General features: G+C 40.9%; 1 protein-coding gene and 1 non-coding gene across 2 annotated transcripts; both read left to right on the forward strand.

Moving 5' to 3' along the window:
- The first annotated feature begins 9,815 nt into the window (after positions 1-9,815).
- On the forward strand, positions 9,816-46,515 carry LOC108900992 (SRY-box transcription factor 1a). Its single transcript, XR_007813656.1, has 3 exons — positions 9,816-9,998; positions 38,705-38,753; positions 45,445-46,515. It is a non-coding gene; the product is annotated as an SRY-box transcription factor 1a (transcript).
- Positions 31,114-35,617, forward strand: sox1a (SRY-box transcription factor 1a). The gene has a single exon (XM_051072145.1). It carries the CDS (start codon positions 33,811-33,813, stop codon positions 34,843-34,845), a length of 1,035 nt encoding a protein of 344 aa, XP_050928102.1. The 5' UTR covers positions 31,114-33,810; the 3' UTR covers positions 34,846-35,617.
- Positions 46,516-58,689: the final 12,174 nt, after the last annotated feature.

A 58,689-nucleotide genomic window follows, 5' to 3' on the forward strand; every position in this document is an offset into this window, starting at 1 on the left:
ATTCTTATCTCCATAACTCTGACATTTTAAAAGAGACATTTTTGTTTCTTTTACGACAGCCTAGCTTTTTTTCCCCCCCAGTTCCTTCGCGTTCGCTTAAAATTTTAAGCAATTTGGTGATAGTACAGTACACGCGTAAATAGCCTCTGCTTTCCGAAAATGCACCTGCCTTTCACTTGTATCGTGTTGAGAAGGAGAAAGAAAAACTGATGGCGTTAGTGCCTGTGTGGAGATCCTGTTTTGCAGACAAGCAGAAATGTTGCGCCGTGCCAATCAGAGCAATAATACGGCGCAGAGTTTGGAGGTGAGGAACAAACGAAGGAGGAACAGTAGCAGTGAAATCAAAAGGAGCAGATGAATAGGTGCATTAAGGTCCGGCCGCAGCGCGAGAGGTCCGGAGCAGGGGGACAATTCAACGCCTGTATGACTCAATGAATTGCAACACTTCCACTTGGGGTAAATTGGTCACTTTGAGTGGCTCTTTCCACAGTTTCTCTTACTGAAGAAACAAACTGAAGGAACGCAGATTTTTAATCAAAATAAATCACACCGAAAAATAAACTGTATGCTTGAATATCATAATACAAAAAAAATCTAGACACCAAAGCTACTATACGAGTATTAAAGGAATTTAATGGTGACTTGAATTGATCAGGTCTAATACAGTCCTCACCATTATCCTTTTACAGTTTCACCATTTAAAAAAAATAACCAGTGAAAACATTCATTTTTGCTTCAGCCCCAAACCTCTTCCCCAGTGTACTAATATTTAATTACTGAAAATCGACCCTGCTGCTGATTGTTGCACAGCATGACATGATTTTTTATTTTATTTTATTTTATTTTTGGGCCACGTGTTTATGTTTTCAAGAGCATTTTTACTGTAAATAGCCCAGTCTGTGGAGAGTGGAATAACAATGACTCTGTGTAGTGTGATTAGGCATGGTCACCCCTATGGTCATAATTTGGAATAAAACTGTTTTTTTTTACATCACAAATTGTTTAATGCCTCAGTTCCTGCAGCGCCAATCACTTATATGGTAGTTTTGACTTCCATACATTAATTTTTTCGGGGCCAAGCTTAAATTTTATTTTTCACTGAAATGTTTCTACAGCAGTGCTTCCAGTAGCTGCTGACAACATAGGCTGCTGCAAACCTCTGCTTCAATCCATCATGCTCATCTCTGCCACCTGTAGGCTGTGACCTTTAGGCAACAGGGGAGAGTATGCTTCACAAAAATGCCTGAAATATGTGTGTCCATCAAATCCCAGCTCAACTGCTAGAGCCTTGCAGTCTGTGGTGGCTTGAAGGAGGTAGCTAAAATACGACTCAGGTCTATTAAATAATTAAAAAAGAAAATAACACAGGCTGTGAGGTTGGGGAAATGGGGAGACAGGACGGGCTGACAGCAGAGGTCGGATCAGCAGATCATGGCTCAGACTGACAGCTGGAGCAGTGATGACTTACCAGTAATTAAGATGGGACGATAACAAAAGCAACATAAGTGCATGTCTGTGATGCGGCGACTTTGACGTGTCTAAATGTGTGCCTGCAAATATCAATTTATTTGTGTCTTGCGCGCTACCTGGCAAGTGTTGATAATATGTGATTTTTGGTGGTTTTAGAAAGAGAGGAAGAAAGAGAGAGTAGTGGTGGCGGTGGGGGAGAGAAGGAGGGTGTTTTCTAATCAGAGTCACTGTCGTTTTGTTGTCACCTGCTCCCAGACAGACAAAGTGGCATTTCCTGACTGTTCCCATCCCCGTCTGAGTTATCTGACACCCAAAAATACGGCTACAGGGAAGCAGAGAGGCGAGGCACCACAGCCTTATCCCGGTAAGGAGATGGCTTCTTATCAGATCAGGCTAGGAAGTTTATTTTATGGAGTAAATCTGGATAGACGGGGATAAAGAAATGACACATCCCTTGCGGACACAAAGGGAGAAGGAGATTAGTCCTCCAGCAGCATATATAGCTTTAGTTCAACCTGACAGGCAGCGGATTGAAAGGTCATGAAATAATAATCCCCCTATTCTTCTGCTCTAATCCTACGAGGGTGTGTTTCACTATGGGAACGTATAGGCTGAGGCTATGTGCTGCAGGGAGGATGTTCATTTTGTGTTGTCACTGTATTTAGATAGGCATCCAACACTGATTTAAATTAATTAGACTAATTATGATTGAAGAGGGGTTTTTTATGATGAATGTCAGTGCCAGCATGCCTGTCTCTGATGTTAAGGGTTTTAGGCTTTTTTTCTATTTTTGTAATTTATGTTTGTACATATGCTAGAGGTTATTTTCTGAGTGCATGGCGTTTTTTTTTTTGTTTTTTTTAAAGAGAGGTTGGAGGTTAAAGGGACATTACAAAAATCCTCCTATCAGCTCCTTTCCCACACACACACACACACACACACACACACACACACACACACACACACACACATTAGGCATGAGGTGTGATGCAAACACACTTCAACCCATTGTGGGTGTGAGTGTGAGTTTGTATGTGTGTGTACTTGCATGCACACAAGAAAAAGGGAGAGATTATGCCATTTAGAGAAGAGTGATGCAGCCCTTGGATGTGTGTGTGTGTGTGTGTGTGTGTGTGTGTGTGTGTGTGTGTGTTTGTAGGCATGTGTTACATGTTTTTGGAGGGGTGGGGGGCGCGGGGGTGCTAGAGAGGTGAAGGGAGGGGGTAGAGTCTGCCCAATAGCCTGATAATCAAGCATCGAAAATGAGAGAGAGAAATTCAATGCAAACTAATGTGTTCCACACAATTACTCGATTAATAATTCTTATTCCATTACAGTGCCATGGAGACTTGGAGAACGAAAGAGACAGTGGGAGAGAGAGATTTTCAGAGACGGGGAAGGAGACAAGAGAGGGAGGCGGGAGGGGAGAGAGAGAGAGAGAACGAGAGAGAGAGAGAGAGCACATCAGGCTAAGAGATCTGCAGTGGCTGTATATTTCCCAATGCCTAGTTAAGGCTGCAAGGCAGGGGTCAGGAAACTTAATTATAGCGTAAGTGGATAGAAACTGCAGAATGATAAAGAGAAACACGCAGACCGATTGGAATGGCAAGGACAGGTTTAATACTATCTTCTCCTGTCTGCTTCCCTCCCACAATACAAGCCAGACCTGCAATCACACAAGGAAACAGCCCGTACACCCCGCCTGACAATAACACTAATGCATATCAAAATTACATACTCCACAACTGCAAGGCATTTTGCATGGCCACTATTACTTTCCAATTTTGTGAGTTCAAGAAAATACATATCCCGTATAATGGTGATATCAGAAGAACTTATTTCCATGCTGTGTGTGTCAGAGTTTCAGATAAGCATTCACCTGTAGTCGAACAAGAGTTATTAAACCATATCTACCCTGATGGACCAGCTGAATAAATAATCAGTTTTTAAATTTTTTATCCACCATTAATTCTTCATTCTCTCCTCTTTATTTATTTTCCTTAATATCTGAAAGTACCTGATTTTTTTTTTTTTTTTTTTTTTAGGAAGCCACATATGTGTCTTGTAATTCCACGTCTTGATTTGGATTTCAAATCAGTGGGGCTCAATGGGCAGCCCAATACACACCATCCACTGTGTGAGCTCTGCAATCTATTTGCACTGTATAAGATTTGCATATCTGCTGCTCATGAAGCAAGGCTTTAATTTCCTCCTGCTGGAGATAAACATCACCTTGTTGAAGCAGATGGGCGGAGGCAGGATGGGGTCAATGAAGAAGAAGGAGGACAATGGCATTGGTTCAGACACTGAATGGCCAGAAGTAATAAAATTGCACAATTTCCATATGTTGCTTTTTTTGGATAAATTAGAATCAAATGTGATATAAGGAGATGATGCAAATTCTGCGAGGGGAAGACAGATTTGGATGGTGAGGTGGGAAGTATATTCAGTTTGTTAAATGTCTGTACAGTACTGATGGTACATTCCTCATCAGTAAATTGTCACTACTTTTGGTAGGTTTTTGACCAAGACTCCTAACCTGAATTTGGTGTTAAGTGACTATATTTCAAGCTAGTTCCATTTATACCATCACTGTCATATATTGGCTTGGTCAATGTCTGTTGAAGGTAATTAATACTCTTCGTAGAGCTGGATTGTGTTTCTTGCTACTGTTGGCATATTGTACTGATCACACTAGACGAGAGGTGCCATATTCTATGATTTAGTGTCAACTAAGCACCTTTCTTATGACAATATTAGGCACAATGAAAATGATTAATTAGCTTCAGATAGATTTAATTTAATCAGTGTCTCAGCTGGAATTCAGTTTGCATGTAAGGAGGTAAATTGGACGTAAGGTTAGACAAAGTGAACTTTTCTTAATTTTCACTTATAGGATGTGCACTGTGGGAGCTCACACATTGTTGAAAACCATTTGTATTAGAGGGGGGAGATAGGGATAGCAAGAATAGTTCCTGAATAATGCAAAGCTCATGCGGGAGTTATGTAAACCTCTTGTTATTTGGATGTAGGAACCTTGTAATTAAAGTACTTCTACAGGGGATGGTTCCGCTCTCTGCCTCGAGGAGCGCCGGGCGAGGCTAGAGGTTACAGAGGGTTAGAGGGGGTGGATGAGGTGGAGAGGAGAACACTCACACAGTCTTTTATTAACTTGCATTATCTCATATTTATATATTTCTCAAAGACACCTATGCAAATCAGAATCCCAAGTCATGGATCCTGCTAAGTGACACAGACAAGAGTAATTAATTAAAAGCAGATGCACATATACACACACAGGAGCGCACATATTATACATGTGCAAACCCTCATGTAACAAGTTCATCTAATTTTCAAAGATGCCACACAGTTGGATAAGGCGCAAAGAGAGAGGAAAAGGCAAGAAATCTGCATCACAGTGTTAATTTAATCAGGCTTCAGTAATACCTCTTCTTCTCCTCCCTCCCCAGGCAGCTTGCAGGTTTCTCTACTAGCTTGAGGAGAAGATGAAGGGAGCTTTCAGCCTCTTAGAAGATGAGGGTTAAAGAACGGAGAGATTAAGGAAGTGAGAGAGCGACTGAAAAGAGGGCTGGGGATTATGTCATCTACAATTGATGTGCTCTCTTAATGTACCTTTAAACATGTGCCACTGGGGCCTGCTTTTATAATGTCTATTCACTCATAGGAGGGTGGGTTAAAGTATTAACCCAGAAATACTTTGCAACATATGTGTGGCTCATGTAGAGTAGTTATCAGGGTTTATGTCACTTTGATATGTATACAGCATGTGGAGAGATCATCTTTGTCAAAGGAAGTCCATTTCTGCTCAGCTTCCCATACACTGCCATGCATTGTACTGATCTCCATATCAAAAAAGAGATTCTTTATCGAATGATCATAGGGACAAAATGTGTCTTTATTCCACATCTTCAGCTCCAATGAAAATGTTCCCGCAATCTGGTCCAACTTGGACTATGAGCAAAGGATTTATTAAATTGACTGATTCTCCTCTAACCGCTGAATGAATTGTCTCTCAAATTGCTGCTTGTTTCAACAAAATGACAGCGGAGGGAGTCTGAGGAAGATCTGCAGATCTTATCCATGAGAATGTTATGGGGTTAAGTGTACTTGGAGGTGTATGTGTGTGTGTCTATGTGTGCATACACACTTCTCTCAGTGTCTGAGTGTCTGTAGTGTGTGCAACCATTCGATTAAATCCACAGCTATCACTAACAGGATTAGCTGAGTGGACAGCAGAAGTCTATCATTGCTTATTGATTTCCTCTGATTCCCATCAGCCCATCAGGGCAGGACATTTTCTGAGTGGCCCCAGTGGGAATCACTACTGTGGGCCAGGGTTAACGTATTGTGGCTAATGTTACTGAGACGCATCAAAGCAGGCACCCATTTTTCTGTGTCAGGAAAAGTCAAATAAGTCAAAGCTATCAGGGGCAACAGATGCTCCCGTCTCTCCTTCCAGTGTGAAAAATACAGTCTGATTCCATCTCAAGTGAAACGCTCAGGGATCAATCTAATCAATGAATCACTAGGACAGTAGTGTTGAGCAACAGCGAGCGAGTCTCTCCTGACACTGCAGAGGTCAGGGTGTTCCCTTCTCTCCTGTGGTCAATTGTTTTGTCAGATTAAACTATGAACTCATTGGCATTTTGTCTCACCCTTTCTCAAATATCTTGGGTCTCTGTCACATGTCACAGTTTGTGTTAACAAGTGTTCAGGTGTCTTCGATACCTGACAGAAGGGCTTAATAGGAGTCCAGGAATGTAGGTTTTGATTTGATGGTTTGTAATTCAACACATGAAAATATCATAAATGATCAGGCCATATTGTGTTTTAGTTATATTCGCCCACAGTAACTGTTTTTATTCTCCCATTTACCCTGTGATGCGAGCAACGGTAGGAAGGTCCACCGCCTATTATATGTGATTGACATATTTGCATTATTTCATTCATTGTGATAGGGTGTAATGGTTAGCAGAAGCTTTACAGTGGAAATGGCTTCACTAGATGTGTGTCACTGAAAAATGTCTTTTTTAAGCCTTTTTTTTTTTTTTTTTTTTTGCTGATAGTGAAGAGGCAGACAGGAAACGTGGGGGAGAGAATGGGGGAATGATGGGGGAAGGGTCCAGCCAGTTGTGAGTCAAACTGGGGACCTGCTGCTCATGGCCATCAGGTCATCCTTAAATATCCTTTCTGTCTTGGCTGATCTTGGTGTGACCACCATTCCAACAAAGTACAATGCAGTACGGCTGTGCCATATAGCATTCATGATAATATTGGTACCATGCTATGCTAGCTGACTGCTAACTCACTGTTTCAAATTATATCACCATCAAATTTTTATAACATATCTACAATCTTAAACCGGATGAGGGATTTTTGTCATTGGACATCTGGATCTTAAGTAGTCAGACAAAGTGTTTTTACAGATTTTTAATTATTTGGCCTATTGTTTTGGAGATGAGGAGAGACAATTAGATTGACACTGAGAGAATCCTGATACAAAAACAAACTGAGCTAACGTTAGCAGCAGCTCAGCCTACAGCCTGCAGCCCCATACTGATGTCCTGTGTTTGCTGAAGAGCACCGGTTATAGCTAAAGGTGGCAACACAATCAGTTTGTCTCACCACCTGAAGCAAAACCACAGACATGAGTATGATGAAACTCAGAAGTGCATGAGGACCAGAGTTTATCCACTGTTTTCAAGTTTTTAAAAATTTTGACTTGAATATTTTCACCATATAGATATTATTTTAAGGCTATATCGCTCACCCCTACATTGAAGTCTGATTGTTGTCCTTGTCTGCCCCCCATCGGTCGCCCTATAAATGGTCTCCGTAATGATGTGTACAGCAAATATATATATATATATATATATATATACACAATAATTGCATTCCTCTTTAGTTCTATCTAAAATAGATGAATAAGTTACCCCTGTGATGTTTACCTGGCACAAGCAAATTTAAAAGGTTAAAAGTAAGCGGTGGCAAGGATTTGACTGATGGATTTGCTTGTCCAAAAGATTTTATATAAAACATTAAAGCTCATTTGTTAGTTGCAAAAAAATTCTTAGTCTCATAACAATAAGAGATGAAGCAGTGACGGAATACAGAGTTCACCCTCGACGGTTCACGTGTCAAAGGCTAAAAGTGGTCCACGGAAATTTGTGAAATTAATAATAGCGTTTGTGAAAGGTTGAAAAAGACATGTACAAGAGGAGGTGTAAAAGTGTACCCCTGGATGCAGCTGTGACAGGGTGAGAAGAATTAGTCCAATTAAAAGTGGTAATTGCTTTGCTAATTCCTCCTATTAATTTCTCAGAGTGTGCGAAAGAGTGGGAGCATAATAGGTGAAATGTTTTAACCCTTCACTGCCTTAATTCCTTCCCTTACCTCTTCCTTACCGATGTCTGTATGCTCTCCTTTCTCTTTTAATGGCTCATCTCAGCTCTCCACCCCATTTGCACTCACCTCTGATTTCTCTTGAGCTTAAAAAATGTCTTTGTCCTTTGGTTTTCTCCACAACCCAGGGATTCCCAAGTGATTTATTTTGTGCTGGCAGTTTGTGAGAAAATGATGATTGCAAAATGAATGGTAGCTTATTTAATGATAACATTGTCAGTACTATGTGTCAAAGGAAATAAGATCTATAAATCTATAAATAAGAATTCTGCAGATACTGTGCATAATTTTCCAGTTGAAATTGAATCAGTTTCAACAAAGATGCAGAAAAGGTGTAGAAGTTTCAGGCCTTTCGATGGGACATTTGATGGCCAGTGTTGCTACAGGTACATGCTCTCAACTAATATGGCGTACTACTGACTGTTGTGGCCCTGTAGCCTATGAATGATAAATATAATCTCTTATCAACAAACTCGCATAGTATTGGTCATGTATCATTAGTGTTGTCAAATGTCCATCCCTTTACAACATTAAACATTTCTATGGACCCATTCTGAATTGTAGTAACCTAGGAAAGTAGAAGCTAGAAAGCTAGGCTAACTAGCTACCGTTGTGTTTGATCCACATTATGGTCAGAGCTGGCCCTGACTGTCACAGTGCATCATAACTGAGAATTTTGTGCTCATTTTTGAACTTCAAATCATCCATTAATCTTATTTAAACTTAATTTTGAAATGTAACATAGAGGCATGAGTCAATGAACTGTATGTTTGTATAGTGTTGTGAAAAATACATTTATTTTATGGTTTTACATATCAGGACTTAAAAATTAATCTGTCAGTCCTTGGCAGGTCTTAAAATTAGGTAAATACAACCTTGGGTGAAAAACATCACATGACATATTACTCCATGTCATTATTTATCTAACAAAAACCCTAATGCAGAAGCAGTGTGTGAAAAAATTAGGCACACCCTTACTGCTTCTATAGGAATTAAGGAGATAAGTAGCAGCCAGGTGCTGCTGATCAAATGCCCTTGATTAATTGATCATCAACAAATGTGACCACCTCTATAAAAGCAGATGTTCTGGCAGTTTGCTGGTCTGGAGCATTCAGCTGTGTGTTAACACAATGCCAAGGAGGAAAGACATCAGCAATGATCTTAGAGAAGCAATTGTTCCTGCCCATCAGTCTGGGAAGGGTTATAAGGCCATTTCCAAACAATATGATGCCCATCATTCTACAGTGAGAGAGATTATTCACAGGTGGAAAATATTCAAGACAGTTGCCAATCTTCCCAGGAGTAGACGTCCCAGAAAATTCACCCCAAGGCCAGACTGTGCAATGCTCAAAGAAATTGCAAAAAACCCAAGAGCTGCATCTCAGACTCTACAGGACTCAGTTAGAATGTTAAATGTTAAAGTTCATGATAGTACAATTAGAAAAACACAGAACAAGTATGGCTTGTTGGGAAGGGTTGTCAGGAGAAATCCTCTCCTCTATAAAAAGAACATGGCAGCACGGCTTATGTTTGCAAAGTTGTCTCTGAACATTTGAACAGACGAGACCAAAGTGGAGATGTTTGACCATAATGCAGGGTGCCGCATTGGTGATGACCAAACTCAGCATATCAGCACAAACACCTCATACCAACTGTCAAGCACAGTGGTGGAGGGGCGATGATTTGAGCTTGTTTTGCAGCCACAGGACCTGGGCACCTTGCAGTCATTGAGTGGACCATGAACTCCTCTGTATACCAAAGTATTCTAGAGTCAAATGTGAGGCCATCTGTCCGACAGCTAAAGCTTGGCTGAAACTGGGTCATGCAACAGGACAAAGATCACAAGCACACCAGCAAATCTACATCAGAATGGCTGAAAAAGAAAAAAATCAAGGTGTTGCAATAGCCCAGTCAAAGTCCAGACCTCAATCAGAATGAAATGCTACGGTTGGACCTTAAGAGAGCTGTGTATAGATGAATGCCCGCAAATCTCAATGAACTGAAGTAATGCTGTAAAGAAGAGTGGGCCGAAATTCCTCCACAATGATGTGAGAGACAGATGAAGTCATACAGAAAAGGATTACTTCAAGTTATTGCTGCTAAAGGTGGGTCTACAAGCTATTGAATCATGTGGTGTACTTAGTTTTTGCACACACTGCTTCTGCATTTTGACCTAGTTTTTGTTATATAAACAATGACACAGTGTAATGTGTCATGTGCTGTTGTTCATCTGAGGTTGTATTTACCTAATTTTAAGACCTGCTAAGGACCAGATGATTTTTTTTTATGTCTGATATGTAAAACCATAGAATTCAAAGGTGTACTTTCTTTTTCACAGGAGTGTATGTGAAACTGTTGTTACTGTATTGTTGTTATTTTGGTGAATGAATGACATCAAGGACATCATGGAGCAAATGACTTGGCTCCCAGAGTACTATAATTACTTACAGCTCAACTACCATTTAAGAGTAGTTGCCCCATGCGTATTTTAGACGCTGTGATAGAGATGCTTGAGTTCTTATGCTACAGTACTGGCAGGGTAAAATGAGCAGGCCCCGGTGCAACTGCATTACCTGCATATAAGGTAGTTATGCCCCGGGCATTGCACAAAGATGGTGTCCTAGTTAGTGTTAGCTGCCTCTCTTTCATGGGTCTCATGGGTGAATCGTGACACGTATGGAGTGCTCAAATCTCAAATGGGGCTTAAGGGGCCAGTATATTATCTTCAAACCGCTTGTTGAATAGCCAGTTAGCTTCAGAAACCCTCTCACCCTACACCTTTCCGATAATAGATTAGGGATGTCTGTGTCCGACCATTTCTTTAACTTTCTAAAAACTGATGATTTGACCTTCACACCCACTTCACACTGTGATTGGTCAGCTGTGCTGAGGTGAGGAAGGAGCCAAGGATTGATATTCTAGCTCTGTTATTACATTTGTTGCACAACTATTTGCAGCACCTCTCATGTGAATAACTGAGTGCAACCCATGAGTGCCGTCATGGAGCCTGTCTGAAAATATACATCGTTATCCCCATATTTAGACAATATTTTGCTTCCTATCTCTCTATGACATTCAGCTTTTCAGTCTACCTTTGAATGTGCCCATTTGGATGAACATTTGATATCTGGCATGGTCAGATGGCATTTCTTACTAAGTAGTTCTGAGCATAAACGGGCGCCAACTAACGGTCTACAGAGGGGGCGTTTCAGAGGTGTTTTTCAGTCGTCCATCTTATGTGTGTCTGAGTGAACAAATGCACTTCTATTTTAATCAATCCAGCTGTCTATACAGGTTGGGTAATAGCTCACGTTTCATTTGTACTATCCACGTAAATATGACCTGAAGTTTATTTTTTGTGCTTCAAGTCTATTTTCCTATGGAATATGCACATGACTACAGTGATTGTAGTTATGCTCTGAGTGTGCGGGTGACCTACAGTCAATTCTGTGCCTGAAACATCTTGTGTAGATGCTGAGATAACACAGACTGTATAGACAATGTGTAAATTACAGTTAACAATGTGTGACATCCTGTGTGTTCATAGGAATGAAATTATTTGTACCAATCAAACATAGAGAACAACTGGAGAACACTAATGCAGAGGGCATTATCACAAAATAAAAATAAACAAAACTTGAATTTCTTGTTTTGGTAATTACAGTTTTTACCGAATATACTAATTTCTTAGCAAAAATACCTTTTAATTTCAGTTTGACTTAAACATTACTAAAATAATTTGGAGTAAAACATTCAATTCACTAGTGAATTTAATGCTGCAACTTGAAATCATTGTCATATATTTTGAATGATGGGAGAACACTAAAGCATTTTTTTCTTGTCAATCATATCATTCTGTTGTGACTGGACATTCCTGTTGCAGGGTCAGAGAGGAGGATTTCCCTCACAATACTGTTTTATTTGACTTGATTATAGTCCATACATGTGTCAAAAAATATCCTGGTAACAAATGAATCTTCTCCTCTGCTCCAGCCGACAAGATGGTTAGCCACGTAATTTGTTCCCGTCTAGCTCAAAGTGTGTAGAGTAGGCAGTCCATTGAATTCCCATCCGTCATGGTTAGTTACACGCTTGTCAGCTGCTCTCCCACTGCCCAGCAGTCTAGCCATAACCCCTGACCTGGAAGCATTATATCTAAATCACATTACATGGCCCTGTGTTCTTTATTTCCCTTTTGAAGTCACCAGAGTGAGACATCTGTCCAGCCCTGTTTGAGTTTACTTCCCACTCAGCCGCCACATCTTAATTAGCTGATCTGATTTTCTGTGTTTGTGTGTGTGTCTGTGTGTGTGTATGTGTGCATGCCTTTTGTGTGTGTCTGGTTGTATGTGTGTTTGTGTGTGTGTGCTTGACAGTGTACATCTATGTTTGTGTCGACAGATAGGGGTTTGTTTGTGGGCTGAGGTGATTGACAGGCTGATGGGAAGATGATATGCTGAGAACGACAACCAAAAGGGCCTGGAATTCATTCATTGTGACGATAATTAATCTGAAAGAAAATCCTTGTGTTTGTTCATTAGCTATTGAGGCTGGGTGACGCAGCCTTCCTGGCGCTGTCAGCCACAGATGTCCTCACTGAAGGATTCTGCAGCACCTGAGTCCTTCCTGGATAATAATGTTGAAATTAGCAGCAGTAAGAGGGTGCATAGCCCTGAGACAAGCATCTTTATTTTAAAAAAAACATGTATTTGTTTTTAAATCACTGCACCTTCAGCTCCACTTGGACACAATGTGCAGTTTTCTCCATGTAACCTGTAGTCTCTGAAACTGTGCACTTGCATGTGTGGTATGGGCTCTCTACATCAGACCAAATATTTTTCTGTGTAACCCCCTATTCTTACCCTTTGCAGTTTCCACCCATAATTTAATGCAATTGAATGCTTGTCTAGTGTTTGTGCCTATACTAAAGGGAAATTGGTTTCAGTTCTCCTGTGTCCTTGTTAGTACCGTTATGTGATCATGGCATAGTGTATGTACTGTAGTGTCTCTTTTCAAGACTAAGGTAGGAAAAGTCAATATAAATTTTTAGGAGTATGAAAGATGGAGAAGTGAGGGATGGAGGTGGAAGAAAAGACTTGTCTCTCCATAGTAAGGCCATAGCCTTGAACCCTAGAACGTAGCTAGATACATTGTGCTGTGAAATAGTCTCATTTATACTCTGCTGGAAAATTAATTAGCCTGGCGCTACTCGACCCCTACCATCTCCCCACATACAGACTGTGGACTTGCAGTGCTCATGGTGTGCTATTACTGCTTTAAAATGATTCTACATAGCAACGCTGGAGACATTTGTGTGATCTGGGCCATTAGCCTCAAAAACTACACAGCTATGTTGCCATTTAGATTTTGTTCAGAAAGTCAAAATCTGACACTTAATAAAAGCTCACTGATAAGTCAGATTTAAACTAAGCTGAGTTCTGTCAGTGCCTTTTTGAAATAGTAAACATAATGAGATGCATCATTAGTAACTAAGATATTGTGCATGACAGATGGACAGGGAAATACTGAGCCACTTTTTCCATTTCATCTCTGTGCACAGCATCTATGACAGCTGATCCTTACACAGAATATGCACACATACCAAGGTAAAAAATCAGCTTCAAGTGGTATCTCATGTTCAGTGGTCTTCATACAGTATCATCCATTTTTATAAACACAGCAGTGTGGACACTGTTAAGATCCCATTTTATCTTGTGCTGGTATTCACGGCCCCTGAGAGCCCACGGAAGTGTTCAGGCTAGAAAGTGAAAAATATCACCCTTTTAGTCCAGGCAAGAAGATAGGATCGGGTTCTTGTAAAGGGCAGGTGAAAGTTAAGTGAATCCAAGGGTAAATTTTTAGAATAAGAATGTGCTATTGAGGGAGTGACGTTAAAGTTGTAACTGTGGTTGAAATTTTTACTTTGCTATGTTTAGCTGGTTCTCAGCTGGCATGTACGATTTGGTTAGGGAAACACTTGCACTTGCACACAGAATATATGCAATAGAAACTTTATAAGTAGTGCAACACTTTGAGCTTTGAGTGTGCCTCAGTGAAAATGTTATGCTGCCTGCATTAAAGCACTCACCAGTAACAGCATGTATCTTATGTCAGTGTGTGCTTTTCATGTTCACATTGAAATCAAATACTTATTTACATTGCAAAATCCATATAACTATGAACATTACTTTTCAGTGTAATATTGACACAATTGACACATTTTTTTTTCATAAAATGAATTGACCTGCAGGCTTCTGATTCTGTTTGATATTTTACAGTGGCACTGGTTGCATCACTGAAAGCACTACTTACTGTTCACGTTGGTTGAGCATGGCATGGTAAAAAATAACTTTACAAAAACAAAAAGAATTGGATTGTGAGCAGGCTAAAAAAAATTCAATGCAAGTGGTTTTAAGAATACTGAAAATTGCAGGTAGCCTTCAGTATGAACAGCTATATTAACAGTGAAGAGCAAACATTACACACTGGATTCTTTTTTGGTGTGACTTTTCAGTGTCAGTCTTTGGTCACTATAAAGATTGTTATGGATCCTGGCAATGAGTGTAGTATATTTGTCGCTTTTATCACAGATTGAAGATAGCATACGGTTCTTATGCTGCTCCAAATGAGTGAAAGGAGCTTTGTCACCAAAAAACCATTTGGTAATGTCTGAAATTACATTAAGAAACATAATAGCCCTGCACATTAATGTCCCTTACAGCATAGCATCTTTTAACAATCCCCCTCCACTTTACTTGGATTGGGCACAAGAAGTACGTATAATTTTAAGAATTTTTAACTGGATAATGGAACTTTTTGTGGGAAAAAATCTATCAGACACAAATTATTATTCACTGAGGATATACCACATTCAATATTCTTCAAAAAGTGTTACTTAGTCTACACAATATCATATTTCAGGCCTTTTCAGCCCTTGTTTATCAACATACTGCACAGTTACTGTGGTTGGTCTCCATGGATTCATGCTGTTAACACCAAATTCTGACCCTACCATGTGCGAGCCTTAGCAGAACTCAAGATTTATCAGACCAGGCTACATTTCCAGTCTTCATCTGTCCAGTTCTGGTGACATGATTGACTGAGTGAATAAGTAAGCAGTTTGCAGGTGTTCCTAATGAGTGCTCAGTGAGTGTATATCATATTTCTCACTCACTTAATACTGCGTGAGAAATATGATTGCTGACCTGCTGCTAGGGAAATTGCGATTTTACAGCTACAAGGTTCCTGCAGTGCATGTAAATACATAAAATTTCCTGCTGTAACATAATTTCACGCAGTAACCTGGTTGTTAGTGCACATGTGCAGATAAACACTGATATACTATGGTTATGGGCAATTGGTGCCTAATTCAGTTGTGAAATACAGTACAGTGAATTGGATTTCAGACACGGATTAGGTGTATTGAATAAACACTGGGCCACCAGTAAATCAATAAAATGTAGCACAGTTCCAAGGAGGCTTGTTAAAATGACATCAACAGCGTATCCCTCTGCAGTTAGGTTGGCTATAATGTAAAAAGTCCTGACAAACAAACAAAGACAAATCAATTAAGATCAGGGGACACAGTTTTATGAAGAATATATGCATGGTGCAAAGAAAAAAAACAACAATTCAACTTTCCATCTTTTTTCTGTTTCACAATACGCATTCCTTTTCCCAGGCAAATGCACATCTCTATGTTATGTTTGTTTCTAATACAGGAGAACACGTACAGCTGTAACTTCAGTTGTCTTAGCCCTTAAATCTCTTAACGTTGCTGCATGATCACTTCACATCAAAGCAATTTGTCCATCTAGTGAAACAAATCTGCACAGTATTTCTAAAAGAACAACAAGTGAGTATTTCTTCCAAATCTGTTTTTTAATCCCACAAGTGCAACACTGAGCCCTCTTAAATTCTACATATTAAAGTCTTAAACATACCAATATAAAGTGTTAAAGCCAGAATTTACGAACGTATATTTATCAAGTGTCATACAAGCAAACAAATTACTGTATACTGTGTGTGTGTGTGTGTGTGTGTGTGTGTATATATATATATGTGTGTGTGTGTGTGTGTGTGTGTGTGTAAATATAAGTCTGTGGACAATCTTATTATATTTGTGTGAGCAAAGAAGAACTTTTCTCCCCAATCATATCTAGCAACCCCGACTGTAGCCAAAGATGGTCGGATGGTTGATTTATTCAAATCAACTGGCCTTTTCTGCATTCTCTATTTTACACTCATACACACATGCATCCCTAAACCAAATTATAAATCATTTATTTATTTGCTTGAGTTTATTAGTTTATTTTCGTAACTGTAGTTGTTTAATTGATATTGACAATGTCTATGTCTTCCTGAGTATGTATTATAATATGTGTACATAAGTGGAATCCATCTCTTATTCTCTATCAACAACAACGACGACAAAAAGTGCCCGTATACACTCTAGTAGCATGAGTATACACACTGCTTTTAGCTCCTTCTATTGTGGTGTTCTCAGTCCAAGGCCATGTGCCATTCAGGCTGGGCTCTCAGAGCTCACATCCAAACCTCTGCTGCCTTCAATTAGCATTTAACTCATGAATGTCAGTCAGTGTCTCCTTGTTCACCAAAGTAGCTAGGAATTCATTTTTTTCCCCTGCCCCCCTCTAACAGTAGACAGAGGACTGGGTTAGAGACGACCTCAAAATGATGCAGAATACTTACAATCATCTGATCCGTGCCCAAGCGTCTCCCTGCATCTGTCACCTCTCTTGCTCTGTCTTTCTGTTTTGTTCGCTGGGCTGTTGAAACAAATATAACTATTTGAATTTGATAATTAATCTGTGGTTACACAATGTAAGCAAGGCTGTTCATTTTCTATTATTTTAAACACGAACAAGCATGTAAATTAGTAACAGTTACAGCATACATACCTGCTGATTGATTTGGTGAAAAACCTGCAATTACGTAATAGACACAATATCAAGTATTCACACACATTCACACACATTTATGTCAACGTTCACCGTCTGAAATATTTTTTAATCACTTTCTGTGTCATATCTTTGGGTTTGGACTAGAGGAGGGACAGAACAAGACATTCTACGATATCAGTCTGAAAAATATAATTTCCTGAGGGGACATCATTTTACAAACATCATGTATAGGTGCAAAACTATTTAAAAAGCAGTATCATTGAAAAAACTAATGCCAGCACACTCACCTACTCCAAGCCAGAAAATGTATTCAACAACACAATATTTCAGTCCAAGTCAGATACACACCAGTAGACTGACAGACCCTGGGTGATAAACATCTCAAAGCTATTCACAATTCAAGAGGCGACTTCTCAAAGAGTAGAAAGAATAAAGACAATGCATCAAAAATATCAGCAATACACCAAAAAAAAATAAAGAAATAAAAATACAGTTATCAGCTTGAAAAAGGGGAACCTTAGAGAATGTACACAAAAAAGATCTTACAAACAACAAGGACTTATACAGTAAACAAATCTAAATTTGAATTTTAAAATTTCTGAGTGATACCCAGCTTCCACATTATTCTGTATCTAGGACTGCAACTAACAAAGATTTTTTTCTCTGTCATCATCAATTTTTGTGATATTTTGAGATGTATTTCTAATTATATTTGTGTGTGTGTGTGTGTGTGTGTGTGTGTGTGTGTATTTACACAGACAAGGTGATAAATTGATGGGAAAACCACATAAGATGGGGAGTATTCCCTCATTTAGTGTTTTTATGATGGTGGTGGAGAGCACTGTCTAACACATTAGTCCAAAATCTCCCATAGATATTCAACTGGTGACTGTGAAGGCCGTAACATATGATTCACAGCATTTTCATGCTCATCAAACCATTCAGTGACCTCCTGTGCCCCCGTGGATGGGAGCATTGTAATGCTAGAGGAGACCACTCCCATCTGGATAGAAACGTTTCACTGTAGGATAAAGGTGATCACTCAAAACAATTTTGTATTGATTTGCAGTGACCGTTCCCCCCTACGAGGACAAGTGAACCCAAACTGTTCCAGCAAAATGCCCCCCAGCAAAATAGATCCACTGGATCCCCTTGGTGTAGGGGTAAAGCATTCAGGTCTTTACTGTTCTTTTGATGAACGCCACACATACATTCACCTACTTGTGGAGAATATGGTGAAGGATGACTTATCTAAATGTATCACTTTTTTCCACATCTCTGTGGACCATTTTCTGTGGTTTTCAAATGTACATTAATCCTTGTAATGAGGTGTTTATGCACTGTAACCATACTATAACATATATCTCTATGTAACTGTCGATGGACTGTCCACAGCCTAATCAAGTTGTGTCACTGACACTCTCAGTCACCAGAGTCTAATGGTCACTTTCTCATTTAATCAACAAATATTTATTTGATGCCTCTGAGTCAATTTGTACACAACAACTGACAATAAAAGCATCACGAGCAGCCTAAACCTCTCAAAACATATGCATACACATGCACATATAGTACATGACATGGGTACACATACACACATTGGTCCATCAAGCTGCTCTCCGTCTGTATATCCAAGGGTCTCCTGCGACCTTCCTCCTAACAAGGCCAGGGGACATTCATACTGATTTATTCAAAGGGACGGTTCTCATTCAATTTTCTCCATATTCATAAGCGTGTTTCGCACCCCCGCTCTCGTTTTCCTTTTCAGCTTTAAATTAAAGGTACAGGAACGAGCCAGGCCTTTCATCTAGGGCTGGGGGTGGAGGGGTGTGGGAGGAAAGCAAAGGCGTGTGTGTGTGTGTGTGTGTGTGTGTGTGTATGCGTGTCTGTTGGGTGGGGAGAGGTGGAGGTGCGTCAGGCAAGGGAGAGGAGGGACTGGTAATGGTGAGACTCTCTCCACTCTGTATTTATTAGCCCCCGCTCCCTCCCCTTTGCCCCACCCCCCACCCCCCCCACCAACACCTGGCGAAAAATGATTCATTAATTCAAAAAGCAGCATTTTTGAAAGCCGTATTTCAAAGGCATCGACAGGAAAGAGAGAGGAGCTGAGTGGGGCAGGGTGAGCCGGGAGAGCTGTGCGAGCAGGAGGAGGAGGTGGAGGAGGTGGAGAGGGCAGGGGAAGGCAGAGCCAAGGTGTTTGAAGGGGCAGAGTACACTTCAAGTTTCTGTCACGGCAAAGATCAAGCTGGTGGAGGGAGGCAGGAAGGAGGGGGAGGTAGATAAGATACACGCATGGTTTACTGCAAAATTTGGTGACTTGTACTGGATCACTGTGCAGGTGACTTTCACTTAGTTCACTTAATAACATTACAGACAACAAAATGATAAGATTCTCTGCATGTGGTGATATAAATTACAGTTTTTGGGTTAAATGCACTCATGTTGTAGATTTGTAGTACAGCAATATGGTATGGTGTTAAAGCTTATTATTATTATTATTATTATGCCCATTTGGCAAACCAGAAGATTCTTCAGAGTTACTGTGACTATGATGCATTCACTACCACACATGCATTTATACACACAAGCAGAAAACACCAACAGCGGGATCATATGTCGGCCACTCCCAGTCCAGCTGAATCTTTCATACGGCTGCAGATGATGTGGTTAATTATAGATGGCAGGACAAGCCGGGATCCTTAGCCTCAATTAGACAGGGCCACAGGGTTACTGACCTGCACAACGACTGTCAGTGCCTATTACACACTACACATGGCCAGTGACAGCAAGAGGGGCTGAGGGTGGAGGGCAGGGCTGGGTTACAAGGGCTACTGTTGTATTCTTTTCTTTCCCAGCAAAAAGCGACACAGACACACACACACAAGCAAGCACAAACACACACACAATCAGAAACCCACAAATGGAAAGCACAGTTGTCTCAAGAAGGCTGATTTTGTAATCAGCTGAATTAATCACATTATTAGCTTATTACTCGTGCCTGATTGTGTGTGTGTGCGTGTGCGTGTCACTTTTTTCTTTTTCTTTACGGTTTTAATCTTAGTTTAAACATAGCGACGTTGTTGAATTATTGGTTTCAAACTCTTTTAACCTGGATCCTATTTTCGTCATTTCTGCTATTGTTTTTTGATTATGATAACATTATACTTGATGTGTTCATTTCAGAGGGAACGACAGCGTCAGTCATTTAGTAAGTTTCTCCAAAACAACATATGTCTAAGTTCAAGTCACAGAGTCCTCTAGAACCATGAGCAGGCAGACCATTATACAGATTTTAAACAATAGCTCAGGTTAACTGAAATTATTTGGGGGGAAAAAACAGTTGATAATAACTATCCATCACCAAAACTACAATCCATGCACCCTGAAAAACATGGAAAATCTTTGACCAGTTTTCCAGTCCTTGAAAACCCATAGAAAGTGAAAGCTATGGTACAATGTCCTGAGAAACAGTGTGGTCCTGGAAAATAATTTTGACATTCTCTTTTCTTTACCTTCTGCTGAGATAAGGGCCCAGACGAAGTTAGAATGGCTAAGGTAAGAATATATGATCTGCTCTAGGTCATGTTTTTTGTCGTCACACTCCGAATGTGTGCATTCAAAAGCCCACAACGTTGTGAGCTCTTGAATGCACCCAAAATCACATCAGGTTTGTTAAGACAGCATGTACTGACTGACTTTTTTTTTTTTTTTTTTTTTTTTTTAAATAAAATCAGTATTGAAATGTTGCCCAACAACCAAGAAATCGAAGTGAAATGATCTTTCAAATGGTGGGCTGCTAACTTAACTTTGAAACATGTTTAAAATTGAACACTTACGCCCTTGCAGGATTATCACTTTCATCACGTTAGACAACAATGCACTGGTAATGTTTACTTGGCTAGCTAAAAATTTAAAGACTGTTTAACACAGTTTTAAATCTGTGACACACTTTGTGACCAGGTTGTCTGGATAATCACAGTGACATCATAATTTTGTTGTTTTTTATTAATAAAATAAAGGTTTCACAAATATGAGAGTGGGTTTTAAACAGAGTTAAGGCTTTAACTATGTCTAACATCCTTTCATAACAAGTGTCACAATCAGTCATAATATTGTATTGCTGTTCAATTAAGTTTGTCCTTAACTGCCAATTCAGAAACTGCAAATTAGAATCTAACTTGTCTGTGCTATTTGCATTTATAGAGATCATGCCACTGTAGTAGTTGCAGTAATTGAAGCGTCAATGTGATTCAAAAGAAAAAGGGATTCAGGTTTTAATAGTCAACAGGTGTTTTCCTCTACTGGCCATAGATAAACACATATTTTTAAAGGAGACTTCCACAGACAAGAACTTCTTGGGGTGTGATCTTCATCTGACATACCAGGCTTCTGTTATTGAAAATATCCTGGAAATTAGTTTTTTAAGACTGAAAATCCAGATATAAGACCCAACTTGCATTTTCTATTGAACAAGCAAGTAAATACATCAGCATCATCCACACATCAACACAGAGCATTGATATTTGCTGTGTTTTTTCTCACGGAGGTAGCTATTGGTGTAGTATGTCCCATTCCCAGGGTGTCTCTTGGAATACTGTCTCTGGGAACAAAACCAGGCAAATAGCCCTGAAATGTATCATATAATGATCCAGCCCTAATGACTATGGCTTCAGGAATAGGACAGTCCTTGAGCTAATCACCGCTGTCTACCTTAAACTCTGTATCTTGTAATTACTGTTTCCTCTTGGGCCCCTGTCTCTTCTCTATTCCACCACCACTTTATCTCTCTATCTACTATCTACTGTACAGGCAGAACATTTCTATTCAAAAATATATTTCCCTGAAACTGAAGTTGTGTGTGGACCACTTTTCAGCTGATGCCAATTATTTTACTAGAGGACGAGAGGATGCACCTTGAGCAAGCTAAGTTTGTATTTGTTGATCAAGACTTCAGTTTAAGCCACTGTCTCTCACATCAAACCTGCCTCATCCTGCCCCTCTGCCCCCCGTCCACCTCCTCTTCTCTCCCTGCTGCCATACCTATACTCACCTGTGCCTGTCTGTGCAGGTGAGGGAGAGCCAAGCTACCTTTGGGACCTGCTGATTAGTGTATTAAAAATAAATGGGCTCAGTTTAGGTGGGGGAGGTGGAGGGAGGTTGGTGGCTTGGTGGTATATATTTCTGTTAATTTTTCTCCCCACCCCCCCACCTCTCCTATGTAGTGACTGATCTGGCAGAATATGATAGCATGGGCTGTCACGGCAATAATTAGGCCTATTTTCCGTGAGGTCATCTTACAGGGACGCTGGGCGGCTGTGGTTCACACACAGGGTGCTCTGTGCTGCTCCTGCCCCAGAGCCCCCAGGATATGATCGTCCACACAGGGCAACAAAGAATCACTCCGCAGCAAATGAGCGAAACATAAAACACCTACAATCTGATATGGACCATGGTTCCCAACGCTTTATACGATGGGAGAGTTTACCTTGCTGGGCTTTCACAGCTGAAAATCAAACAGCCTTTTATTAAATTGTGTCCCAGTCTAAAATACTGAACAAGATCTGAAGGAGGATTAAGTTGTCAAGGGAATTACCTGTGATGGCTTTCAAAGGGAGAGTCTGATTCTGTTTGTTTGTGCACCAAAATTTCATAATTGAATGTGAAAACTTTATGTCTGAGTCAAAATAAAACCTTAACGTGTGAAGTAGACATGAGAGTTTTTGGTAATGGTTCCGCTACCCGAAAGCCAACAGTGCCAAGTCAGAGCGCAACATATTTCAGCTCCATTCAAAACACTCCCTGGTTGGGTCAACAGCTGCAGGCTAGAATTAGAAATCAATTATTCAGCTTCGACAAGCTCATTAAGTCTCTGAATAGGATTTTCTGTTCTGAGTCTGCCTGCTCATTTCTCCTAGCTTGCAGTTTCTAATTAGTATTTCTTTTCTCTTTAAAGTTTGATGGGAGTTTGGGTAAAAATGTGGGCATTGACTTAACACTCACAGGCCCGCTGGCTTCTCTGAACAGTATCATTATCTGTAGAAGAGGCTGTATCGGTACATTGGAAGACCACTAAGGTTGTTTGCTTTCAGTTTGGGCACTGTCTAATGATTGGAGTCATCAGGCTAAATTAGGCATTAATAATCAAAGGAGTGTAATCTGGGTAAATTAAGCATTAATAATCAAAGGATGACTGGAAATTATCACACACAGTAAATGAAGCATCACTAATCAGCAGGAAGAAAGAGGGCACGAGGCCGACAAAGTATTTTGAGACAGAAAATGGAAGGATGTGTATGGGAACATGCATTTATAATGAGCTCCCGCTGAAGGACTACTCTGTGCTAAAATGATTGATGTTGTCATAGAAACATCTATCCACCCCATTGACGGCATCCTTTGAGTAAAGCCAGACATAAGCTTGCATTTTATAATGTCGCCTACTGTTGCCTACATCACCTACAGTGCAAGAAGGCTTATTAGCAAACCCATTCCCCATCCATCCCTCGCTCTCTCACTGTCTCGCTCTCCTCTCTGCCTCTCCCATCTCTCCCTCGCTCCCTCTCTCTTCTCTCTCCCTCTCTTCCTCTCCTCCCTTCCTCTCCTCTCCACATTGTGTGTGTCTATCTGATCCCGTGGCCTTTTGTTGCGCTATGAAAGGCCTGATGCCACACTCATTATTTTCTCCTTTATCTCTCTCCCCACTGCTCTGATTAGAACAGTCGCCCCTGACAGACGCCCTCAGCCAGCTCCTATCCATTACAGTGTGTGTGTGTGTGTGTATGTGTATGTGTGTGAGAGAGAGAGAGAGAGAGGGAGAGAGGCGTGTAAAGCTACCTCCCTATATAAATCATAAGTGTTTTTAGCACGATAAATGTCTGTGTTTTAGAGGAATATGAAACATAGATATTGCTTAAAGGGTAAAATATGGGTGGGTGCATTTTGACAGTTTTGAGGTTTCTGTGAGATTAAATTACACTTACTCTCACACATGCACACATTACACACACTGTTGCACTCACTCTTGCACACATGCTCACATTCACACACCACAGGAAAAGTGACTTGGTCGAGCCAAGTTTTCTGTTTGGGCTTTTGTGTTTTTGGTGCTACAAAACTGCAGGGGGTGAAGTCTAAATGCTGCAGAACTATTCCTCGGGAAAGAACTTCCCGGACGTCCTTTGCTCGGCATTATGTGTGTATGCATTTGCCTGTGAGCGTATATATGTGAATCGATCAGCCTATACATTCACATTCACATCGCCTCCCTCCCTCCCTCTTGTAGAGTACATCACCTAGCAAATGGAAGCTAAAAATGGTTGTCTCTTATATCACTGCTGATTTGAGGAGTTTACCTGAATATATAAGCTCCATCAAATGAGAAAATTCAGTGTCAACCTTACAGCATCAGGGTGACATTGTAATATATGGTGTCACATATACAAAGTGTGCAGAAAACCAGCAGGAGGCATTTAATACATCAGTCACTAATCACCAATAAGCTGTTTACTGTTAAAAATTTAATTTATGCATAAATCAGTTGCACTGAATTATGTATATTTACAGATACATGTAAAACAGAACAAAAAGCCTTTTTACACGTATATTACTTTCTCATATGTGTTCTCCCTCCCCAAGTAGTCTGGATATGTCATTTGCTTTTAAATTGCATTATCATGCAAAATGAAGCAGAAATTTGATGAAACTCAGATGGATTCACCTGAGTTAATGGAATATGGGTTTAAGAGGGAACTAATTATCCTAGTTTAGCAGGGAGTGAATGTATTTTCTTTGGAAGGCCTGATTTTGAATGTAAACATTAATGGCCTCCTTGATTAGCATAAGAATAGTGTGTTATTGTCCTGCTCACTCTGCGCCCCATTGGATATGCATCTGTGCTGCTCCAGACACGCACACACACACACACACACTACAAGCTTTAATACATTTATTACCTGCCTTATCTACTAACAATGCCATTTTTGTTTTTATTGTTTTGCTAATCCATAAAATTCATTTTTTCCAATCAAATTACAGTTTTAAGGCCCAATGACATTACTGGACACTTCTTCTCATTTTTTTGGAGAGACCAAGACAAAAACAATCGAACAAACAAAATCAAGCTCCAGCCGTTGAGGTGAAGGACAATATTTGATATAAGCACAGCTCAAGCGGGAGAGTCATTGTGATGTATTCACGCTCTCCCTGGGAAATGTTTGTATCTGTGAAATGTACTAGGGGAATAGGCCATTACTGCATAAACAAAGGAGAAACAGACAGAACGATAAGGAAGTAAAGGGAAGGAGGAAACATGGGACCCAGGTGAAGAGTTAAATTAAGAAAGGGAGGCGATGAGGAGAGTTAAAGGGCAGGTGAAGAAGGGAGGCTTTGACTTGGGGCCTCCCGGGGACGATGACCTTATTTCAAATTCTGGGTGAGGGACTATAGTTAGGCAACTGAGGAGCCCCCCCCCCCCTCCACAAAGTCTCAGATACACACACACACACACTGACACACTCAAACACTTTCAAGGCTGAGTTCAGGAATAGAGACCCCCCCCCCCGAAGTCCTGCAGCTCCGTCAAAGGCCAAGCCGCTGCCACTGTTGTTAGTAAAGCTACGTAATAGGTTACTCATTCAATATTCCTCAAAGGTTCAACTTCATATCACTGGTGGACTAGCAGCAAACTAGGAACTCAGTCCTTCTTTAACTGTTATGAGAGAACGCATGAGTTGTTACATTTTATGTTTGATGACTCGCTGTGTGTATCTGTGAATCAAAACACTCGGGTAAATGTGTGGTCAAAGCATTTACATGGTTTACAGTAAGCTGTTTTCCCCAGTAACCTGGGACAACCGGACAATCTGTTTAACAGTTGGGTTAATGTCTTGGAGAAGGCACAGTAACCAGTATTATGATTTAGTAAGAGAGTACTTACATTAAAAACATGCAAAGAAACTATTGAAGCGTATCAAACAGAAGTGACAGTCTGTCAATCAAGTGCACCACTGACCACACTGCAGCCTGTAGACTTGTTTCTTCCCAAGTAGATCATTTTTAGAAGATCACAAATAGTGGAGCCATGATACTGGAAGCTACTCTCAAACGTAGCATTTTGGTCTTCGAGATTAACATGAGCCGATATTTTATTGCTTAAAGGTCTCCCACCCTAATCACCTGCATGTGCCATGGTATGAAATCCTGGTTTGTGCATTAAGTTATGCTCGCTTTGATCATGTCAGAATTAGTGCCTTATTCTGACATCTCACCAGTACTGGCTTTTAAGACAACAATGATGAGACGTGTTTTAAGTGCTCTGGGAAAAAAAAGAAAAAAAAGGTAAATTTGGACGTTTTGCAATTCCATACCAACTGAGCAAACTCTACCTGCTGATGAAAATCGTGTGATTAGATCAAGAGCTTTCAAGCAGCTACTAAATTGACCTCTTGTTGAAACTGTTGTCTTAAATGGCTTATTATTGATCACATAACCACTGTTTGGGACGGGGTCTTGTTGGTAGCCAATACACCAATGTACACCACTGCTAAAAATTATAATCTTTACATCAAATCGTATTATTGGTATCACCTTACATTTTTTACATGGAACCTGTGTTATGCTATGTTCTTCTCTCGCTATTCTTTATAATTTAATTCATCTCAGTAGTACAAATACCACTCAGACTTTGGTTCTTCCTCTGAGACAGAGACAGTGAGGAGAATTCATGGCTCTCTTCACAAGGCTCTGTTTTTATTTCTCCCAGTGTTGGTTTCCTGTTGTCCACCTTCCTTATCTTCACCTCTATCACTCTGTTCTGCTACAGCCACAGCAATTTAGTGCTGAAAAGTGTAAAAACATGCATCACTAGCTGAATGGGCCACAGAGTGCATCAGCTCTAACAAGGTTTAAGTGCCAAAGTGGTTAACTAGGAGTCTCTCTCACTGCCCTCCTCCCTCACAGTCATTCTGCCTCTCTTTCTGTGTTCTGCCTCTCCTGATCCATCCAGCCCCTCATACCTCCTTAATTTTTATCCATTTCATGTCTTGTCAATCTCTATATCTGGACAGTGTCTAACATGACAGATTTCGCCATCAAGAAAGATGTTCTATTAATGGGCCTGACTTTGTCTGAATACTGGACTTCAAAACCTTGTCTGCTATAAGGCACTGAGACCCTGTCTCCTCACCATAATCTCCTGATTTTTTTTCTTCCTCCTCCATAAATTTTCTGCTCCTCTCACCTTACAAGAGCCCCTCCTCTGTTGTTTGTGGGGGCTTGCCTGATAGCCATTAGTGTTACACCCTATTACATCAGTAATGACTGACTGTGAGCTCTAATTAGAGATGTGTTAGGGAGAGCTGACTTACCCCCCACCCCCCACCCCACCTCCTCCTCCTTCCTGCTTTTCCAAAGAGCTGTTACTGTGACTCCATCGCCGTGGCGACACCATTAGCACAGCACCTCTAAGAGTTGCAACTCCTGACTGTTAAAACCATTACGTTCATTACAGACCAATCAGAAGGGAAGGTGTTATGGCTAATTGATAAGCTGAACAATGCATAAAATCTTGTCTCTAATTGCCCTGCGGGAAAAGGAGAAAGCACCCTGGGAGAAAGAGACAGTGAGAGAATGAAAGAGAGAGAGGGAGAGAGTAGGGAAGCGACTGGCGTGCTAATTTCAAAATCTGATATTTGTTCACTCGAATAATTTAGGCTTTACAATATGTCTTCATCCAAACATGCTGTAGATTTTTCCCCCTTCTTGAATAATGGGATGTTTCTTCTGAGTTTGTCATCTGTGATAAGATGATTATCTGAAAGGTCTGTGGCATATTGTGAAGAGAGTCTCGCCTTCTCTGCTGGAGTAGGTAATCCTGGGTAATAGCATTATGGGCACAGTGTTTTCCTAAAGCCCATGATTATCCACTGCTGTTTGCTGTAGGATTGACATTGGCCTCCCTGGTCTCTCACTCTCTGACTCTCCCTCTCTCTCTCTCTCTCTCTCTCCCTCTCCTCTCCCTCCCTTTTTTCTTATTCTCCTTCTCGCTTGTTCATGTCATCCTGTCTCTGACTCACCACTCCATCAGCCCCTTATATGCTCTTCTCTCATGATTCTAACAAGAGAAGAAGATGAAAATAGAGCACATGGAGCAACAAAAGAACAAATTGCTTGTAGACAAGAGTGCCCCAGATTTGAATGGCATGTTATGCTGTCTTTGTGAAAAATCGCACTTTCACTTTGGCAGTTTGGGGTTACCATCCTGCTATAAAATCAATAAGGACACAATGCATTAGGTTTTTTTCTAAATAGGTTAGTAAGTCCAACATATCAACCAGTTTTAGCCATTTCTGACTGACAACAATTGGTCTCCAGCCATGTAACTGACCGTCTGTTCATTTACTACAAATATGCTCATACTCATACTCCATAGAATTTCATTCTACGCTTTGACATGTTACACTTATTTTTATCGTTTTATTTATACTTTTGATTTATTACATGCAGTTTAACTGGTGACTCTAAATTGCCTGAATGTGAGTGTGAATGGTTGTTTGTCTCTATATGTTGGCCATGTGATAGACTCTCACCCAAAGTCAGCTAGGATTGGCTCCACCCCTCCACCCCCCATTATATGTTGCTGAAGACAATTTTCCCCTTGGTGGACGAGCATGGAGGACAAGGGTCTAAAACCAAACACAATACAATACTATTTCTAGATACGCTGAGTATCAATCCCTCGACTTTTTGTGATGTTTGTGTGTTGTTGCCTCTCACTGTTTTTGAGGTCTTTATGCTTCTCTGTGTCGTGTTATGGAGATTTGTGTGTTGGAGAGAGAGCCCAAATTAACAGAGCTGACCTCCGCTTTTAACCAATTGGCTCTGACTCTTCCCTCAACGCTTTTAGGCCTGAACCTGACCTTATCTCTCACTCTCTCTCTCTCTCTGTCTTAATAGTTTCAACATTGCGGTTTACCACTTTGTGTCAATCTCCCACTTGTGTGGTTTACATGTAGTACTTACTTGATGCAGTACATGTCACAGAGTGACAGAATAATCTCTGTTGAATCCGTGAAAATGACAGGACGTAGAAGTTGTTAATCTGCAGCGAGACAGTTTTTTTTGCGAGACAGAAAGTACATGAAAAGGCTGGTTATCCACCACTGGCTTATTGAGTCTAAGCCAAGAAATACCACAACTGTTATCATGACATTATATGCCAGGGAATAACAGATGTTCTTAAAAGGTGGTGACACCCCCCTGGTAAAGGCATATTTATGAAATATATTCTTACTTTAAAATGAAAGATTTTTAGGGGGTGACTTTTTGAAGTGGAAAACCAAATGCTGGCCCACTGTCTGTCCACTTAATCTCACCAAGTCATTATACAACAATGAATGATAATTTCTGTAGTAAATGATCCTTCATCTCCCATTTCTGTGGCATCTTAAAGAGTCTGCTTTGTTGCCACTGCTTGTTCCTAAACAATAGAAAGCCAGGAAATTGCTTTTATAGTGCCCACAAATTTTTCACCTTGGCTCCACAAGTGAGCAAATGGATGTGTGAAGCAGCAAAGACACCTGCCAGCTACAGCAGCTTTAAACATCCCTGAAGCTAGGACACTGCAACAGGCAGAGGAGGGAGTCAGCAGCAGCATGCCCGATTCTTCCAACAATGAAGGAGCCGCTCAACTCAACTCTCTGCTCCTGTGTTTGCAAAACAAATGGGACATGGGACAGTTAAACTGAGAAGAAATTTATCTGTGAGGTGTGTGTGTGTGTGTGTGTGTGTGTGTGTGTGTGTGTGTGTGTGTGCAAATAAGAAACATCTGATGAGCCCAGTTGTGTCTGTAGTATTGTGTGTGTGCGCTTATGTGTAGGTGTGCTGTATAGTGTGTGTGTGTGTGTGTGTGTGTGTGTGTGTGTGTGTGTGTGTGTGTGTGTGTGTGTGTCTGTCTGTCTATATGTTTCCCCACCTAGAAGCTGTCAGAGCCACATGCTTGCAAGCTGTGCAGGTTCATATAAACTAAATCTAATTGGACACTGTGGACATCACAGTATGAAGCAATATTTGCTGATTCCAGGATCACATTGTTGAAACGGTGTATGTCTTGAGTAAAAACAGCCTCCAAAGTCCCCCACTCCCTACCCCCTCTCTCTCTCTTTGCATCCTTTTCTGTTCCAGGATCAGTAATGGGAGTCAGTATCCAGGAGGAGGCGAAGGGAGTGCGGGGCTTCTCGCCAAGTCCTCGCCCCTCCTCCGCCAATGCGGCACAGCTGCCTTTCAGAACCCCGCCGCTCCAGCCCATTCATCCTGGAGAGCCAAAAAAAAAAAAAAAAAAAAAAGTGGCTATTTATTAGAATACTTGTTTTGTATTGTTCTGCGCCACACAAAAGACGCTTCATTATGTTAGAAGCAAGCCCCTTTCGCAGAGAGAAACAATAACTTGGAATTGTCTTTTTTAGAGTGTATAATAAATGTCATTTCTTCTTGTCTCTGCCCCTCAGTATGTGTTGAGTAGTGGGTTTGGGCACCGGGTATGGATGGCCTTGGCACTGGAGCGGCCAGACTGTAGTGGGAGTAGCGGTCTTACATGAAGCTTTGGAGGGTTTAGGACGGCTTTAGGAGTATGAAGGGAGAAATCTGCCCACTTGGTCTGGAGTAGAGGGAACGAGGGGAACGTGCGTAAGTTTGCATATGACAATTCCATACGCAAAAAAATGAAATGTATACAAATATTTAACCTGCAGATGCACCGGGCCTTTCAGTTAACTTGTCTGCTGTGCGCAAAATCTGTTTTTGTTAAGACGCGAGGTGGAACTCATGCTGGGGAAAAAAAAAACAGTGGGGGTAAAGCGAACTTGAACGCTTTCTGATCTCACTCTTTGTGCATTCTGAAATAAACGTCTTTATTGGCAACGTTCATTTCAGTACAAATACTATGTGCTTCTGCTGCAGGCTGTCGTTTTATTTTGGGACAAGTGCGTTCAACAAGAGCTTGGCTGCACAGAGCGCACGGCTCTGTAGCTCCTGATGCTACCAGTTGCTCTCTAACCGACTCAGTTTTATTTTCCGGAGCGACATTTTCGGCTACTACAGACTATTATCTGTTGCTCCTTTCTTCGACTGAGTTAAAGAGAAATATCTGATGCATGCTGTTAAATGTGGAACTATATTTTATTGAATGATGAACATGTTATATTATATTCTCTCGGTGCTTTTACTTTTCAGTAGGCGGGGAGAGGCAGGTGGGGGTGGGGGGTGGGGGTGGATATGATCATCACATCTTTAGATTTTAGGGTGTGTAGAGTGAATCTCGAAAATAGATGCTTTCTCTCTTAAGATCGGTCAAATGATTGACCCATGCCGAACCCCCTTTTTATGTGTCCAGGTGACTTCAGCTCCTTTTTTTCCCCCCAATGGAGCCAACACCGCACAGTCCCACGCGTGCCGGCGTGCGCACAAACGCACAGCCACGCACCACACGTGGAAAATGTTGTTCTGGCTCAGGTTAACTGCTTTAGGAGAAAGGATCAAAGATTAGAGGGGGTAGTGTTTGGGGTTTTTTGTGCGTGTGGGTTACTTTTGGGGGGAATAAATGCTGAGCTAAAAAGAAGGGGGGGACGTTCACTGGCCGCTGTGCATGTGGACGCTTATTACCCAGTTGTATATGTTTACAATAGATATTTATCTACCTATTTGTTGAGTGAGTGGATGGGTGGAGGTGGGAGGGCGCTAGGATAACCGCTTTTAACCCTTGGCCCAAGTCATGCACCATCGTCGGGGTGCACGCACATCTTGTTGCAGAGGCCGCGGACAAAGAACGAGGAGGTTTGAAAAGAGGTTTGTTAAAGGAGGAGTAACTGATGGGGGATGACAGAGAGAGTAAACAGGGACCACCGGGGTCCCACTGTCAGTGTAAAGGCTAATGTAGGCTACAACGCTACGTCCACTCAACAGCAATAATAATATTAACAATATTAATAATAATAGTTTATTATTCCCTTTCGGTTCTCACTTGATCAGGGTGTTCGGGGATCGGTGCTTTAATAACAACTTAAAAGTCTGACGTTTGAGTTTGAAAATCTATTTCGTAAATTTTGAAATAACAAATTGCAGTTATATTCCTGTCTGGCTCAGTTAGGATATGAATCTTTACTTTTAAATGTAAAATTATAGAATACGTGTTTTAAATGAATTTGATTGTCATGTGTTAATATTGGGCTACGTGTTATTTCCGTATCTTTATTACAAGGAGCCAATGTGCTGTCAGCATTGTTTCCTCTCATTCTTTTTTTTTTTTTTTTTTGGTTTGTTTTGTTTGCTTGTTTTCCGGTGTCATGTCACTTGCACTCCCCGCCCTATAGCTCTCCGGGATGTCATCATTATACTGTCATCTTTCTCGGGCCTCAAGCCACATGGCCCCGGTCCGCTGGAAACGTTTATTGACCACTGTGATATCCCGTTAACCCCATTACCAAAGACGCGCGGATCCGTCCGAGTGATCCCTCTCCCCCAGGCCCCAAGCAGAGAGCTATATCAAGCTTAAGCTCTAATTAAAATAAAAACAGCAAAGAACGATAGAATGATTAAATCGTTAGTCTCGCCGCGGGAAGTGGTATTTCGTTTTCCCTTTCAATTAGAGGTTGATTGGGCTTTTCAGGGGAGGTCAGCTGTGAAATCTGGATTATATATGCGCGGACTCGAAGACGCATAGACCGCTTCCCTCTTGTGGTTTACAGACTGGGGCTGCTTGAGTGGACGTTAAATAAGAGACGTGAATTTTTTTTTTTTTTTAAGTCCATCCAGAGCTGTTTTTATGTGACATTTCTTTTCATCTTTAGCTGCACGCAGAGGCATGGCCAGGACTCATTCACCATCACCAGTAGACGGCGGTAACGGCGCTTTGCCCCGGCAATTTCACGTCATTTTTATGGCTATCCACGCTTACGGGCTTCTCCTCTTAGACCAACAGTTTTTTTTTTTTTTTTAACCAAACCTCTTTCACAACACATTCTGCCTTGAGTGTATGTAATTTCACTCTCTGACACCTACTATTATTACATACCTTAATTACATACCTGGAGGGAGAGAGAGACAGAGAGAGATGGTCTGAAAAATAGATTTTGAGGTGCTGGCTGAGTATCAAGTCGTCTGAAATTGAATTGGGTTGGGTAGACTGTGGTGTAATTCCAGTGCATATAAACACAGTTGGGCCCAGGCTTCGAGGACGCACAGTGAATGTGCGAATAATCTGTTTAAGACAAGAGAAAATGTGAGGACTTTCAGGCGCGAATTCACATAAAGTGAAAGTGGAGGGTGAAAAACATGATTTTCACTCCAACTGCTGCTTGATATAGAAGCTGTACAAGTGATTTTCAAACACTATAGGCTGTATTTTAAAAATATGGTGAGATGTTTGACTCATCGTAATCACAGTCTGCTCCCACCGTTTGGCCGCTGCATCACTGCTAATAAATCTTAGTTATTTTTGTTTAGTTGAAGTCTGAGAGCGTGTTTGGAAATTTCAAATGCCTTGTGCTATTTGTGGGATTGACCCTCCTATCTGCCTCCTCCTTCTCCTCCTCCTCCGGTGTGTTCTTCCTCTATGGTCCTCTAGTCACCTGACCAAACGCCATGCAAATCATTCTGCTGCTAGAGCCTCATTGGCCGCTTGTGGCTCATTTAACCGCTGTCAGTGCGCATCATATGGCCGCCGCTTTAACCAACTTCTCAACTCCGACAGGGAAAGTGGCTCAAATGCGCATTCTATCACAGTGGATGTGAACCAACCCAGGCGAAGACAGGGTGAAATACTGGTTGGAAAACATTTTATATCCCTTCTCGGATTAATTTTCATCTCGTATTTGATTCATTTGGGGTTAGAATATCAATTTTGTAACCCAGTCGACCTGTGCGCACCAGATCCTCGTGCGCGCCAGACCTATCTTGAAGCAGACTTTTTCTCTGTTGGTGGCGAAGTTTAAAAACCAGGTGAATGTATAGCATGATGATGGAGACTGACCTTCATTCCCCCGGCCCCCAAACGAATACGACCACGGGGCAAACGGGGCCGAACAGTGGGTCCAAAGCGAATCAGGAACGGGTGAAGAGACCGATGAACGCGTTCATGGTGTGGTCCCGTGGGCAGCGGAGAAAGATGGCACAGGAGAACCCCAAAATGCACAACTCTGAGATCAGCAAGCGGCTGGGTGCCGAGTGGAAGGTGATGTCCGAGGCTGAGAAGCGCCCTTTCATCGACGAGGCGAAACGTTTGCGAGCCATGCACATGAAGGAGCATCCGGATTACAAGTACCGACCAAGACGGAAGACCAAGACGCTGCTGAAAAAGGACAAATATTCCCTTGCCGGTGGACTGCTTTCTGGGCCCAGTGGGGGCGGTGGAGTTGGTTTAGGGGTCGGCATGAGTTCATCGGGGGTCGGACAGAGGTTAGAGAGCCCCGGGGGTCACGGAGGCACAGCGAGCTCCGGCTACGCGCACATGAACGGTTGGGCGAACGGTGCATACTCGGGGCAGGTGGCTGCAGCCGCGGCGGCCGCAGCGATGATGCAGGAGGCTCAGCTAGCCTACAGCCAGCACCCGGGGAGCGGAGCGCACCATCACCACCACTCACACCACCATCACTCGCACAACCCCCAGCCCATGCACCGCTACGACATGACAGCTCTGCAGTACAGCCCCATCTCGAACTCTCAGAGCTACATGAACGCCTCTCCCCCCGGCTACGGCGGGATCACCTACACACAGCACCAGGGCTCCGGCGTCTCCTCCTCAGCTGCCATGGGGACGTTAGGGTCGCTGGTGAAATCGGAGCCGAGTGTAAGCCCTCCCGTCAGCAGCACACACTCACGGGGTCCTTGCCCCGGAGACTTGAGAGAGATGATAAGCATGTATTTACCGACCGGAGAGCCGGGGGACCCGTCAATGCAAAGTAGACTCCATGCCTTGCCGCAGCATTACCAGAGCGCCACGGCTGGAGTGAACGGGACGGTCCCTCTAACACACATTTAAAACTCACAGAATAATTGAAAACTGCAAACGAACACATAACCAAATATTTACCTCTTTTCTAAATAACCCCGGTCCCGAGAACTACCTGCATTTTGTACAGAATGTTTATGATATTGTAAATGAAGGGTAAATAGCATATTCATCTCGGCTTTTTTGAATAGCCACCAGTGGAATTATATAACGAATATGATGCTGAGATATTGGTTATTGTGCTATCATCTTTTTGTCCATTACTTCACAGTCTTAGTTGAAGGTTATGCCAGGTTCACATGGGGGTATTTGGTTCAATTGTCTCATAATTTTGGGGGTTCTTGTAAGTTATTTAAAAATGAGATAACGTGTCATAATCATAAGAAAGTGCTTTAAAAGATATGGGAAAATCACATTCTTTAAATATTTGTGTTCATTTGCAGAAGCCTGTGTCTTAATTCTTGGAAATCATCTCTTTTTATTGTAACACTCTAATTATTGTAAATTGTGAATAATTTTAATATTTTAAAGAATGACGGGCAACTGCTGTTGTAATTTAAAGTGCTTTTCTGCGAGTGAAAAGCCCTGATATTGCAATGAAGAAGAATTGAATAAATTTCACAAGATGTTGCTTTGATTCTTAAGAGAACGGTCTTAGATTGATCATTTTTCTCAATGCTCATGAAGGAGTGTTTTCGTGTTTTAGAGACACAAGCATACCATCAAGCTCTCTCTCTCTCTCTCTCTCTCTCTCTCTCTCTCTCTCTCTCTCTCTCTCTCTCTCTCTCTCTCTCGAGAAAAATATCCATCTCTTTAAATTTTGACATCGCTGCTGGACACAGATCCCATGAGCTTTTAAATAGCCTAATTGTTTGTGCGTAATTGCGCGTAAAAGTTACAGTTTGGAGGCCTATAAGGACACCAGTTTGGTAGGATGATGTTGTTTCATGAGCTAAACTTTTATGTGGGTCATTAGAAATGTATTTGTACATAGTAAAAAGCTTTTTTTTTTCTATTTCAGTGGCATGCAGGCCAAAATATATCATGTAATTTGAATATTAATGCAGCAATATGACGGCTTCATATATATATATATATATATAATTCCTCACACGTTCATTTTTGAAAAATTTCTTTGAAAAATCTGATTAATATAGAGTACGTGAAGGCCTCATAAAACAAACCACCTGTTAGTGCTGAGATAATGAGATATCAACGAAATAAGAGAGGTTTTATTTAAATTATAGTATCAACAATTTTCATTTTTCCCTTTATAACTGCCCATGAGATGTGTTTGTTTTTAATGGCCAGTTTAAACAACAAAAAATAATTCTCATTTTAATCAGTGTGTAGTTTATTATAGTATTATTATGATTTTTTTTCTAACGAATTTCAAAGTTGTGACAGACTTCCGTCTCTTGATCAGATCACATCAGAGTTTTAATAACGAAATGTTCTGCAGCAAAAAAAAAAAAGAAAAAAAAAAGCAACCTATCAAAAGGCTATAGAGGTTTGATATGGTGTTGATTTTTAAAGAAATATGGGTTTATATTAGGCTATTTTAGAGATTAATATGAAAATCAATTTATACTATAAATCATTACAATAGATTCACATCTTTTTGATGCACTGAGAGAAATTTGGCGAAATACAAAATGGGGGGTTGATGTAATTTCACTGCTTCTCTTTTGACCAAAACAGTAATATATAATGTACAGTTTAATGATAAAAGAATCTTTTTTTCATTCATCTTTCATCTGAGCTGCTTTATTTTACAAAAAAAATCATCCTCGTTAACTATCTTTTGCCATTTAATTGTTTAGTTTTGAACAGAAAAAGAGAGTGAGCCTACAAGATAATGTGAATTTATGTATTGATTGCTACGTGGCGATCAACAGCACAGCAGACCTCAGACACAATACGTACACTGTCAGCGTCACAAAATCTCAGTTTCTTAAGCTTCATTTTGGTCATCTTGCAAATCAAATACACAGTGTTCAAAGACGATAAATCAGGAGTTTAACAAGCATTTATAACAACTGTTATTGAACCCGGGCTTTTATCCTTACTGCATGGCCCCAATCATGTGAGAAGCAGTAAGGCGAGATGTTTGTGTGTTTTACTCTTAACACTTGATATAGTCAGGAAAGGGAACTGGCAAAACTGCGCGAGGCACAAACAAAAACAATATTATCAAGTTTGTTGCGACCGCTGCAAGAAACCTGTGGGGAATAAACCGTGTGTTATTGTGAAGGCAGGAAAACAAACACAATGCCGCTTTATCTTGATCTAAAAGTTTCACTCACTGCACAAAACAGCAACAAATAATTCAAGATTAAACGCTTAACCCCGATGTCAACGAGCACAGCCATTAAACCGCACAGCCAAACTGTTGAACAGACCGGACTTAAACTTCCCAGTGGCCATCACACTCGTGACAAGTGGGGTTACTGATGACTCATCAGAATTTCAAAGCTGTACATGGTTGATTTTAGACGATTTTTTGAGAGTTTTGGTGTCGAAAACACCTTCACTGTGGAGCAGATAGGTGTTTAAGAGAAAAGATACCCGTGTCATTAAGATTATTAATCCTCTTAGAATAATGAAAATTAAGTCTGAAAATGACTTCGTTTTTTGATAGGCCACAGCTGGTTTTGACATGTACATTTTTATTGCCTGTAGGCCTCATATGGCTAATAGCCATACACATGCAAATGAGGGAAATTTATGCCTACTTAGGCATTTAAGAAAAAAAAATCAATTAATCTCAAATACGTAGTTAAAGGGCCTATTTCACACTGATGAAGCCTTGCATGGTATGTCAATTAAACCTGTTAGGCCTCATAGTAAAGCGTGTAACGTCTGGCTGCGCGTTAATCTATTGAAAGAAATCAGAGGAACAATATCTGGAAATTAGTTTAAATTCCAAAACCCAAAAGAAAGTGCATCTATGGAGACATCTCTCCGCACTACACCGCGCAGCGTATGGCAGGGGACGGCCTCCTCGTGTGTTTTGCATCTGTTTCTATCTTATCTGTTGATGTGAAGAGATGCGGATTAACGCTGAAAGCCCGGAGAGGCGGAGCGCGTCACGGCGCATCGCCAGGCTAAAAAGAGGAGCGTTCTGGCAAATTTAACCCGAATAAATTACACCTTGAGGTGGAAGAGCGGTAAGTGTAGGGTGCAACGTATACTACGGGCTATGTGGCAGCTGTAAATATGTGGGCGTGTGTCTGTGCGCGCCTGTTTGTGTTTGTGTGTGTGTGTGTGTGTGTGTATGTGTGTGTGCGCGAGAGTGCGCGCGGGTGTGTTTAGCTGACCGGCCAATAAATCTCTCCACCGTGCGATACTCTTATCTTGTAGCCACCGATATATTCCGTGCTAGGAGGCCATCAGCTCCAGCGCACACTCGGCTGCTCGCAAAGCCCCGATCCCTTGCACTCCCTGTCCTAAATGGGGATAATTAGCGTCACTTTATCACGCCTCTGCATATTTTCTCCGCGTCTCCCCCCCTTTCCTAAAAAAATTACCAAGCAGCCTGCTCGCGTCGCCCGCTCTGTCACAGAAGATTATGGAGACAGATTGCACAGAGCGAATGTGCCGGGCGAGATTAGCGCGGAATAGAGAAAGCAACTGGGCCAATGAATTCCTCGGAAGGGCCTTATCGTGCAATTACACGTTGACATGTTTAACAATCTTGCTGCCTCTTAATCCTGCGGTGCTGCTCTATCTACCCACAGCTACCACGCTGTATGCCGGCGCACAGACCTAATGCACCGAAACGCAGCACAAATGTACTGAAAGTTATGAGAAATTGCTTTATTTTCAAAAACTTTGCCCAGCATTCACCAAATACCTTTTTTTTCATTTTCTATTTTTCATTTTTCAGATTTCTCCGTTGTTGGAATAGCATCTGCACTGGAACTTTCTGACAAGAGGTGAGATATTGAAATCAATTTAAAAATGTTTTATTGTGAAGTTAAAATCACTGTTTCACTTTAACAGACAGGAAAAAAAAACTCAATAAATGTTTTGGGCCATGTCCATCCAGAATGGCGATAGAACGTAATAAGTGGCCGCCTTGTTTGGAATTAAACGCAGACTTTTCCATATCTCTGCCCAATATGCACTCACACTCACCACCACCACATCCCGACCCACCGCCACCACCACCAGCCCCCCTCCTCCCCTCCGTCCCTCCTGCCTGGCGGTATATCGGGGCCTGTGTGGGAGTGATTGTGGAGCGCCACTGTAGGAATTTGGCAGCGGCTATGGTTTGGAGAGCCGCCCCACGCTGAGCCCCATTCAGCGGCCAGCGCGCTGTGAGGTTGGGAAGTTTCAGTCAGCCGTACAACTCAATGGCCCCCACAAAGGCGATTACAAGCCCCAGCGCATTCCTGTAGGGACCTGGGAGCGGTGCAGGTGCGAGGGAGACCGGGGTAACCCGTCAGAGGAGTGATAAAAACGGGGCAGTGCTGAGACCACACAAAACCAGCCACTCCACAGGAACCGGGGATTTTTCGGAGGAAGGAGGAGAAAGGAAAGAATAAGTTTGAAGAAGATGGAAGTTTGGAGGGTGGGGGTGCAGCATACTGAGTGGCCTCACTGTCCATCACTGAATGAAAGGACGAAGAGACTCCCAATCTGGGCTGTAGCCAGGATTTTACAAAGGTGATGAATCCAAAGTCCCCAAACACAACCCTGCACCTCAGAGATTTTCATTAGCCTCTAAAAACCTCCAGTAAAAAACACAGACATTTGCCTTTGATTAATTGATTCAACCCTTACACTTTAAATGATTTTTATTATGATATAAAAGCTTTCTCTGGAGTGTCAGGTATTTGTTTTAATTTTATGACATTTAATCTGAAATGTATAAGAATCTCAAAAAAACTCTTCATGCCATTAAATCTTCCACATTTTTCATCTGTGGTCTGTAATATGGAACAGGAAAGTGCTCTAGCTGGAAAATCTGCTGAGAAAACAATTGTTTTTAATTGTCCTGCAGTAAATAAGGCCAAGTTAGACAGTGGATATAAATTTCATCTCAGGTGGAGGGGCTTTGTGAGGATGACTTCCAGTTACTGCTTTGAAAACAACTCAGCAGTGATAATCAATTTATTTAAATCAAGTAGATTTTAAAGAAAAACACTGCATATCAGCAAAGTGTTCCCTGCCAACACAGTGTTTGGTATACCTAAATGAACTTTCTGAACATATTTAATTTACCTACAATGTTTGTTCATGGGACCTAAAAAAGGTTGATTTTTTTAAACTGCTCAGCCTAAACAAAATCATACGACTGTTTCAAAGTTTGTTCATATAAAAGTTTTTTGGTCGGCCACCTCTGCACATAAGAATAGTTAAAGATGTACTCATCAACATAATTATAGTAAGAATGGATCAAATGGCTATGTGTAATGTGAAAGAGGTGACCCGATGTGACAGACACACAGAAAATAGCTGGTGAACTTAGCAGGGTATTTTGCAGCTTAAGACCCAAACGTTTCCCCTGGGCAATAGGCTGCACTTTGTTAGCATAGATGTCAACTCTTTATGATGATGCTATGCCAGTGTTGCATTTTCAGCTTGTTCCATTGCCCCAAGTGGAAACCGCTGCTGACAGCTGGTAGGAGACTGGGTGTCAAATTCTTTATATGGGTTTCAGTGCCATAGTTGTGTACTTTATATCCTAAATCACCCACCCCAACCCTCCCACCTCGGACTTCTCTGCAGTATAGGAAGGTTACACTTAATGGTTTTGAAAGAAAAATAATGTTGCCAGTCAATGATATTTAGCAGCTAAATGTATTAAGTAAAGTGAATGAGTTGTTTACAGTGGTAGCTATTTTATTGAAGTTGCACTTAACACATCAGTTATGATATAAAGGATGTAAAAGAGAAGCAGTAAGGTAGCAAGATTTCCCCTTTTTTCTGTATCTTTGTATTTAATGCTGAGACGGCACATGGCACAAGTGGGAGGAGAGGTACAAACAAGTGGGTGTTTCATTCAAATGAAGCAGCACAAAGCAAGTTGTAGGTTTTTGATGGAAACTGGATCTTAGGCTGCATTCAAACAGTCATTTTCCCTGCGTTAGATCAACACCAGGGGTTGTGCTGGTAGGGGTGTGTTATTTGATGTACTGGTGAGACAGTCACTACATTCACGTGCACAAACAATTTCATTTTTTGCTAAATCTTTTCCCAAAAAAGACAAGCTCTTTCCATGGCGTATGAAAGTGAATAATCCACTAATATTCACATTTATATGCAGCTGTGCACACTCCAATCAATGTAAGATACAGCTACAACTTAATTATATATCCAAATCTTTTGTAATGTTTAAAAATAGGTGCATTTCTCCCTCCTTCCAGAAATGTGGGCTTTTCTCACTGGCATGGGCATGCATCTCTGCCCCAGCCTAGCAACCTGTTGTATAGTTGGTTTGTGTACAACACACAGATCTGACCATAAATAGGCAGGAGGCCTTGTTTCACAAACGTCTCTAAAATTCCCAATTTAGACACATATTCCAAACGCATTGTATACATGACCAAAGAACACCATATTCAAATGGAATATGGTGTTTACATGACCCACATTAAATTTTGAATATTGTCATATTGATATTCAGAATAATAGTGGAATATTAATGTGTTTATAAGCGTACTGACTGGAGTGATCCAGGGAGTCCAATTGGAAGAATAGGCTTGCATTCGTGCACATATGTAATTGGCCAACACAGCAACTTGCCAGATGACATCAAATTGCAGCAAAAGCAAAACTAGGTTCAACTCTTTGGCTCATTTTGGTTAACATCCCCTCAATTCCTCCCACCCCTGCATTGTAAATAGACATTACACAGCTGGTAATTTAAGCTAAATACTGAGCATCACATGTAAATAAATTTTAAATGTATATAGCAAAAAGGCCAGTAAAGCAATCTGTGTTGATCTGTAGAAATCTTTCTTTCTTGCTATCTGAAGGCAGAATTATTTATCATATATGATAAACCTGCAGCCTCTAGTTTGAGAAGTGTCAACATGCACAATGATCCACAGTGTTTATCTTGGATAAAATCTTGTGGAAATGACACCAGGCTGCTACAGAAGAAGCCCATCCACCTCTGCACACATCAAATTGTTATAACTCAAAATTCTGCTTGTTTATTCAGGAGATGCCGGGCACATTAATCCTGTGCGTCATGGTCTCCTTTCCAACCTTTCCTGTAAAACTAGTGTTTCATGTTTTATTATTGAAATACATTTTTATATTTATGATGTGATACAGAATTATGGCTGCAATTATAACTCCAGTAATGACTGGCTAAGAGGGTAATGATTCATCACCATATCCTTACAATTCATATTCCACTTTACCAGGAAAGAAAGAAAAAAAGAAAGAGTTCATTACAACTTGAATTTTTCTTTTGTAGCTCTATCCATGAGTCTCAACACTTTATTCATTCATGTAAGTGCTGCTATTTCAAAGCAAGGCAACATCAAATAAATAGATCCAGCGGGACAAGAAACCCTAGAGGCCAGACAATCAGTTTAAAACAAACCACAGGTTAGCCAAGCTTATTTGGAAGAGAAAGCAAAGGTGAAATGAGAACTTATACCCAAACTGTCTATTATAAACATCCATGACAGTTTACAGACTCCAAATCTGACTTGCCATAGCTATGCACACTCCTTTTTCAGTTATGGATTATTTGTGACATCATGGGTTTCACTTAAGTTTTTTACCCACAAATGTAGTGGTTCAGAGGGCTAAAATGTTGGCTTGTTTACAACTTATGTGACTGTTGTGCATCCTGCTTTGTTTTGGATATGATTAGTGAGTCGGTAGCATTTTGAGTTTACTTTGCTGAGCACATTGTTGTATAACCATTGTCCAAAACTAAAACAGAAAAACCAAAGTTGTAATAAACTGCTGTTTTCCTTTGAAATGGGATCTCGGTATGCCTCCAGTGAGCATACTTCTCATTTCCCACAACAGTGTCATAATGACGGTGCAATGGATCAAATGAGAATGAGCTGTGCTAGTTAGAGAAGCCAATGTAGAGAAAACTGATGTAAACTACCTCGTTGGGCTGTCATAATTGGCACACTGAACATGTGTTCCAGCATGAAGTTAATAAGACGTTGGTATGAGGGCATAAGACAAACTGTCTCTTCAGACATTTAAAATCATCAGTCCTCCTTAGATCAGACACAAAGGCACAAAATGCTAATTCTGAAAATCATACAAATAATCACACAAGCCTGGATCATTTAGAGTTAAACCCTATTTGCTTAAGGTCCCTGTGTGCAACAAGGAAGGGTCACAATTTTAAGTATCCTATAAAGTCCTCCTGTTTGTGTACTCAAAGGAAGGATCTTTAACCCAGTATTCACTACTAATTTTTTTCTTCTCTTTCAACAGAAATGGTACCACAAAGAATTAATTTAATGGAGTTTAAGAGGCAGACAAACTTAGGGTTGTTTGGTAGCACAGGTTGAACTATTACAGGGAGTAAAGAGGGACTTAAGAATAAAGTCTTGTAATGAACTAAGTGGCTTCCTGTTCCCCACTAAATAAATACAATAAACTAGATGAGCTGAGTTCTTTTTTTTTTTTTAATTAACCAGCAGGTTCACCATCATAAGGATAACATTTTAAGGAAAGCTGAGCTGGAGTAGTTTCAAAAAAATGGAACCTCCTTAGTGTACAGTTACATTATTGCTCATTCATTTCTCCCACTTGAAAACACTAAAAATGACAGCAGTATTTGCTTCCTGCTGCCTAGTTTGTCACTGCAGCACAGTGATTCAGCGTCTATAGTCTCTATAGCCCCTCTATAGCCCCTTTTACACGGCCTGTTCAAGATGGGAATATTCCGCCTTGCTGTTCTGTTTAAAAAGTGTCTGCTGTGTTATACGTCACACCTTTGATTCCACAATACCAGCATGCTGGATAAAATCACACAGCCGGGCCAGCATTACATGGGCTTTGTGTGGTTCAGTGTAAACTAGCAAATGTAGCATAATCAGAGGTCTTAACGCTAAATGGAGATAATACATTTCCTGGAAATGAAATATCTCAAAAAATACCAGATGTATTGCTGTGAAATTTTGTATAAGAATTCACTGGTTCCCAGAGTATGAATCCTAATGATGTTGCCAATCTCCTGACTTTTCCTTTAGCGCCAGCAGGAGGTCAAAGTTTTCACTTACACAGTGAAATATCTCTAAATCATAATAAACACAGGTTCCTTTTACAGCCATACATGGTTCTCAGATGATGTTATCTTTGATATGACTGCTAAACCATGAGGTTGACACTTTGTTTTTAATGAAAAATCTCATAACTACATAACTACCAGATGGATTGCCTCGAAATTTGATACACTATACATGTTCACCTCACAAGTTTTTCATCCAGCCATCATATGGTCAAAATTTTAATGTCCACTTTGTGTTGGCGTAATTGCATTTTATGACTTGTAAATAGCTGTTACATCAAATTCTAAGTCATAATTATCACTGGGATTTTTCTGAATTTTTCCTATATATCTGGCTTAGCATTTAATAATATGGAGTTGCTGGAAAACCAAACAAAGACTGATGCCTCACATCAGCTAAATACTGTTGTTATATGTCAACACACAGTATTTTAATTCTTACCCACCCAACCAATTCTGTAATCTTACAACTGCTTCAATGAAGTGAACATTCATAAACTGTTTACATGGAAATCTTTTTCAGCCCTACCATCCATCCCCCAAGACGTGGATACGGCAATAACATGTTAGCATCGTCATTGTGAGCATGTTAGCATGCTGACATTAGCACTGCAGCGTACAGCTATACAGCTATAGGCTCTTAGTCTTATTCTTAGACACATCACAACTAGCTCACTGTTGACTGGCAGTCTCTCACTCTCACTGACTTTCACTGACTCGACGCACCTGCAGTGTCTCTCTATCACTGGCTCACACACATACAAACCCACCAGATGCTGTAAAGGATTTCTGCTCCTCTGTGGCAGGTGATAATTCTCGAAACACCAGAGATGGGGTTAATGAGGGGTCAAAGAGTTCAGATAAGAAACAGCAGTTTTATGGCGCCTGCTGCAACCTGCAGCATGCTGATAGCTGTTTGAACTGGCTGACCTTTGAACTCTGCAGGGTCAAGTGATCAACAAACCGGGTCATTTAGATAGGTCAGATTGGAACAAGTGAAGGATGTGTATGTCACAGCAATATGTCCAAGGAGTACAGATAAATTGTTCTTAATGATTATAACCCTACTCAATTTGTTTCCACGGCCATTAGATTGTTGTCAGCCGTCAGGCTGTTTAAGACATGGGATAAATTTGATTAATTTGTAATTGAATTGTTAACATACTGGCTATTAAGCATTCAGCTGATTGGATCATGTATTTGTGTGTGTGTGCATCTCCTTCTATCTATGAATATATGTTTTACACAGTATGTATTTGTGATATTATAACCATAAATGTGAAACTGTGCGGTTCTGTGTGTTCTGCCCTGTGAGGTCTTTAATTGACTTTTGACCTTTAATATCCTTAATATCAACCTCTTCTCTTTGTCTGTCTCCCTCTTTCTCTGTCTGTCTCCTCCAGCAAAGTGTTCACCAGTGGACATGGATCACTGTGATTTGCAGATAGTGCCTCGTCTCCTCTTCTGGCAGGCCATCATTACGACGAGCACAAGGAGTTAGGTGGGCAAAAAGACCTTTTGGAAAATGTCAGCAACAGTCAGAGCCCCAAATTTCCTCCATTCACTATTTCCCATGTGATGCTTCCCACTCTAAACCCCTTTATTGTTATTATTAGTATTATCATTATTATTATTATTATTATTGAAAAGTGTGTTGTATCTAAGTACAGTGTCAGATTAGCATGTGGATTTTTTTCTGATGTGGTTTATCTAAAGAGCAAATGTAATAAAAATCTACACCTACATCTCTATTTTTCACCTATCTCAGCAAAACAAGCAAACAAAAAAATACTTACAAAAAAAAAACACACACACACAGCAGTGTCTGCAGCAGCAGCTCTCCTTCCCTATTCTGTTTCAGTGGAGCCAGCTTCACTGTCTTAATACTCTTAGCCCCTCAGTTGGCATGTTTTCCAGGAACCCCACTGCATTTTCAGATTTGTAAAATCCATCAAAATCCCTGTAATGAATATTTCTACAGCCTTGAGTGTATTTAATGTGCTGTTTGACCAGCCCAGTAGGAAACATATGCAGATCTGGCTCTATAGGGCCAGATCTGATTATCACCGGACACAGGCCTCAGTCAGTGTGGAAACGGTGTGAAACAGGTGATCTTCATTTTAACTCAAACTTCTGGCCGACTGTTGTTTATCAAGAGTAAGGAATGAAATTAACATTTATTATTTGTATATGTTATTAGATTTTAACTAACATCTTTGTTGTGCATGGGTGTACATGTCATGTATATTTCTGTTTTATTTTATTTTTTCAAAAAATAAACTAATAGTACAGGCTTCTTGATGGATTAAATTGCTTCTTGTGAGCCAGGTCTTCGTTATACACTCAGCAATTACATTCAACTGTCTGTTTGTCTGTTGTCTTAAAAAGCTTCTGCTGAAAAAAAACAGATTATGTATTAAATAAACTCTTGTATCTTATTGCTGCCCAAGAATAAAATATTGTCCTTTCCATCATTTTTTCATATTCAATTTGAGAGGTAAATTAATACTTCAAAGTGAGAAGTTACAGAAAAGTTGTAGCATTTAAACTATGTATTAATTTCAAGGCCTAAATGTGCCCTCAATTATTTTACCGTTGCCCCTAAGTAATTGATTTTGGATGGAGAAGGAGAGGGGTTGGGGTGGGGGTGGGGGGAGGGTGTTTGGTGTGTGAAAACCTCAAAGGCAACAAATGAAAAATAACTGATAGCATAATTGCTATGAGTGATGTAACCTTGCTTTATTGATTTTTTTTTTTCATCAAAGAATTTGTCTAACATGAAAGTTGGGGCCATAATAACATAAATTATTTCACTACTTTTTGTGATAATTTATATTTTGTTCACTCGTTTAGCCTCCCGGTCTATCACTGACTCATTCAGGTGTGTGCAGCGAAGCCACACAAAGACAAGCACTTGTGAGACTTAAGTCCAGCAGTGTGTGGTGGTACACACTCAGACACAGACAGAACGTGTACAGAGACAAGATAATGAGAATCTCAGGTGACTACATGCAGTGATTACCAGGTTGCTGGTGTTATAGGAACTATATCACATAAACATACACTCCCACTCCGTGCACACACATTCAGACACACATATATATGCGCACACACACACACACACACGTACACACTCTTGAGAGATCCTTGGTTATCACACCCTTCCAGATTGTTCTGAACTACTTATGGAAAATACACACACATCTCAAGATGTGGCCACACTTGCCAATATGAGCCCAGTGTTAAGAACAGTTGTTGTCGTTGTCGTCGTGTGTTTTTTTTTAGCATCTCTAAATTCCTAGCGTTGCTAAGGTGCTTTGGGAGGGGATTAACAGAGGCTGGCGCCGATGAGCAAGCCTTGCAGATTTCCAACCAGCAGGAAAAAGACAAAGAAAGAGGGGAAAGAAGGAAGAAAAACAGCAGAGGGTTAGACAACAGGGAAATGGCAGTAACAGCTTGTGTAAACATGATGACTTGAGAGAGGTAAAGAGGTAGAAATGAATGAGCGCTGAGCAATGGAAAGTGAGACTAAATGATAAGTACCCTAAAGAGGAGGCCTCAACTTTCACACGGGCAAGGAAGAGGACACTCTCCCTTTTGCCCTTTCTCTATGCACTCTTTGCTTCTTTTCCTCTACTCATACATCTACCAAAATTTTCTTTGCCCTGTCTCCATCTCCTCCTCACTCTCTTTTCATGTGCTCTCCCCTCTCTATTTCTTCTCTCTATCTCTTTATTCCCCCCAAGGGCAACAGTTTCAGATCCAGACACTTTTGTCTCTCTTTCTCTCTGTCACAGCTTCAAACAGCGCCGGCGATCAGGTCATACTGATGTGCCCGGAGCGCCAGTGACTGTGCCGTCTCAGGTGAACGTCTCCCAGCGTGTCCTTGATGACACTCTCCGCCTTTCTCCCATCTCACTGCTTTTAATTAGTGTAGTGAGTAGTGAAGGCAGCAAAGACAGCTGAGCCACATTTACCAATTATCGACCTGTTCTTAGGTATGTCTGTGATGGCAACATGATGCTTTTAATATTTCTGCAGCTGAAAAAAAAAAAAAAACACAACTACACATGAACTGACCTTCATTTTCACTAAATCCCTATATACATGCTCAGAGAAAAATGAGAGTGTATTTTCTGAGAGTGAAATGTCCATTAGACTAAGAAGGCGCACCAAAGGGAGGGAGATCCACATGCTTTTCTTTGAATCCTCTCCTTAGGCTCGGCTTCTCAGGTAGAGTGTAACTGGATGCGATCTGTTTGTGGAATACAAGGCACTTGACCAAGGGCCAGCTCTGCTCCTCCCTCGCCTCCCATCCCCTCCCTCCCTTATCCTCCCCCTACCTAGGTCAGGTTACCCCTCAGCCCCCCCTCTCCCCTTCCCCTCCCTCTCCTTTCCTTTCCTTGACTGGTGGCAGGTAGTGTGTTTTGCAGCCGCATCAGTGTCTGTGGATGTTGAAAAGCATGTGTCTGTATGTTTGTACTCTACAGAGACAGGTGTTTGTGACTCTGTTTGGGCTCGGCAGCTGGGCTCCTGTAACTGTGCCCGTCTCGGCCGCGCTGGCTAATGTGACTGGGTTGGCTGAGGTGCGGAGGCGGCTGTCTTTCAACCACTGATCCCTCAGAACTACTCATCTGATCAGGCTGGATCTACGCTTCACGGCTGCCGGGGTCACACAACCCAACCCCGGGGTCAACCAGCTAATTACAGACCCCTGTGTCCTCCGTCTCTGTCACCACTGGGGATATGGGGAAGGTGGGGTGTGGAGGGGAGAAGCCTGAGAGCAGAAAAGAGAGAGAATATTGACTTAGACATCAAAAGGTCAACAGTGAGTATAACCAAGCTGTACTACACTCTTTTCCCCTTCAGTTCTCTGAACAGTGGAAGAGTGAGGCTCTGGTTTGCAACATCTTGGTCACACCCTTCCCAACCCTCAGGCAGAGATAGAAGCTTAGACCCATGGGACCAGAACTACGTCAGTGTATTTGGATTAATGTATCCGCTAACTATACATTCTAGGATTGCACTAGCTTCTGTGTCTGCTTTCTTTCTTCTGCTTTGTTTTCAGATTTACTGTAGTGGTCCAATATATTGCCCACATTATGACAAGTCTGCTTTTAAGAAGCGGAGGCCACATGTTGTGTGTAATTCCCACTAGCTACACTTTAACTCCTGTGACCACTGGCCGGACTAGGATTTGAAGGATACTGGGCAGTGGTAGTAGTCATAGAGAGAATGCACACACACACACACGCACACACACAAAATATGTACCGAACCACCATTATATTATATTAGTTTGCAGGTTCATTAATCACAAATGCTAGGGCTTCTCAGCCAACGTAGGAAATTAATCAAAAAAGGGGACATTAATCACATGCATGAACAGCAGTAGTTACACCTGTGACAATGCCATCTGATTTAAACGTGTTACTCCAGACTGTGTTAATGATGCCACCCAGGGCCTGGCAAAGCAACCTCTCTGCGATCACTGAAACAATAATGCACTAACTATGAAGCAATTTTCTTACATGTAGTCGAGGGGTATGCCGATGCACACTGCACAGGGGTCAGTGGGCGTTGCAGCAATTACCAGGTGCAGCTTTTTCCTCACAGCTTGACCACTGGGTTTTTCAATCTGACTGTTGAAATGTCTGTTGAAATCACATTAGTCATACTTCATTTTTTCCACAGCCATTTTGCCACTGACAAATAGATTATCAGTTTGAAACAAAAAACCCAACAAAAAACAAGTTGGTTTTTGAAAAGGTTTGCTTTGCAAAGATGCAAAGTTGAACCAAAATAGATGTATATGCACTCACTTACTCAGTGCCTGGCTACTCCTGTCATAGACCCTAAAACAGTAATGCAAATAGCAAACATAGAGGTAGGTATATGTCATGTGTAATATAGTTTATGTGAGAAGTGGATACAGAAATAGCAAACCCTGGGTGTGTGGTTACACTGCCCTCTTTTGAATGCACTGCAGTGTGTCCTAGTGATCTGCTGCAGGACCGATAGAAAATGTAAAATTTAAAAAAGTCAAATGTATAGAAATCTCACACAACTGAGGGTAATTTTAAATGAGACAGAACAAATCAACCTTTCAGAACAAATGATAATATTATAGCAAATGCTGCTTGCAGTAAAAGAAGGCTTCAAAGGAAAGGGGCTCTTTCTCTTTATTCTTTCAGATAGAGCTCAAATCTTTTATAGATGTAAGATGTTCAGAGCTCGACGGCAATTACTTGTTTCACAAAGGAACAGAATTGTAACAAATGTAACATTAGGAATAACTTGATTTTATTAAATTCAACACAGGAATATCCAGACTGGATTTTTTTTTGGTTTATGAAACTCCAGACATTGTTCTAAAGAGGCCATGCATTTAACACAGATAATTTAAGACATCGTGTCATTCCTACATGCAATTGGAGAGCACACACTGACATTCTGTTAAGCCAAGTATAGAATGGTATCAATGATTAAAATGCCATGAACTCTGTGGCAAACACAAAAAACTTGAAAAACTCACGTTTCAAGGAAGAAATAAATAGTTTGGAATTGATTCAGAAAGACCAACCTTTCAGGTTTCTGTCTCATAAAAAAATGTATGAGATCAGAGAATAAAAGTTACTAATTAAAACAGAAAGTGAAGTTCAAGTGATGATCAGACTATTGCCTGAGTCTCCCCCTCTCTCTCTCTCTTTTTTTGACAATCCAAGAGAAAATAGACAGACTTTATTTGCTGTTGCGCATTTGTGACAAATTTCAACACTGAATGCTTCAAAAAGAAATGATAGAATAATTACAAAATCAGTTGAGAGATGTGACACGTTGAACCTTTGAGTTCACAGGGAGCTACCTTCTTTTGGTCAACAAACACAATAAGTTCTTAGCAGAGCACTTTTCTTTGAAAACCTGTGGAAATGTTTTTTAGTGTCACATCACGCAAGCAAGAAATTACCCCTAGCTTTATTCAGTTAATTTTTGAATTAAATAGTGTGTCTGGTGGTCCTTCTTTTACTGCTATACTATTGATAATAATGAAACAATTACATACAAGACAGTAGTTGTAATATCATTTAGCAGTGCCATAATAAAGTCTTCTGTCTTCTTCTGAGCTTTTTAATAGCTTCTCTGAGCTGAAGAACAAAATGTTTCAGCTGGGATCTCGTGTAGTTCTGATCCGTTTGCTTCTCCCTTATGGCGACACCGTTGTCTGACCCCTGCAGCCTGACAGGCAGCTCTGATAAACTCATATCACACATGGCAGGGAAACCGAAGACCTGGCCTAATTAGCAGGCGGGACGAGAATGATGAAGAGAGAGGGGGAGAGAAAGGAGGGAGAGAAGATTGAAAATCAAAACGAGGAAGACTTTATTAACAGAGCTGGTGACCCCTAGTTATTTATTCATGGCATTACTAAAGAGGACTTTGGAACAGGGTGCCCTGCCAAGTTCCCAACAAGTGCGTTGTGCCAATTTGCTGTTTTGCTCCTGATAGGTTGCTAAGCATTACAAACTACCCCCTCTTTATTTCTCTTTCTTTCCCTCTCTCCCTCTCTGCCTCACATACTCACATGCATGCACTTGACACCTTCCTGAGTAGACTTACCTGTCCAGGTATTCCAGTAATCCAGGCCAAGCCTTGTCAGGTGGAAGAAAGTCTATCCCAGGGCGGAGACAGGAGGGGGGGAGGAGGAGGTGGAGGAGAGGGGAGTTGCAGTAAGTCTAGCCGGTGGTGGAGTGGAGGAGGGAGGAAGAGGACCAGAGACAGGGGGCAGGTAAAGGGGATCGTATTCAGGCTCCTGGGGACAGGAGGCTTGGCGTGGCACCGCACTGCCCACCCAACATCAACACTCTCAAGTTCCCTGGCTGAGATGGGCCAGATAATCACCCTCTCTCCACAGGGACCATCTGGAGGCAGGGAGGGAGGTGAGAGCCATATTTTATTTCCATAAAACATAAATTCACTCACCTGCTGGCAAGATGAAAAAAAAAAACAAAACAAAACAAAAAAACCTCCTTTTTCTTTTACCTTAAAGCTAACTCACACAAAACATTCACACATGAGCACAACATGTGACGCCCAGTCCCGAGAAAACATCATACACGTGTTGACGGCTCACAGCAGCGTTCCCCCTCGTCTCTGAGTGCCTCCAGTTTGATTGACGCTGCTATCCCTGTAGAGATCAGAGGACAGCCACTGTGATTATCATCTCTCAGTGGTAACCGAGACACCCTTAATCCCATAATAATCCTTCACCGTCAGTCAGCGCAGGAGTATCCTGACCTCCTGCAAAGGAAACACATGCACACATAGACATTTAACACTTAGCACATACACATTTTTAAAGAGAACAAATACTAGACTGCACAAACCCTATCTGACACTATTTTATCATGTCTGTTCCAGCATTTAGCTCTAGTTTACAATAAATGCAGACACAGAGCAGCACCTCACAAGTTTACGTCCTAAACAAACACTGGAACGTCCAGATCAAATAAGCAGGCATTTATTTTATATATATATATATATATATATATGTGTGTGTGTGTGTGTGTGTGTGTGTACTTTTTTCCTCACTGACTCACATTTGGCCAAATTCATCAGAACCATTGATGTATTTGTGTAATAGATATGTATTCACATTCTCCTGAAAAGATGCATTCATGGAAAAATTAAAATGATCATTTCAGTGCCATTTTGATTCTTAGGCAGACTCTGGATTCTAATTTGGTTATTTTCTGCTGCAGGTAGGGTAGCTGCGTTCATTTTTAAGACTACCATGTATATTCACAGTGCACATGTATGTTCTGTGAGGTAGTCCAAGTGTGTCACCGTGAAGTAACTACAGCCTTTCTGAAGAACTGATGGAGTGATGGCTGGTTTGCTTCCATGAAGCCCTAAATGCAGGGAGATGTGCTTAGCGGGGGGTCTGGGAGTCAGTGGATGTCATTGTTTAACAAGCTGTTTCAGCGCTCTTCTATAGACTGCAGACAGGACAAAGAAAGAACCTGCAAGTCTCTGTGTGTGTGTGTGTGTGTGTGTGTGTGTGTGGATATGGTAATAACACATACAGACTTGTGTGTACCCCTTCAACTTGCTAACCATGTTAGCACCCTGTTCATACTCTATGGGGGGTCTAAATGGGTTATTATTTAACCTCTTAGGAAGAAATTGGTCGCTCTACTTTAGTGTGCCACAGCGACATTCTTGTATATCCAGATATACAGAATGTCCTGAGAATACCTTTGACAATTTGGATATCATTACAGTACTTGAGCATTCATTTATTCCTGCTGTTCTTTTATTCCTTACACATGGCATTTTGTGGTGGATTACTTATAATAAAGTTTTCTTGTGATTATATGGTAAACTCAGAGGAGACTCTGACGATGGTGACCTAATATCCAACATAGATGTTGACTATACCACATGACTATATGTTGTTACACACACAGAGTAACAGAGTAGCATCCAGCAGTAGACCTGATAACAGTCGTCACAAATAAGACACTCACACTCATTAACACTCACAGATTTTCTCCACTTGTGTTTTTCTTCTTATCAAATAAAATAACAGTATGCCATGTTCTCATTCTACATCAGGTCTTCTCCTTAGTAATCTGTCAAGGCAATCATTATAACACACAAGTTTAAAGAATATTTAAAGAAGTCATAGATGTCCTACAGATTTTCCATACATACCTGACAGTTTGGGTTTTCTAGAATTACGAATTTGGTGAAATGGCAGAAATTATCGGTTGACTGAATTAATCATAAATGAATGAGATTTGGATAATATTTTTTTTTCTTGTTTGTGGTGAATAAAGTGATAATATCACCAGACTTGGGTGAACTCGGTTATTTCACGTATTTATTTTGATGTTCCTGTGGTAACTGAGAAAGTGAGTCATGTGTTGAATTGTAAATAATTCACTGATCATGTTTCCATTGTTCTCAAACCCCACCAAAACTCAACTTTTAAGGAAATGAGTTAAGCGGCTCTCATTGCATGCACTGTCTGAGAAAATCAGCCTTCATGTACAATGTGGATTTGAACTTGTCCAACACCCACCCTATTCACCTCAGTGGTCGCCATTTTGACAGTGGTGATGATGATGTCATTGCTACTCAGGACCATTTTCTCAGACAGTGCTGACTTGCAATTTTCAACTATACCCAAAACAGAAATAAAACAAAAAATGATTAACTTATTATTATTAACTTCCTGTATAATCAGTCAAAAAGTTGAACTGCATGTACTCAGGTTATATTACGGTCAAAATAATAATTTATTTACAAATAGGCATGATTAGTATTTACATTGTCTATTTTTTTTTTTTTTTTTTTGTTTTTTTTTTTTTTTGTTTGTGCTATCAAGCCATCGGCCTAGTCAAAGCTTTTAGCAGTAATTTATCAATGAAGAAACACAAACCCAATAAACCAGATGTCTCCTGTAAAAGCATAAAAACAGTCCATCTGGTGCCAAAGTTTGTTGGCACACATTACATAAATATTTTCTGCAAAGCAAACTTTTGACATGTCCTTCAAGAGAGCATGCCTGGTCAAGTTACTGTTGTGTGAGTGTGCATCTCAAATAATAAAAATAAATCAAATAAGTAAAAAAGTACAGAACAACTGAAATAAACACAAGATTTGTTTTTTCTCTGACAAAAATCCCATTTAACATGATGAACATTTGTGAACTGTATTCTCTTCTTCCATCTTACCTGCATATTGTTAAACATTTGCCTAAGATAAGACTGTTGGCAGTTTTCCTCTCATTCTTGACTATTCAAATTCAATCCAAAGCTACACCTGCACAGATGCAGTTTAGCCATAATACTTCCGTAATGCAAACAGTTTGAGCTCAGTATCAGGAACAGTTTTTCAGTGACTTTTCCCTCTATGAATATATAAAGCAATCCTCTAATGTGTTCTGTTCTGTCACTTTTCATCACATTTTCTCTAAAATAATGAAATATCTTTCAGAGTTCTCTCTGATCTGATCCTCCTTTATTGATTACTGCTTGTGCAGTTTTTTTTAGCCACAGGCAGGTAAGCTCACATTATGGTTAGAGCTGCGCTGAGGTGGATCATTTCTCAAATACCCCTGTGTCTTCAAAGGGCCCTGGCCTGAAATCCATCAAATATTTGTTCCTCTGTTTTGAGTAAGGCAAATACAGTGGTTCACTTAATACATCTTTTACTTGTACATTTTCTTTATATTAGAAGACATCAGATGCTCCGTATCACTTTGTTTCGCTCTCCTCCCTCCCTCCTTGGGTCAGGTACACACACAAACATACACAGACACACTTTGGAAAAAAAAAAAAGTGTGCACAAGCTCACTAACGCCACACGATATCACATTTTCATGACCAGTCTCAGCAGTCTAACTACAGTGCACATCTGTCTCTTCAGCATTAGCGTGATAGATGTATTTTTCATGCTGCCATTAGGGCCAAAGTAGTATGCTGTGCAAGGCTTGTGTATGCTAATGTGCCCTCTCACACCTGCAGTTTCCAATTACCCCTGAGGAATGGCGCCAAGACTCGGTTTGCAGCCACCAGCAATAATACAAGTAATGGCAAAATTGCACAAGTCCTTTGTAGAAAATTGAAAAGAAAAAGAAGAAATTATTCAAGAGGGGACTGAGGAGGGCATTGAAAGAGAGGCAAGAAAAGGAAAGAGAGGTGAGGGCAGGGAGAGAAACAGGAAGTGTGAGGAGGAGAGCGATGCAGGGTTTCTACTGTTTTGCCTCGAAACTTTTGTTACCACCCTTCCACTGTGTATTGATTTTACCATTTTGAACAACATTTCCAAAGGTCAAGCTAAGAACACTATCAACTTTGGCACTGGATGCTCTTCTCAGATCAGAATTCCGCACAGTCTGAGATAAACATTAGAGATGTGAGATGAAACAGAGTTGCAGAGAAGCGTCCGTTTAAATACATCCATCTTGCTTTCCTGAATCATCTCAGCTCCTCAGTCATCTGTGCTCGGGTTCATAAGTGATTTTGTTTTCCCTTTCTTGTGCTCTGTCAGCTACGGGCGAGTCTGGCCAACAATGTTTTCCCTTTCTTCTTCTTCTCTCTCTGTTCTGTGTACACACACAGCCAACTATGCTGATTAGATATTTGTTATGACCACGTGAGAGAAAGAGAGAGAGGCAGACGATACTGGATAGGCCTATTTTCTGCATATTGAGCTGCTGATATTGTGTGTGTGTGTGTGTGTGTGTGTCAGACAGGGGGAGTATTAGGGGTCCTTGCGGCTGCTGGTCTCGATAACAGGGGGTGGAAAAATCAATCACCTACTTTGACAGCCATGCGAGTAGCCCTGCCCCTTTACTTCCCCACTCCTCCCTCCTGTTTCTCTCTGTTTCTTGTCAACCTCTATCTGTCACTTATAGAAGATGATCTACAGTGTTCATGCAGGAAACCAAGCACAGAAATGAGCTCACATGTCATAGCCTATATAGGCATGCACTCACACACACACACACACACACATACACAGTTGCTCAGGCAGTAGGCACCTGGTAAAGCCATGGCAGGATTAACGAGTTGTATGAGTTGGTTACAGTGAGGAACACATGTTCAGGTCACTGTCTCTCTGACTGAACTATGTTATTGCTCCAAACACTGTTCTTCTTATTATACTCCCCTCTCTGCTTTTCTTTTCTCTCCCTTTCCATTCGCAACCCACCCTCCACCCCCCACCCCTCTTTCTCTCCCTCATATCTGCATGTGTGTGTGTGTGTGTGTGTACGTGTGTGCGTGTACAAACTGAATATGTTTAAGGGGTGAGGAGGGGGGCACCAAATCCGTAGAGAGGACTTGGCAGTTGCTCTTCTCCCTCCCGCTTCATTGCTTTGGTCCTTCCCAAATCCTATTTCACGGTGCCAAGCATCCGCTCCCTGGGATCTCCACGGCTCCCATCTCCAGACGCAGGTTTAAGCCCCTCTCTTGGCACCCAGACTGGGCATGGAGAGAGAAAGCATGTGACGCACATAAGCACCGCCAGAGACACAAACACACCTATTATCTTTGCTCAGAGAGGGACTGGCATCCTGCAGTGTGTGCAGTGCTTACTCACACAATCTTAGTCTCACAAGCTGTATTTGCCACATTTACTAACCTCTGACATGAGTCGAGAGGTCACACATAAACCCTCTAAGCTGGTTCACTCTGATGCACTTTCATTCATTCATCAGCTAAATCACTCAAGCAATCACTCGCACACCAAACACACTCAGAAACTCATTCAGTCAAGTAACAACAAATCAGTCTAATGTAGCCGTTGACACTGTTGAAGTTTCATGAATTAATAAAGAGTAGACAAAACACTATAGACCTAATTGTCACCTTCTGTTAATTTGTTCTCCCTTGATACAGGGTAAACTCATGCTTTAACAGTCCTCCAATTATGGCTAATCAAAGCAATTAATTAGCTGCCAAATTACCTAAATCTACACCAACAGAGCCATGGTGCACATATGAGCATTGCTGCTTTGGGACAACGAATGTGTTTTTGCATAATGGCCACTAGATGGCACCAAATACCTGATATTACTGCAAGCTCGTCTTTGCTCATTTATCCTACAGTCTCTTTTTCACATGACCACCTGTCACTTTATCATGTAAGCTTCCAATTTATCCAAGTAATATACTAATATCCTTTATGAATCTGTGATAAACCTTTCAATTCACTGTCAAAGCTCATAATCCATCTAAAACAAATAACATCAGACAAATTAAACAGGCCAGTTGGATGCTGTCAAGATACACAAAGCATCTCTAGAGTATGTGATTCATAAAGGAGGGATGACTTTATAATGATATCTCAAGTTATTTCTACAAAAATTTGTGGGAACATCAGATGGGCTATCCAATAATGTTCCTATTACAACAACTAACTGTATAGTAGATCACCACTATTATTAAGCAATAAACTTCTGGTGAATGGATAGACATTAATTATATTTAGAAGTCAGGCATTAAAAACAGGAGGAGCTCTGTTTTAAATCTTTATACACAAATGATATAACTGTGGTCAACTCTGTAGCATTTTATACTTAAAGCTTTTATACTTACATAATCATATCTGTATTTGTTTGCCAATGTTCTTCCTCCTCTGGGATAAGCTAGAATATCTATATATCCCATACCTTGCAGGGTTAATGGCCTATTCAAAATAAATGCAGTTGTTTGTCACAAACCTCATCCCATGCCCCATATTCTCCATTTTCCACAGACTGTGTGCATTGACACAGGGGTAAATTGTATCAACAGCATAATAGGATCCAGGTATTGCTGGACAATTGCACAGCAGTCAGCTCAGTGTTTCATCAAATGCCCAGACAACCAGAATTCAACCAGTACTCCTGTGCAATTAATAAAATCCAATACCTCACCCATAAGCCTAAAAAATGGGAAGAAGTTAATAGTTTTGTGTACCAACAGAGAGTTCCAAAACCTAAAATGACAAATAATATCAATGATTGTGGGATGAACATGGTGTAAGATGGTTTAGTCTTGAGTCCTCTGTGCCCTGCTAAGGATGAGCGAGTATAGATAGTGGATTGGCAGATGGATTATAATAAACATGTCTCATATTTGTCATTTACACCATTA

The sequence above is a fragment of the Lates calcarifer genome, linkage group LG1 (genome assembly GCF_001640805.2).
Source record: "Lates calcarifer isolate ASB-BC8 linkage group LG1, TLL_Latcal_v3, whole genome shotgun sequence".
NCBI classification, from domain to species: Eukaryota; Metazoa; Chordata; class Actinopteri; family Centropomidae; genus Lates; species Lates calcarifer.

Bases quoted from the DNA above. Each gene is read 5' to 3' on its own strand.
- sox1a (XM_051072145.1), top strand. From the start codon at position 33,811: ATGTATAGCATGATGATGGAGACTGACCTTCATTCCCCCGGCCCCCAA.